A 71,525-nucleotide genomic window follows, 5' to 3' on the forward strand; every position below is an offset into this window, starting at 1 on the left:
TTAAAAATCTTAGTATTAATTGTAAATGAAAAGATAAACTCATTAATCTCATAGAGTTATATCTAAACTCAATTTATAATCCCAATTGAAAACAGTTACACACAAACAAAATAACTACGATTAAATCCAAATCTGAAAAATAACGAAAGAATAATTAAACACTTGTTTAAGTCTCTATTTTCATTACAAGAGCCTCTCATCATCACTCTTGATTATTCCTTCTATTTTACATCATTTGTTAATTGTGACCAAGATCCTCAAATTTACAAATTATGCAAATTTAATAATTTTGATCATAATCGAATAAGAATTACAAATCATGAAAAATAAAACTATAATGCTATCAACATAGCCAACATATTACGGAATTTAAATTACTTAATAATCATAAATGCTACGTGGGATGACATATCTATCTATACATATATAAAAGACGAGTTTTGACTTTTAAAAATATTTATAAGTTATTGGGTGAATTTCAATATTTAAAAAATATGTCATAATATAAGAAATAACGTGTCCCCTATAAAGTCTTGACCCCACCAATCCATGAAATTAATTATTCAGTTTTTTAACGTTTTATTCTTCATATTTATAGGTTTTGATTGTAGGAAGTTAATTCCTTTTATTTTAATTATAAGTAGAGGAAGTGAAAGGTTTTAAAAGAAATTAACTTCTAATTTCTACTATAAATATATAGCATTTGATAGCTTATAATCCATACATTTCTATCTTTTTCTCATTACATTCTTTTTTGAACTTTTTGCAGAGATTTGATCAAATTTTAGGTACTCTCTTGACTCTCTATCAATATTAGTTTAATGTGAAGTTCGTTTTCTACAGCATAAATTTTATTATATAATAATAATGTTTGTTTATATTCTCAATTCTTCATATTTAATTTTGTTACTTTAATATTATCTAAATCGTTTAGTTATTTTCTATTATTTATTTGCATGCCTATTTTTTAAATTTGTTGTTATTAAGTGTGTTGTATGTAACACAATAGTCATAAGTTTATCTGAATTTGTCTAATATTAATTTAAAACCTACTTTGTTTACATTATACAACTAATTCTAATATGAGTATTATTTTTTATTATTATGTTATTTATATTTGAGCATTAAATTAATGTTGTAACTACTATAATTGGAATCTTTTGTTATAGGTGATGTGAGTTAGATTCATTTTTCTTCTTAGAGCTTAATCAAATGTTGTTTCAAATGTCCCCATTCATGTATTGTGAATCAGAGCTCTACAACTTTTTATAATTTGTTATTAAGCATTTTAAATATATGGTATGTTTTAGTTGTATAATTCATAGTTATTTTGTTTACCATCTAAAATCAATATTTTAAATATTTTAATCTGTGTGATACTAGTTAGTATAATAGTATTCTGTCTATATTTAGGGAGTATATAATTGTACATATTTTTGTTGTATTTCTACCAATTGGGATGTGTATTCTCACCAGCAACACGACAAATACTACGTACTTTCCTACCGACAATAAGCTTCTTCATTTCCCTGGCAAATACTTTGTAGGAGTATTAATTTGTTTTTATTTTTTAGGTGAAATTAATTTTGGACAACAACCGACACGTGTCCGACTCATACCTTTCTGGCTAAGTAAACCATGCTGGACATAATCACTATAGTATGTTTAAATTATTCCAAAATTATATGCTGGAGTCAAATAAACGCCATTCTTCTTTTCCTTGCAGGTCGGGTTGAAAACGATATAATTATTATTAAATTTCCCTATCTTGGGACATTTATTTCTTCATACACCAGTCATCTCAAGGTTTTTGAAACAATGATTGTACAGTAATAAGTAGTGAGACATTTTTTATTCGATTATTTTATCTCAGTACAACTTTTTTTTCATCTCTAAGTAATGATCATGATTTAGACTCAATTAGAACTATCAACTAACTAATCCAATAATTATAAGAGTTTTAACATAATTTATTTACATTATTGATCGGTCCCATGACTTCCATAGGTTGATCTATTCAAATTTTATTTCCAGCTTTTTAAGCAAGGTAGATTGGAGTAACCAATTAACCATTAATATTTCTCATCAAAATTACCAATCTGTCCCGATTTAGAACACAGCAACTAATGTTTTCAATTAAGAGACATCGGTTCTATAACGAATTAATTACACCCCTTTTATCTCACTATAAAATGAAAAAAAATGCACCATATCATCAATAATTCATTTGAATAATGGAGTAGTATTTATTTACATTCTTCAATAATGCTTGATATATTAAACATCGAATCAACATATTTACTAGAAAACCTTCAAGTAAACCATGTATATGTTACATGTACAACACTCATTTTGAAAAGCAAAGTGAAGAATGTTTTATTTAATCAAATTGAACAAACCTCGGTACAACCTACAAAGCAGGGCGTACACTTAACTGCCCTTTATATATACCACCTTCATTAGCTTCCATTTCCATCAAATCAAACAATCTTCTCTCTATCCAAACACCTTTCTCCATCAACAAACATAAAAAAAAATCCAGCCAGAAAAATGGAGCAAAATCTACCAATCATAGCAAAGAAATTGTTGAAAATAGTAAAAGTGGTATATTTCATGCTGAGAAAAGGCATTTCAAAGGGGAAGCTATTAGCTGATCTCAGCATGCTGATGAAGCGTGGCAAGATCGCCGGCAAAGCCGCCATCCACAGCCTCATGCCCCACCACCACCGCCCTTCTACCTCGGATCGCCACCTAGAATACGAGTTCAGCTGGGCCAAAACCTCCGCGCACAAGCGGAAGCAGTGCCGCCCCACCGAGGAAGAGCTAATGAAGGCCGCGGTCGAGATGTTCCACAGCGCCACTGCCTCGCCGGCTCTTCCGGGCTTCGGCCCGAGCCCGATGGTGAGGCAGCTGAGGATAACTGACTCACCGTTTCCGTTGAGAAACGATGAAGAAGATAATCACGTAGATGAAGCTGCTGAAGAGTTTATCACAAGATTTTATAAGGATTTGAGGCAGCAAAATTCTCTCTTATTCCTTAAAATTTTGTGATTTTTAGTGTGCGCTGTATTATTGTGCTGTGATTTTTGTAATGACGGTTTTCAATTGAAAAGATATATAAATAAATTTCGACGAAGGGTTGGATTTAGTTACTTTCAACGAATGTATGTTTATCAAAGATATTAAACAAACGACCAATTGACGAACATGAAGCAGAAGCAGAAGCAATGTGGGTCGTCGTCTTCATTCAGAACCTTCCCATGGCTCTCTCGTACGAGATGGGCCGGCTCATACTCAACAAGCAGATTGCCACCTTGAAGAGACGCAAAGCCCTACATTGCCAAGATAAACAGCTAATGAGCTCAAAAGATGCTAGTAAACGAACACATCAAAACATTCAGAGGGCCTTGTACAAGCTTTAATCCACTCGGGAAGGCATTCTATGAAGAAAGTTGTTTTAAGACTGTTTGATGAATCAAATATTTGGATCCAAACCCACATCCGATGGCATACGGTACCTCCCAAAATGTGCGATTTCAACTTTCATACCATGTTTTCAGTTTCAAAGTTTGCCAGTTTAGAATGACTAAATACTCATAATAATTCAACTAGATTAAAATGGTTTCGAAAAGTAGTAGTTGCATTGCTGTATATTGGCTGACCTGAAGCATAATGTGTGGAATCTCTGAGCAGAGGTTTTTCCGACCATGAGCATCAAATATCTTCTCCAGACATATATCTTGAAGTGTGACCAAGGTCGTCTCAAGCATGTCAAGACCAGCCTGGTTCACACAGGTGAAAACAGGAACGACCTGTTGGATGAACAGTTGGAACAATACGCAAACGAACCAAGAGCAGTTATTTTTTCACTACAAAATTTAGGACGTGATGTTCATCAACAACTCGGAAAGAATGACACGATCAATTCGAGATGTATGAAAAAGTTACCTTGATGGAACAGCACATGATGGCGTCTGAGTGATGATAAAGTGCTTTCAGGACAGATAGACTCCCTTCGCCGCTAGACCTCAGAAGCTCCACTCCCATATGGTTCCTACAAGTTAAAAAGGAAACTTCCATCAGCTTACATGATTTGTACTCGTCTAAGCAGTGTATGGGCCATTTCCTCTTTGAAGTATTGAAGATATGGAATCTTACTGTATACTCATTTGAAGCAATAGGAAAATGAGTGTATGATTATTGGTCAAGAATGCATCAAGAGAGAAAGTATTATACAGAAACACATTAACAATCATATTCTGATATGATTTACCTGTAACTTTGGCAGATCCAACAGGCTATGGTATGGGCTTCAGGAGTCCCGAGGGGAGACCGAAGACCAGCATTTGGTCCAAGGTGAGCTGAAGAGAGAGCTAGGGCGGCCAACTGGACAGATGATATGATGCTGCGAACATATTGCCGGGCCATTGATGCAAACAGTTTCTTGCATGTGGCTTTCGAATGCAAACTGGAAAGCAATCGTCATGACAGATCTCGAAGTGCTGCTGGTGACAGCAAGGTCGTTCGACGGTTTATTGCTTCCTGTCCCAGTTTGTAGAGCAGATGCAAGGTCTAGAGGACGATTTGGACTTGATGCTACCTGTGAAATATTGCAGCCGTTTAGATGTAGAATCCGTATAAAAGCTTCTGAATTTGGAATTTTCAGTTAAAAGCTATACCAAAACCTTATTAAGAGACTTCTGACCAAGTGAATATGTAACAACATCGTTACAAGATATGGTTCCAAAGAGTTATCATCAAGCTCATTACTCCAAAATATTGAGTGATGTAACAAGAAAGGGAAATAAACAAACAGAAGGAAAACAGCAACAAAAGAGTACTCACCTTTCCAGAACCAAGGGGAATTATGCGGAAACCAGACGGCAGAAGGGGAGCATCTTCAGCAAAGGCGGCATCAATAGGGGCAAATATAAGTTCATCATGTGCTCCAACTGCATTTTCACATGCCACCACAGAGCTGCCAAATTCAAGATGCAGACCACAGGTCACAAACTTGCGTTGCAGAACAGCTTTTTGATAAGTACAAAAATGACTTACCATCTAGAACTCTTTTACACACAAGACTATTCTGGCATTCTAGAATCTGTTTCCCACTAGCATAAGATCACTCTCATTCTTCATGCCATCAATTAGTTTATGCCACAACAGATGTAGTAATAAGTTCTTGTGCTATGAAGTTAGTAAGCACGTGGAAAGGATTAGGGAAGTTAGTAACTTATTGATAAGTCGTATTCTAGGCCTTGGTTACGGGTCAGTATGATATGCTTAATTGATTATATTTGCAAAACAGTTGTTTAAAGTGTGCAGGTTAAGCATTCTAGCCAGTAGGGAAGTTTCGGAATGTTCAGGTGAAGGAGGCGCCAGCATGATCTCATACTGATCAGTATTCGTGCTAAAACGGCTTGAGATGGAGAAGACGGATAGCTGGGACGGATTACCCACAATTAAGGGCAAAGAAGTCAAATTGCAACGAGGATTTACCCTAAAATCAAGGGTAGCCTCCCTATAAAAGGAAGCCAAATTGGAGAGAGAGGACATTGACACATACAGATTCACTCATTCACCACCATCTTTAGGTAGAAAGTTTTCTCGGTAGTTTCAGTCTTTCAGCCGTGTCCCGCTTCTTGCCTCGTCGTAGCCATGATCACTTGACGTTCAGATGTTCCCAGAATTCCAGTCATCGTCCATTCCAGCCAGCAAGATCGTAGTTTAGAGTCTCATCGCCCGGAGTGGCAAAACACTTTTACATTGCTTTCGTAGTTTTAAATTTCTCGCTTTCCTTACGTTGGATCTTGTTTGCCTTTGGATATTTTCTGCTTTTGAAGTACTTTGTTGAAGATCCGAACGTGTTTATGCTATGAAGTTGATTTCCGTTTCGTTTATTGTGGTGTTTATTTATTCCCTTGCCTAGTTAGCTTAGATCTAAAGTTTCTCTGTGTTTAAAGTGTTGAATCTCTCAATTCCGTTTACGTAACAAATTTCTTTAGGATAGATAAACAAGTACTGTTTGATCGGAAAGTAGATCGTTGCATGCAAAGCTTAGTTTTAATTTCTGAATCGTTCTTTCATGTTGACCAGTATGCAGAAGTCCAGTTTCAGTGTTTGATTTCAGATTTGATTTCTTAGTTTTGGATCTGTGTTTGTGAGTTGTTAATCTGAGTTTTCCGTGTTGAATCTGGAATTGTTATCTGAATTTTGGAAGTGTTTGTTGAAGAAGATGATGTCTATTTCAATTGGAGGGGACCACTTACTTTTCGAGATGCTTTTGCTTTTGTCCTTCACTTTTAGTTAAGCCCTGTCAGCCTAGTCATCAAACTTCCACTACACTCTGAATATTCTGTTTAGCCCAAAATAGAAACACGTACCTTCCAAATATTTTCTGTTACAAAATTGTCTCCCCATTCCACGTACACAGTTACATTCCAAATGTTTTCCTTACCGTCTGACCAGTAGAACACCTCCTTTAAGTTCCAGCCTAGGTAGAAACTCAACCCAAGCGTGGTAGCTAACCAAATCTTCCAATTGTCATCGCGGTAGTTTAAGAACGCACCATCTCTGTGGGATTCGACCCTTACCACCACTATACTGATCAGTAGAAGTGGGTTGAGGAATCTTTGAAACCAAGGTCTAGGTTAGTTAGGATCTCTATCCTGATCAGTAGGATATATCCTTGCTTGAACGACACCTACGCACCTAGGTCCTTTCACTTATACCAGTGGGTTTTTGACATTGAACATAAAAATAAGGCAAGAGGGATTGTTCTATCATTACATATCATAGCTAGTAACTGGGCAGGAATCCAATGGGAATATCTACCTGCAAATGGAAGATGTCTCTAACCATCATTGCATCATCAGGCATGTGGCTGACTCCTTCCAACTTAATTACCTCCAGAAGCTATTGGAAAACCAAACAATATGTTCTTATTTAGAGATTTCAACAAAGGCTATTACAATAAATTAGAGTCAGATAAGATAGCAAAAGTTGAGAAGAATAACCCTATGCACTTGCCTCTTCATGCTCGATAGTCTGGACCAGTTGAAGGATGACTTGACCACCGGAATTTTCAACCCGAGTCCCTAAGAAAGTACATGGACCAATCTTGGTAGCAGATGCTGCAAAGGTATCAATGTTGTCCGCCCATTCCGACCGGTGCTCCCGCAAGAACCTGAGCAGTATCGCAGGTGGCACATTCTGCACACAAGTAAGAAAGAGTTAATCAGAGACTTGATTCTGACAAAATAATAATGAATGCAATAGAATCAATAATTGTAATTTGCTAAAAGAATTATTGGGGCAAGACAAGAAGATCAAGCTTTTAAGTAAAGTACCTGTAAAAGCATTGAAGCTTTGGAACACAAGACGGCATTGAAAATGGAGTTGTACTCATTCGTGAAAGAGATATTAAACCCCATAAGTTTTTGCTAGATTGGAGTTGACAAGAATGGTAACATCGTCCATGCCGTCGTTACTATCAAGGTCCACCCCTCATCGCTGAATCCATTCAGAGCCTCGTTGAATCCCCTGATTGATAATCAGGAAATTGCACACATAAGAAGCCAAAAATAGAAATAAAACCAGACTCGTGAGAAGTAGAATAGTAGGACCTGCTCAACCGATTGCCAAGTGCTTGCAAAGCTGCTGGTCTTCAGCCCCAGTTGCTTATATTAGTTTGCGGAATGTCGTGAGCCATCTGCTTGAGATGATGAAGAGCCTGTGTGGGAGAACAAGAGCACCAGAAGTCATGACATTAGTGACACAAAGGATAGTCGGCCTATCAGTTCTTATTATTGCTCTATTCTCACCGCCATGGTCGTCTTTTGAGCAAGCACCGTCGAAGATTCATAAAGAGGGAGCAGAACCTCAGGTACACTCCATGCCTGGTAAGGAAAGGGGAATAAATGAAATTAGTTGCGTGTTTTCTGTTTGGCACCTATGTTATGCTTATATATGCTAAATATTAAGAAAGTGATCTTTGTTAGGGGCGTAAGAGAAATCCATGAGTTCCTTTCTAAAACCAATTGGTGATAGGAGGGAACAATGAGACTTATATAGTGATTTCAGTTCTCTTTGTACACCGATGTAGGATAGTTGTAATATATTTTTAGTTTCAATTGCCAACAGCGTAACTCGTATGTATCAGAACAATCCCCAAGGCACAGTGTAGACGTGGCAGATATATTTAGGTACCTCCAAATTCATGTGATCAACGATGTGAATGATCAATCCTCCTCCCTCACAAGGTCTGATCAAGTAACCGCCAGGCAACATCTCTGCCCTGACGAAGTTTTGCACGGGCAGCATGCTAGGACCATTCTGAGTGTTGCTAAGTGATCTTTCACAAACCTTTAGTTTGAATGCGAAACCAACGATACTGTAACCATTAAATTGGTTCAGAATGCATTGTTACATTAGAGATTTTCCTTGAATAAAAAATAGAAGTTATGGTCACCTACCACTAGGCTACCATCATCCATGACCGAAGTATAGCGCAGCAAACAAACATCACGGCCTGGTGCCAAAGTTGTGGGAGCGTATAACTAAAAGTTTCCAATTATAAAAGCCCCATCCGTAAGAAATACAGAAGGAATAGCAAAGGAACACCGTGATTGAAATCACAATTACCTGCATGTACAAAAGTTCAACGGTTCCACCATTGGCAGTAGGCAGCACATTGAGAACATCCACAGCTCGGCAGTTGCTTAACCACGAAGGCCGATCCTTGAGGATTTCTGCAACCTGAAATATACTTTGGTAATCCATTTTTCACTCCACCAAAATCATCACTTAACAAGTTGGATTCTCTACAAAAAAAACAGATAACTTTACCCTGGTAGGCTCGAGGCCGACCAGACCACAAGCTCGAGCTGCCACACCAGTGCAACCATGAGAAATAGCAACGATTCCAATGGAATCCGGACCAGGCTACTCGAAATTAATATAAAGTCAATAGGTCAAAACTGCTAATATCCATTAAAATATTCATGCAAACATTATACCCTCCTATTGTAGTAAAATATTCAACTTGTACTAGTGGAGGATTTAAGTACTGTTATTCAAATGATAAACACTTAAGTTTATAATAGGGTTAAAAGACCTTTAAGCCTTCATGAAATTAACCTATGACTCTGTGCACACATGCATAACATATCACACTAAAATGAAGGCCTATAAAGTGTAAAAAATATTAAATCTTGCATATATCAAGACAGAATAAAAAATGCAATAGAGTTGAAGAATAATGAAAGAAGTGTACCTTCATTCCAGGCATTTGAACCCACTCAACAGCAGTTCCAGCTGCCTTTGAAAGAAACTCTGCTAAAGTTTCATCTGCAATGGACAAAAGTCTGTAAATGAACTTTCATAAGACACCCAGAAACACGCACGACAAGGTAAATGGGCTCACATAGCATGATAAAGACATATATACTCCTCCTTCCTCAATCAAGAAAATGACTCAAACAACCATTCCTCCACTACTCCCTTGACTTTTAAATGCTACGCTCGGTGATTTACACTCAATAACATATCCACTGTTCATAACTAACCGAAAACGCACACACAACTGCGTTCAAGACAGACCCTACTCACCCTGCAGGACTAGCATCTCTTGGTGGATGCTGCGGCGTCAAGTGGTGTTGTTGACCACTCGTCACGACTGATTCACCGCTTGTGTCTTTTGTGGAAAGTGCATTCTGCAAGCATAATTGGCTTTATTGAGACCACATTTCGAACTAATCTGCTGCTGAGATTGAAAATATAAGGATGAGTGTGGATTCTCATTCGTATGCTGGCGAAAGTAGCTGTTTTCATACACTAATTGAGATACCTGTTTCTGCAGCCTATCGCTCTCTTCCATCAAGAGCTTATTCACGGCTGCCAGCTTCCTGTTCACACCATGTAGCTGCGAAGCCTCTTTCCTTTGCTTCTTTCTGCATCTGGATTTTCAATATCATCAAGCTTAGAACAAAAGTCTGAAAATACGAGCATAAAACATGACTTCAAATTGAATATTCAAAATTCACATTAAAGTTTCATAAATTATAGAGTAAATATACACTAGAAAACGACAACAACAACAACAAATGCTTCTTACCTTCTATTTTGAAACCAAACTTTTATTTGCTTACGCTCGATGTTGGATAAGATGGGGCATTCACGAATCAGCTGTTGGTGCCGCGTTGAGCTCGGCTTTGGACAGTTGTGATACAACCTCTCGAGGGCTTCAACCTGCTCTGGCGTGTAACGTACATACTTGCCGTTGTCCAAAGCCGCCGCTGCAGCTGCCTTACTCTCCTTGCAAGACATTTCCATCTCTCCTATCTCAACACAATCACAGCCTCAAAGATCCCAGAAAAGTCACCAGCTCTGAAATTTCAATACGATTTTTTTCAGTCACAAAATTGCTCAAACACAAGAGAGACAATTTCCCAGCCTCTCAAACACAAAACTATAAAGATTGTTACAGAGATTTCTTGTTCGCGGCAAACAAGATTTCAACAAAAACGGGAAGAATAAATCAGACATCCAGGCATCCACCGCGCATGCCTCCAATCCCACAAAATTTCCCCTATAATCACAATTCAAAGAATTTCAAACAACAAGATTCCTTCATGCAAAGATCGGAGCTTTCAGTCTTGAATACTCCACTAAAAATGACAAGTTTTAGCAATCAAACGAATCCCCCATGCATACTATCATATGTACAGTTGGCAAGATGGATCTGAGGGATGACATGTAACTGAAAAAGGGGGAATATGGAAGGGGAAAAGCAGAGTGATTTCACATACTCCTATTTCAAAGAATTTTTGGACTGTGGGAGTTCGTTATGTATAAGATGTGTGTGAGTTACTTCCTAGATACTCTTGACTAAATTGTCTTTACTTTATCAAAAAAATGTTTAACTTCTTAAATGGAGTGTTTATTTTGAATTAGGATTAATAATTATGTTAGAATTCATGTTTACATATTTCAAAATATTTTATTTAAAAAAGCACTACCTTTCCATGATACAAATATAAGACTTCCTTTCATCAAGATCTAAATGAGACATTTCATTTGACACAATAGTTAAAGAAAAAAAAAATGTTTAATTAGTTCAATGAGCATGTACTAGAGTAGATGGGAGAAGATATGAGATAAAATAAAGTAAAAAAAAAGAATAAATATTCCTAACATTTACCAAAAACTAATGGCAATGACATTTAATTAGTCTCAAGAAATTAAACCTCTTTATATAATTAATATCAAGTAATTAAATCTCCCATTTAAATTAGACTCAAATTAATTAAATCTGATTTAATTAGTGTGAAGTAATATTATAAATTTCTTAGAGCGACATGGAACTAAGATGCATATCCCCAATAAGATATGTGATAAAATTTCGATTGAGTATTACGAAATGTATTATATGAAATTTATATCCAAACACGTTAAGTGCGAATGCACGTATAAATACCGAAAAATGTCATTTTTAAATTTTCTTTAAAATTCGCACTTTTATTTTATTTTTTCAAGTTGTTGTCTTATCATAAATAATTTATTTTACAATGTCTATTATGTTAAAATAAATTAATTGAATATGGGTACTACAAGGGAGCTTACCTTCCAAGCACGTGGATGTTCAAATAAGGTGAATTAAGGAAAGAACTTAGACTACTTTGTCAAACTATTAACATGAGAATTTAGTAAGATTATACTCCCCGGTTTCCAAAGAGGATGTACTTTGGGTTCGACACGAGTTTTAATGTAAAATTGGTAAAGTAAGAGAGATATAAAGAGAAAAAGTAATTAAAGTATTGTTAGTGGAGAATGAGTCTTACCTCATTAGAGAGAAAAGATTTTTCAAAATTACAAAGTGCATATTCTTATGGGACGTACTAAAAAGGAAAAAAATGCGTATTATTATGGGACGGAGGGAGTACCTCTTTAAAGAAAAGCCCAATGCGTTATTATCATGCCGTTATTATCATGGCTCGACAATTATTCTCAAATATATATGTATATTTTGACACATACCATGTACTTAGCCTATATATATTTCTAAATGTGCATGCTGAGTTGTTGAAAAGAGTATTGGGTAAAGTTTCCATGCACATGCTGAGTTATGAATCTCAAAGGCGCATGTGTCCATACACATGTGCTCGCATTCAAATTGTTTTCTATGCCCTGAGCAGTTATTGCCATGAATTGTGATTTATTTGATGTAGGGATTTCATACTCGAGTCCAGTGGATCGAGTACTTAGCATTTAATATTCCATTTTCTTTATGATCCATAACTGAGTGCTCGTTCTTGGCAACAACCATTTTCTTATTATGGTTGACTGAAAATCATGTTTCTAGCATTTCTCATTAATAGATTTTTGCTTTTTTACAATAAACTCTACAATCAACCTTTAACCCGATTTGAGAAGAAGTAATAATAATACATTGTGTTTGCTTGTGCATTTATAAGACGTTTCTCAAACATTTAAATGTATAAAAAACAAACAAGTCTAATTCTATGCAATGCTTTGCAAAAGAAAAATAAAATGTCACACCCTAGATAACCTTTGACTGCCTATCAAGAAAGGTTGTTGTGTCAGTCCACATGTTTATGTCGCCTTTAGAAAATAAACGACACTGGTGTGGTATAGTATCGAACGGATCTAACAGTGAGATAAGTCTTTCTTGCTATTTACTGAAAGATGAGGTCTTGGTGATTGTTATTTCTTAATCATTGTTGACATAACATTGAGCATACGATATTGGTTATAAACTACTTTGACTTATCAATAGGTAAATATTTTTCGTAACCCAAGAATTTTGGGTAGTTGTGATCAATGTTTAGAGGTCCTAATATTATTACTGCAACGAATCGTGCGCTAGGTGAGTTGACCTAGATAATATCTTCAAGAGATGTTCGAAATAAATATATACCACCGAGAAACCCGACCGGTTGGAATTTAGTTCATAAATGATAAATATATTTTTCGAACAAAACCGCTCTGGGAAAAAGATGTTAATTAATTAATGTCAGCAGCGTACTCAAATGAATTAATGTATATTTATATATTAAGCGCCGAAAATAATATACTATATTAAGAGGAATGATATGTTGCACATCTTATATGAGCTCCTTATGTCACCAATCTCTTTTGGCGCACATTTAGTATTGTTTGTTTCGATTTATATATTTAGTTTGATTCTAATACATTAAAAAATGTTATTGAAAATTTTAATTTCATAAAATTAAAAAAAAAATCAAAGCATGATTTGTTATTTTATTAATTTATTTAAAATTATAGAGAAAATGAGAAAATCGAGTTTGATTTTTATGAATTTTGTGAAATAAAAAATTTTAATAATATTTTTTAATATATTAAAATTAAACTAAATATATAAATCGAAACGAACAACACTAAACGTGCGTCAAATGAGAGTGACACATAAGGAGCTCACATAAAGTATGTAGCATATCATTTCTCACTATATTAAAGAGGAAAGCCAAGAATACTCAATTTCGGATTGGACGAAAATTAATATTAATATTATTAATTATATTACTAAAATTTGATTTTTATGAATATTAAAAATCAGCCATTTTCTTTACTAAATGCCCATCACATCATTCCGTTAGTTTTAAAAATTGGTCTATATATGTTTGTTAGGCCATAATCCCACTCTATTGCCCAACCAATTACAATAAAATGTGGGAGCTAGTATTTATTTCTCTCTCGTGAAACACCACATTGCTCTGAGAAAGTGAAAAAAAAAAGTTGTTCAAAAAGCTAGAGGCACAAGGTCACTAATCCGTGACTTCCCAGTTTGAAAATTTTGAATATATAAAACGGTTTAACTGTATCTTATCTGTACTAACAAAAAAGTAGTTGATGCTCATGATCAAGATCAACTGAATTAATATTATTAGTACTATCTTTTTATGAGAAATCTTGGATTTGTATTTCGTTTATGGCAAACTACTGTTGTTCAATTGAGTTGGAGCCTCGCACCTTGAAACAAGGACAGCTCGATCACGCCAGAGTATGCATTTCTTATTTCTTGGTTTGTTTGCAAACAGTATTATGAATCATTTTGTATGATTAACATGTTTATTATGATGAATCATTTTTGTGTACAGGAAATTGCTGTTGATATTGTTCAGACAAAGGAACCGGATGAAGCATCAACTATGTTTACTGAGGTTTGATTTCTTTATACAAGTTGAATTTAAGGTTATTTTGGCCTAATTGCCAAAACAATCGCAACTAGTCAAATTTTGGTTTGTCCCACACTTTTTAAAACTGGAATGACTGATCACCAGGTTCGAGAATATCACAATTAGCCCATATGTCGTTTTTTTTGTTGCAATGATGTGCCAATCAGATTTATCTATGTGGACAAAACGACAGTGGCACAAACTGACGTAGTGTGATTTGCCTTGAAACGGTGGTCGGATAATTGCGAAATTTGGTTTTCACACCATCACAGGCTTCACCGGAAAAATGACGTACGAGATAATTGCAAAGATCTGAAACTTGGTGATTTATTATTCTAGTTTTAAAAAGTATGGGACAAACCAGAATTTGACTAATTTCAATGATTCTTACATCCATGAAACTCCATAGCTGCAGGGACTGAAGGACGTGGTCGAAATCAAAGAGCCGGCGGTGGTGGTGACAGTTTCAGGCGAAAATCTGCAGCCACAGAAGGTGGTGGAGGAGAGTGGCCGCGGCGGGGCAGTTTTCAAGGAAGAGGTTGTTACTGTGGAGACTTATTGCCAATGTTTAGTAGTGGAATCATCACCGGAATGTAGGGATATTAAAGAGCCCCTTTCTGCCCCTTTTTGAGGCATCAATTAACTTGGTTATTCATTTCAATCGTTCTATCATTTTATAAGAAAATTTTTCTTGCATAATCGAGTGTGAAAATTGAAACTGTCAATGAAAGCTACCATTAGGTAAATAGTACAAATGAAAGTTATATCTCTATCAACTTCAAGTTGCATGCATACTTTCATAGCTAAAATGTAAGTAAAGAAGATGTTTATTCTACACTTATACCACTAGTTGTGCATGCATACTCATTGTCCGAAATAATAATGGACTTGGCTTCACAAGCTTCCCCATCTTCTACACACATATGCAAACTCTCCAATTCTCTTGCTACCTCTTTCATGGTTGGTCTCATTCTCCCCTTTAAATTCAAGCATCTTTGCGCAAGCCATGCAACTGCAGTAACCTCCACCTCATTGCCATGCTTCAAAACTTCGTCATCCAAAATTTTGTATAAATTGTTTTCTTCCATAGATTCAAGAAAACGCATCACTAAACTTCTCTCCTCTTCTCTTATGTCTATCGGCCTCTGTCCTGTCAAAAGTTCGACAAGAACCACTCCGAAACTGTAAACATCGCTCTTTCCTGTAAATTGGCTCGACTGGAAATATTCTGGATCCAGATATCCAAATGTTCCCTTTACCAATGTGGTCAAATGTGTCTGGTCCGTTCCAACAGACCTAGAGATCCCGAAATCAGACAATTTAACCGTATATTTTTCACCTAGAAGAATATTACTGGACTTGACGTCTCTATGGTAGATAGGTATGGACAACGCAGAGTGAAGATATGCGAGCGCTCCAGCAATATCTGTTGCGATCTTCAGACGCATGTTCCACGAAACTTGGAACTCAGTGTTAGGATCCTGAATTAGATCAAAGAGTGTCCCGTTAGGCACTAGCTCGTAGACGAGGAGAGGAACATCGGTCTCCAGACAACATCCCCACAATTTGACCACATTCTTATGATTAACATGTGATAGTATCACAACCTCATTTATAAATTGCTCTAAGTGGTCCTTATCGAGAAGCTTCGATTTCTTGATTGCCACAATCTTGCCATCGGACAACATTCCTTTGTAGACCGTGCCTTGCCCTCCTTGTCCAAGAATTCGACTTTCATTGAAGTTATCCGTGGCTTTCTCCAACTCTTCAGAAGAAAATAGCTTGGCCTTTTGAATTGTTCTTTCATTTGTTTGTTGTTGTAAGAGAAGACCACCGTTTCGTTTGAAGAATTTCGCCTTACGGTTTTTATTCCTTCTCTTTCGTAATAGTATATGCACCAGGATACAAATTGAGAGGAAAAGAAGAAATCCTATTCCGGAGCCCACACCTACTCATAAAATCACTCATCAATTTAGCTAGACTGAATAATCTTAGCATTTAAACTAAAACTTGTACTAAAATTAAATTACCTATGAAGACATGAATCATATTTGATGGTATGCAACCTTTGCCATCATTTTTCAAACCATCACCAGCATACCCCTTTGGGCAAGAGCAGTAGGCAGACCCATTAGTGTTGGTGCAAATCGCATTTGAATTGCAAGGATTAAGGTCAATATTTTCACATTCATTAATATCTGGGTCCAAAAAAAATTGTATAGGAGTATTAGAATATTACGTCACACCGGAGTGGTTAACTTCACTTCACAACTGATATGTTGGTTAAAATGAGAACTATATCAGTTGACATCACAAAACATATCAGTTGACTTAAGAAAATCTTATTGATATTGTGAAACAACAAACAGATATTGTATTAGTATCTGATATGTTATGTAATGTCAAACTAATAATAGTACACATCATTATATATTTATAGACTACAATTAGGAAGAAGATGAATTAAAAATAATGTAAGGATTTCATATTAAAAGAAACACTACTAACCCTGGCAACCATTTAGGTATGGATTGTCATGGAATCCTTTCTTGCAGCGACAGAGGTACTCAAGATTGAGACAATCAGCATTGGCTTTGCAGGCATAGGTGGATGAATTCCGCTGAGCTTCACTGCAATTTTGGGTCCCAACCCTCCAGTCTAGCCGCACCACCGGCTGCGGGGTACTCAGCACCCACTCATTGATATTTTTGGACTTATTCAAGTCGGAAAACGGATACGAAAATGCAGATTGCTTGGGAGTTCGTTTTTCCTCTACGAAGGTGTAACTGCACGGGAAAAACTTGCTGCGTACCCATTTTCCACCTGCGTCACTTAACTGTGTTGCCAAGAACGTCGTGCCTGATAGTAAATAGAATACGGAAAATATAAGACTAATGCAGAAATAAATTAAAGACGTCAAAAATTGTAATGCCTACATTGTTAATCAACTCTATTACATAAACTCTTTATATTGAGTTCGATTCTACATTATGAAGGAAAGTAAATAATCTATTTTGATTCGATTTTATCTTTCATTGATTGTAGCATCAATCACACATATTCTCTTCATCCTGTCCATTCCTATCCGTACAATATACTCCCTCTGTCCATTCTAACTATAGCATTTCTTATTCTACACTGGACTTTATGCAAACTTGTTTTGTGAGTTAAGAAAAGTAAGAGATATAATAATATAGACCAAACAGGATAACACAGCCTAAAAGACTAGCCGATAGAGTCCATTCAGTCTATATACCTCACACCAATTGTTCTCACAGGACAATGAGTCCATAACATATAATTAAATAGAGAGAAATGTTTTATGTTTTAAAAAATGTAACATTTAGATTGTTTGACACTTAGAATGGGACGAAGGGAGTGTGCGCTTACCTTAATACCTTATAAACTCAAAATATAACTGAACTTACTATGAAAGAAGTTAATGCATACCTTTGGGTATGGATGTTTGGCAACACCCGTTGCCGGCCGAATACCCGTTTTCGTCATTGGGGCAGACCCCGTGCCCACGCGGCTGTTTATTGGCGCAGTACGTTGATGGTTGGGCGAATTTTTGATGGTAACAAATGCGGGTGAAAAATATAGATCACGACACAAGGAATTACGTGGTTCGATTTACTGAGGTAAATCTACGTCCACGGGAAGAAAGGAGGGCAAGATTGTATTGCTTGATCTGGTTTTCCAGCTTACAAATACAGACTTGCTATATGATATTTGATATCTAGAGACCTCTTCTATCTGATCTAAGTTCTATTTATACATTGAACTAAGATCGTGGCTTGCATCACCACTAACTAGGTCGTGGCTTGCATCACCACTAACTAGGTAGTGGATGTCGTGGAGGTCATGAGATCCTGCATGGGTCCACTATCTCTTTGTTTGGTCCGCTATCCTGCATGAGTTGACACCACTAAATAGATCGTGTAGTGGAGGTCGTGGAGGTTCTGCATGAGTCCACTATCTCCCAGTTCGGTCGAATACTGAGACCGAACTTCTGAACTATTGCCGAGCAGCTTTTGCCGATCTGAGAGTAGAGCTTGATTGGTCGGCTTTTACCGAGCTGTAGGCTGGGGCCGAACTCTTTGGTAATGCCGAACTGATACTCTTCCTTGGGCTTTGGGCTGATGGGCCGTCACTTGCTATTGGGCTTGTTTAGTACGTACCCCATCACTACCCCCCCCGAAAAGCGAAGTGAATTACTTCGGCGAAGCGAGTCACTTCGGCATTCTGGATAAAGGTACGGGGGAGGCTGACGTCAGGGGACGTGCCTTGCGCGTGACTGCATTAAATGCGACAGTAAAATCCGGCCGTTGAATCCTGAAAAGGTGGGATTCGAAACGGTGCGATGATTTTGAAATCTTCTCCGAATCTGATAAATACGTCCTTTCTTCATCATTTGAATACTTTTGTTATTGCTTCTTCTGCCTTCTCTCTCTTTTGCGCAAAAATTTCCTTCCACTTTCAAGAATTTCTTCAGAATTTCTTCAGACTTTCAAAGAGTAAGAACCATGTCTTCTTCTTCTTCTTCTGAGTCAGGTAGCGGTAGGAAAGAGGGTAAGGGGTCTTCTAGCCGGAAAGAATCCGGGGAGAAGACCGTAGAGTATTTTCACAGCATCTTGAGTAAGGATACTGTGATATCCCTACACGAAAAATATTTTTTTCCTGGGGGGAAGGTTGCGATTCCCGACGACCTTCATAGGGCTGACTCGCCGCCGGAGGGTTACGCCACCGTTTATGAAGCCGGCTTGGAATGCGGGCTTCGTTTCCCTCTTCCCCCTGCCTTTGTAGAGCTGCTTGATTTTTTCCAACTCCCTTTAGGTCAGGTGACTCCGAATTCTTGGAGGCACTTATCGGCCTTTGCTGCCGAACTGCGTAGGCTAGATAAGGATCTGTCTCTGAGGGCAATCCTTAATTTTTTCCAGTTTAAAAGAAAAGGATCTTGGTTTTACTTGATCCCTTTACAGCCTTTTAGGGCCTTCTGCAAAACCAAGTGGCCAAAGTGGCAGCATCGCTTCTTTTTTTATAATAGGACAGCGGCTCCGGGCTTTCCCTGGAGAGGGCCGAAGTCCGTGATTCCTCATCCTCGGTTAGAACCGTTGGACGAGCTCGAGGGCGAGCTCAATAAGATTCCTATGATTAGGAAGCAGTACCTGGAGTCTGAGCTCGTCAAGGGCGACTTCGTGTTCGACTCCTCGTCTTCGGATGAAGAGACTGAGGGTGAGGAATTCTTTTTTATGCATTACTGCCTTGACGACGAAAACTAACCTTGTTTTCTTGCTTTTTGACAGTGAACTTGCTGAACAAGATTAGCCGCAAATCCTCCGAATCTAAGGAACCGGAGAGGCCGAAAACCACCAGCTCGGCGTCTGATGCCGAGAAGAATCCGAAGAGGCAAAAGACCTCTTCTTCGGATCCAAAAAAGCCGGAGTCCACTTCGGCAAAGGGGAAGGGGAAGACCCAGAAGCCCCCAAGAGCGCCAGAGAAAAACGTGGTCTTGGCGCCTCCTTCGGAACATATCTGTGAGCCATTTTTATGGCCCACGGATTTTGCCGAGGTGAATTCTCTTCTTGATTTTCTGGCCTTGCTTTTTTTTCCTGTATTTTTTTGGTGGCCCCTGTTGACTCTTTCCTTTTTCCATTTTCAGAGGAACGATATGCTCTCCAAGCTCGTCGCCGTTGAACTCTCCAAAGCGTCCAACGATTATGCTGAGATGCAGAGGAAGTTGGCGGCAGCTCGTCACCAAGCCGAACAGGCTAAGGCCGACTTTGAGAAGGCCAGAGCTGCTAGGATCTCGGCCCAGGATGAAGCCCAGTTTGCCAAAAAACCAGCTCGTCATCCAGCGAGAGCAGACGAAACGGAGGGATGCTGCCGCCGTGGTGGCCCAAGGGGAGGTTCTCCGTGCTTTCGCGGAGAAACTCTTTCTGAGCAATCAATTTTCGGCCTTTGTCGGTGATCTGCTGAAACTGATGACCGATAATGCCGAGCAAGGGCCCGAAGTCGTCCTGCCGCTGTACGGCCGAGAGATAGCAGCTCGTCTCCAGAGTCTGCCGCTCCTTAAGGAGCTTGCTTCGTCCTCGGTCCTGCTTTCTGCTGACCGAGTTCGTAGTTGCCGAGCTGACCGGGACGAGAATATGGAGGCTATCTTTGCCTCCTTAGGGCCAGTTTCACCCGCTCCAATTTTCCACGGAGAGGGTGAGACCGAGCAGCCTGATCAGCAGACCGGAGACAGGCAGGCCGAGCAAGAGGTGCTGCTGATCGGTGATGGAGGCACCGAGCAGGCTGGGAGGAGCAGGGAGGCCGAGGCTGAAGCTGAGGCAGACAAGGAGAAGGAAGCTGAACCTCACCGAGGAGCCGGAGACGAAGCTGGCGAAGTATGATTTCGTCTCCCTTCTCTTAGTTTAGTTTCTTCCTTCTTGTAAAATGGCCTTGAAGCCCTCCTTGTGTAAAAAATTTTTTCTTATGAATGAAAAAATTCTTCTTTCTGCACTTGTGTCTTCGTATAGCTTTTCGTACTCTCTTTTACTCCTGTTGTGGTTTACTACCTGCTCGGTAAGCTGAAATGCCGAACTGACGTAGCTGCTTTGTACTCAAGGAGCTGGAGGTACTTCACTGGAAGCGGCTGTACTCTTCCGCTTTAGACGAAGCTGAGAAAAAAGCCATAGCTGACCAGATGAAGAATGACGAACTCTTGGCTTGTTTAGTGAAGCTGGAGGCCGACAATAAGGACTTAGAGTCCGAAAAGAAAGATCTGGAGGCCGAGCTGAACACTGCCGTCGCTGAGAGGACTGCGTATGAGGATTTCATCAGCAGGCGCGGGGGAATGACCATCTCTGAAGTTCAGGAACGAGTTGACGAACTGTGGGAGGAATATCACGTACTCCGGAGGAACAATGCGCTGGAGAGCTCGGCTTGCCAACAAGTTGTGAAATCATTGCGGCGCTGGGCTTCTCGGTACGACATCGTTCTTTCCCGGCGTCCTTCAATCGAGAGATTCCTTAGGCATTTCCCGCCAACAGATGCTCATACTCCAGCTCAAACCTCTGATCCACTTGCTCAAAATCCTACTCCAAATCAGCAACGAACTCAGGAGCAACCGGAAACGTCAAGACGAGAACGGACTCAGGAGCAACCGGAAACGTCAAGACAAGGACGGACTGAAGTTCGTAGAGGAGCTGTGATTATGAGTGAGCAAGATCAACAAATGCTTCGTGAAGAGACTCTTCGCCGCCGAGGTGCCAGTACTTCCCGGACTCAAGGAAGAGGCGGTAGGTCGATCAGAGCATCTCGTCGACCTGCTTATTCTTCAGCTGCCCGGAACGCCCGAACTCGGCTTCACGAGGATTTTGTGAATAGATGGCTCAACTTTAGCAACCAGGGACAGTAGAATAGTCCTTTGTAATAGCGTAACGCCTTCTCGTAGGCAGCGGAGTTGTATGCCGAACAAGTTTTAATAAATGAAATCTTCATTTCGCTTCTATCACTGCGTATTTACAGCTCAGCGAAAAAATTTCATCGTGCTCGTCCTCGGTCTTATGAAGTAAACTTCTTTGACCGGACTCGTCCTCGGTCTTATGAAGTAAGCTCCTTTGACCGGACTCGTCTTTGGTCTTATGAAGTAAACTTCTTTGACCGGACTTGGTCCTCGGTCTTATGAAATAAACTTCTTTGACCGGACTCGTCTTTGGTCTTATGAAGTAAACTTCTTTGACCGGACTCGTCTTTGGTCTTATGAAGTAAATTTCTTTGACCGGACTTGGTCCTCGGTCTTATGAAATAAACTTCTTTGACCGGACTCGTCTTTGGTCTTATGAAGTAAACTTCTTTGACCGGACTCGTCTTTGGTCTTATGAAGTAAATTTCTTTGACCGGACTAAGCTTGTGTCCTAATTTGGCGAGTTTTATCGCTCGGATCGGACTTTCCCTTGTCCTAATTTGGGGATCGGACTTTCCCTTGTCCTAATTCGGCGAGTTTTATCGCGTGGATCGGACTTTCCCTTGTCCTAGTTCGGCGAGTTTTATCGCGTGGATCGGACTTTCCCTTTGTTGCAGTTCGTTTCAGACGAACTGCTTGTTTCTTAAGCTGAATTGTGGTCTTGTATCCTCCTTAGAAGCTTGGACTCACAATCGTTGGCTTATATATGTTCTAAAAAGGGGATCAGCCTTCGAAGAACAAGATACCTCAGTAACATTTGTAAGAGACGACACGCATATAGACAGACAAAACGCACATAGACGAACAAAACGCACATAGACAAACATGAAAAACAAGTAAAAAACAAAGAAAGCACATACCCCTAGGACCGAACTAGACACAAGACTGACTGACCGGACTGTCTCTTACAAATGGAACTTCTTGAGGTTGGAAATGTACCATGTTCGGGGTACTTGTTCTTCTGACATGTGAGTCAATTTGTAAGACCCTTTGCCGAGGACTTCTGACACCCGATATGGACCTTCCCATGTGGGTTCGAGTTTGCCCAGCTTTTCTGCTCGGCTTACTTCGTTGTTTCTCAAGACGAGATCTCCCACTTGAAATTGCAGCTTTTTCACCCTTTGGTTATAATACCGGGCTACTTGCTCCTTGTACTTGGTTGCTTTTATGCAGGCCAATTCTCTTCTTTCTTCGGCCAGATCTAGTTCGGCTCTCAGTCCGTCATCATTCATTTCTGAGGAGAAATTTAGAGTTCGGGGACTGGGTACGCCGATCTCAACCGGAATCACGGCTTCAGTGCCGTACACCAGACTGTACGGAGTTTCACCGTTGGAGGTTTTGGGTGTAGTTCGGTAGGACCATAGGACTTGAGGGAGATTTTCTACCCATTGTCCTTTGGCTTGTTCTAACCGAGCTTTTAACCCTTTCACCAAGATACGGTTTGTTACCTCCGTTTGTCCGTTTGCTTGTGGGTGGGAGACCGAAGTGAACCGCTGTTGAATATTCAGCTCTTGGCACCAATTCTTGAATGTCTTGTCGGTGAACTGAGTCCCATTATCCGAAATGAGGATGTGGGGTATGCCAAATCGGCACACTATGTTCTTCCAGACGAAATCCAATGCCTTCGAGCTCGTTATCGTAGCTAATGGTTCAGCCTCCACCCACTTCGTGAAGTAATCCACGGCAACGATAAGGAATTTCATTTGCCGAGGAGCTTGTGGTAGTGGTCCTACTATGTCTATGCCCCATTGCATAAAAGGCCAAGGGCTTTGCATAGCACATAGATCGGTCTGCGGCATCCTTGGGATATTTGCATGAATTTGGCACTTCGTACATGTCTTGACGAGCTGCACTGCTTCTTGTACCAAAGTTGGCCAATAATATCCCCATCTCAGAACTTTTTTAGCTAAAGCTCTAGCTCCGATGTGGCTACCGCAAGATCCTTCATGAACTTCTCTGAGGATGTAGTCCGTCTCTTCTGGTCCTACACATCGCAATAACGGTTGAAGGTAGGACTTTCTAAAGAGGACTCCTTCATGAAGTTCATACCGAAGTGCTCGGCATGTAATTTTCCGAGCTTCTCTCTTATCCTCGGGCAATTGTCCTTGATCTAGATACTGTAAGATCGGCGTCATCCAGTTCGGCGAGCTGGTTACTGAATGTACCTCAGCTTCATCAATGCTTCGGTGTAGTAATTCCTCCACCTTTGAGCTCGGATATGAGGCCAACTTACTTAAAGTATCTGCTCGGCTGTTTTCCGCTCTGGGAATGCGGATTATCCGAAAATAAGAGAAACTTCGGCTAATGCTTTGCGCTTTGTCCAAGTATTTTTTCATCCTCTCATCTCGGGCTTCACTTGTACCCAGCATGTGATTCACTATGACTTGTGAATCACAATGGATTTTGAGAGATTTGACAAATAGACTTTGCGCTAATTGAAGTCCGGCAAGGAGGGCTTCGTATTCGGCTTCGTTATTAGTAGTTGGGAATAAGAACCGAAGTGAATAAGTTACCTCGTGTCCGTCGGGAGCGATAAGTAGAATACCAGCTCCACTTCCCGTCTTATTCGAAGCTCCATCTACGAATCCACTCCAGCAGTCCGGCGGTTCTACTTCGGATTCTTGAGGCTGTGTTAGTTCGTCATTGGCAGGATTTTTCTGTTCGGCAATAACAGGGATTGCTTGATCGAACTTTGCTTCTGCAAGAAAATCTGCCAAGGCTTGTCCCTTGATGGCTTTCCGAGGTAGATATTCTATTGAGTGTTCTCCCAACTCTATGGCCCATTTGGCGATTCTGCCTGATGCTTCTGGCTTGGTCAAAACTTGCCGAAGTGGCAGATCGGTTAAGACGCATACCTTGTGAGCATAGAAGTATGGCCGCAGTCTCCTTGCTGCATTTACTAACGCCAGAGCAATTTTTTCCAGAGGTTGATACCTTGTTTCTGGACCTCTTAATGCTCGGCTTGTAAAGTAGATGGGAAGCTGCTTTAGGCCTTCTTCTCGTACAAGCACCGCGCTAATGGTTTGATCTGATGCCGCTAAGTATAAGAATATCACTTCGGCATCTGTTGGAGCAGAGAGAATTGGAAGCTTGGCTAAATAACTTTTGAGCTCGTCAAAAGCCTTTTTCTGCTCGGCTCCCCACTCAAACTTTGGTGCCTTTTTCAACACTTTGAAGAACGGTAGTTGCTTTTCGGCTGCTTGGGAAAGGAATCTATTCAGTGCGGCTAGACATCCAGTTAGCCTTTGCACATCATGTATGGACTTCGGCATCGCCATGTTCTGAACAACTTGAACTTTTGAGGGATTTGCCTTGAGTCCGTCCTTTGAAACCCAACAACCCAGAAACTTTCCCGAATCTACCAAAAAGGTACATTTTTGGGGATTGAGTTTGAGGTTGGCTTTTTTGAGCACGTCGAGGGTGGATTTGAGGTTGTCTTCGTACTCCGAAGTGCTTCTGCTTTTGACGACTATGTCGTCGACATACACTTCAACCTCTTTTCCTATTAAATGCCGAAAAAGCTTATCTACCATCCTTTGATATGTGGCTCCGGCATTCTTTAAACCGAATGGCATCTTTTTATAAGCAAAGATGCCGAAGTCAGTAATGAAAGCCGTTTTTGAAGCATCATTCTCATCCATTAAAACTTGGTGGTAGCCTTTGTATAAATCAAGAAAACAGAAAATTTCGAAGCCGATCAAAGCTTCTACTTTTTTATCTATGTTCGGAAGGGGATAGCAATCTTTAGGACAGTGCTTGTTTAGATCGGTAAAATCTATGCACATCCGCCATCCTCCTTCTTTTTTCTTGATCATCACAGGATTGGCCACCCAAGAAGGATATTTCACCTCAAATAATACATCCGCTTTCAATAATTGGCGGACTTCGTCATGGATGACTTGATTTCTTTCTGCCGCAAAGAGTCTTTGCTTCTGTTTTATAGGCCGGACTGAAGGATCAATATTTAATCGATGAGTGATTACCTCAGGGGGCACTCCGGTCATGTCCAACGGAGACCATGCAAAGACATCTTTGTACTCCTTGAGGAGCTGGATGGTCTTTTCCCGGAGTAGGGGCGTTCCCGCGAAACCGATCTTGACCGTTCTGGATGGATCATCTTCGTATAACTGAACGGTCATTGAGTTCGACTCTGGTGTGACTTCGGTCATTTCGCTTGCCTCTGACTCTGGCTGCTGTGATTGCTATGCTTGATGATGCCGATCTGATTGCTCGGCACTTTTAAGCGCAATCTGCAGACACTCTTTTGCTCTCTTTTGATCACCTCGGATGACCGATATCCCACCTTTAGTGGGAATCTTGATGGTGAGGTGATAAGTAGAGCAAACGGCCCGAACTGCGTTGAGCCAGTCTCTTCCCAAGATGCTGTTGTACGGGGACCGAGCTTTTACCACAAAGAACTCGATCATCGTACTGGAGCTTGTAGGCGCTTTTCCCACCGTGATCGGAAGGCTGATAATACCTTCAGGGCGGGTGTCCTCCTGGGCGAAACTTTTCAGAGGAAGTGGAGCCGGACTGAGCCGAGCTGGATCCACTTCTAGTTTATCGAAACATTCTTTAAAAAGAATGCTGACTGACGCTCCGGTATCCACAAACACTCTGTGGATTAGTTTGTTTGCCACTCCGGCTTGGATGACAATAGCGTCTTGATGAGGAGAGATGGCCGGGACGGGATCTGCATCTGAAAATGTAATCACTTCGTCCTGCTTCAGCCTTTTATGCGTTGGCTCCTCTCGATTGAAGCCTCTGCGCTCTGACTTCAGGGACAATCTAGTCTTCCCGGCAGGAAGAGCATCAATAGTCAGGATTACTCCATCATATTGCAGCTCGTCATCGTCTTCGGGGTCCTGTTGCTTTTTCAGATCCTGAAGAGCGCAGTTTGCACCTCTCTGCTTTTTGTTCTTTTTCGGCTGCTTGCTTTGGTATTTTTTTAACGTCCCTGCTTTCACAAGAGCGTCAATACCTGCAGCCAAATGTCGGCATTCCTCGGTATCGTGACCGTGGTCTTGATGGAAGGAGCAATATTGATCCTGAGGTCGACGCGCGGCCGATTTCGTCATCCGCTTTGGTTTTTCGAACATATCGGAATGCAGTTCGAAAATTTCCGCTCTCGACTTGTTCAATGGTACGAACTGAGCGGGTGGCTTCTCAGGATTGAGATGTGGCCCCAATCGGTCTTGCACCGGAGTCCTTTGAATCCTTTCAAAAGGAGTTCGGCGAGGATGTCCCTGATCGCCAAAAGGAGTTCGGCGAGGATGTCCCTGATCGCTATGATCGGGCTTCCTCCTGTCTCCTCGGGATGAGCTGTCTAAAGACCGTTTGCGACGGTCTGCCTCATCGGCACGAGAGAACTGGTCCGCAATGTCCCACATCTCTTGAGCTGTTTGCGGACTGCATTCCACGAGCTTTCTGTAGAGAGCTCCGGGCAGGATTCCATTTTGGAATGCCGAAATGACAAGTAGATCATTGAGATCATCTACTTGTAGGCATTCCTGGTGGAATCTCGTCATAAAGTCGCTGATCTTTTCGTCGCGACCTTGACGTATAGAAAGCAGCTGAGCCGAAGTGATTCGGGCTTCCGCTTTCTGAAAGAACCTCCTGTGGAAAGCATCCATTAGATCTCGGTAAGATCTAATGCTGCCTTGGGGGAGGCTATCGAACCACCTTCTTGCGTTCCCGATAAGCAGCTCGGGAAACAGCTTGCACATATGGACCTCATTGAGACCCTGGTTCGCCATGTTATACTGATAGCGTCCCAAGAAATCATGAGGATCCACTAACCCGTCATAAGTCATCGACGGAGTTCGGTAGTTTTGTGGCAAGGGAGTTCGGGTGATATCGTCCGAGAACGGAGTCTTCAATGCTCCGTACATGGCGAACCCGACATCTCTTCGGTATGGAGGAGATGGAGTTCTCCTGTGATTCCGGGTACCGAGGAGGAACAGGAACATGTCGGGGTTGAGGATTCTTCTTCCTGGAAGACACAGCACTACTGCGGTAGTGACTTTCATGTCTGGATGAGGAGGGAGAATCCACCGTTTTCGTCTCCGGCTTTTGGCTCTTTTGCAGGAAGATTAAGAACTCTTCCTGCTTCTCGGCCAAAAACAATTTGACAGCCTCGTTCAAATCGGGCTGCTGGGACGACTCGGTGCGATGAGTCTTTGAGCGGCTTGTTCCTTCTCCGTGAGAACTGGAAGTAGATTTCTCCCGAGGCTGTTTTCCAGACCTGCGGGCTGGACTAGCTTCCTCATGGTTATCATGAACGGTATTATGGGTGTTACGTGATCTGGTATGCATTTTTTTTTTTTTTTTTTTGGGATGGAAAAAGGGTCAAAAATTCGCTTTATCACAAATTTGGTTCTCTATTTCCCACAGACGGCGCCAGTGATGGTTGGGCGAATTTTTGATGGTAACAAATGCGGGTGAAAAATATAGATCACGACACAAGGAATTACGTGGTTCGATTTACTGAGGTAAATCTACGTCCACGGGAAGAAAGGAGGGCAAGATTGTATTGCTTGATCTGGTTTTCCAGCTTACAAATACAGACTTGCTATATGATATTTGATATCTAGAGACCTCTTCTATCTGATCTAAGTTCTATTTATACATTGAACTAAGATCGTGGCTTGCATCACCACTAACTAGGTCGTGGCTTGCATCACCACTAACTAGGTAGTGGATGTCGTGGAGGTCATGAGATCCTGCATGGGTCCACTATCTCTTTGTTTGGTCCGCTATCCTGCATGAGTTGACACCACTAAATAGATCGTGTAGTGGAGGTCGTGGAGGTTCTGCATGAGTCCACTATCTCCCAGTTCGGTCGAATACTGAGACCGAACTTCTGAACTATTGCCGAGCAGCTTTTTGCCGATCTGAGAGTAGAGCTTGGATTGGTCGGCTTTTACCGAGCTGTAGGCTGGGGCCGAACTCCTTGGTAATGCCGAACTGATACTCTTCCTTGGGCTTTGGGCTGATGGGCCGTCACTGCTATTGGGTTGTTTAGTACGTACCCCATCATACGTCACACGCCGCCTGCGAAGCTCTTGTTGTTCTCCCGAACGCGGGTCACGATATCATCGCAAGTCCGCACGGCCAGTGAGCCAGTTTCTGATCCGATATGGCGCGTATGAGTTATCCATCAAATTGACCGAGGAGAAGTAAACCACTTCAGATAGGTTTCAAAAAAAAACAATGGCAAGACAAACAGTTCACCTCCATAAACATTTCCGGAACGAAGTCCGTATTAAAGATAACCCACATAAAAGTAGGGTAGAAAAGCCCACCTCGATTGCTTAGCCTTAAAATAGTTCCCTTCAACCACACTTTCCTCGTAAAAGATCACCCTTTTGAAAGATAAATCAATATCATAATTAGAGTCAGGGTAGACGATGTTTAACGACAATGCATGATTCGTACTTGGATGACTTCAACATCTAGCACGTTACACGTATACACACTTAACAACATGTTATAACAAACACACAAAAAAAAACACGTCCGAAACACACCACGCACGCACCCGACACGCATACCACGTACCCAAGACGCGCACACGACACAAACACAACACTCAAACTCCCGGAACACCCACACTGCACAAACGGCTCACCTGGCTCGGAACAGGTTCGGGAAAAAGGCTCGGCGTCTCGGCCTGGCTCGGTACCTCGGCCGGCTGTCTCGGCCGCTGGTCTCGGCACCCGGCCGACCATCTCGGCCGCCTGCTCGGCACCTCGGCCGACCGTCTCGGCCGTCCGGCTCGGCACCTCGGCCGACCATCTCGGCCGCATGCTCGGCACCTCGGCCGACCATCTCGGCCGTTGCTCGGCACCTCGGCCGACCATCTCGGCCGTCCGGCTCGGCACCTCGGCCGACCATCTCGGCCGTCCTACTCGGCACCTCGGCCGACCATCTCGGCCGTCTGCTCGGCACCTCGGCCGACCATCTCGGCCGTCCGTCCGGCTCGGCACCTCGGCGCGACCACCTCGGCCGCGCATGCCGGCACCTCGGCCGACCTCTCGGCCCGTCTGCTCGGCACCTAGTTTACACCCCTTTTCCTCTGACCCCGATTCTCAAACCCTATACGACAAACACACCACGCATTCTACATCCCAAAACACACCCAAACACCTGGGATCATCCCTTCCAGACTCTCCACAAAACTGCCCTAGGCTGAACCCTAAAACTCTCGGCCAACACACACGAAAACTCTCGAACCAAACACTGATTCCTCCGAGCCATCTCTTGGCCAAACACACCCACATACATCACAAAAGCACAACACTCAGAAACACCAACCATTGCACATGAAAACATCTCCCAAAAACATACAATTCGTGAATCTGCGCAGTTTACTTGCAAAAATCATAATAAAATCATACGACATCCAATGAAGCTGAAATTTACACACCACACCGAAGACACATCCAAGTTTATACGGTTAAAAATTCGTACCAAAAGAAGATCGTTTGCTCAGTCAAAAAGGGGTCGGAACCCACTGTCAGTTACCATCAAAAACATGCTTCACACAAACACATAATCCCACAACTTATTCAGCATCTAACCCCTCCAAAACGTCCTACATGCATGAATTCGAATTAAACGAGAGTTGAGGCCTTGTGTTACCTTTCCCGGATAGTTCAACGTAGTGAAAAAGCTTTACTTCCTCTTACGACTCCGATTCACGACGAAGGGGGGTATCACCTTGAGGAATCCAAGACGATGATGAGAGGGAGTGAAAGGGGAAAGGTAAACCGAGAGGGAGGAGGGCGAGAGAACTTACCGGCGAGAGAACACTTCGAGAGAGAGATGAGAGATTGAGAGAGACCGAGAGAAGAGAGAAAAAGATTGAAAAGGGGAATGAATCGGTTAAGAGGGAGTGGGGGGGTTGAGAAATTAGTGGGGAGAGAGAGAGGGTTTCGAAAAAGAGAGAGGGAGAGGAGAGAGAAAAAAACCGAGAGAGAGGGGGGGGTTTAATTTATTAATTAAGATATTAATTTGCTTTTCAAATAACCATAAAACTAAATATTCACACCCATAAATAATATAAAACAAATAAAACATACCACACCATATCTTAAACAAGATATACACAAAAAGCAAACACCCCTTAAATAAAAAAAACGGACATTACAACCCCCGGCGTCGCCGAACCCTGGGTCCCCGGCGTTGACGAACCTCCACCGCCCATGTGTTGATCATGTTCTCCCAATCGCCGAATGAGTTGAGATCCCACCCGCGGAGCCGGAGCCGCCATAGTTGCCCTCGCCGTCGCCGGACATCTTGAGTGGGTTATGAAAAATTTCAGCGAAAATTGAGAGAGAAAATTAGATGATAGGAAGAATAGATGTGTAGTTGTGTGTAAATGAGGATGGGTTTAGGAGTATTTATAGAGTAAAAATTTAATAAAAAACAAAAAAAATATAAAAAAAAAAAAAAAAAAACGGTAATAATACCGTTACAAAAATTTTTTATTTATTTAAATTCGAATTTTTTAAAAAAATAATATTTATTGCGTCATCACGTGACGACGCCCACTCGCGGGCCGGCGAGTGGGCGTACGCACGCACGGGCCGGGCTGCGCCACGTCGCCTAGGCGCGTGGCGAGACAGCTCGTCTCGTGGCTCGCCGAGGTGAGACGCGCGACGAGACGCGCGACAGTTATACTATTAGTGATTTTAGCAGGTGTCACAAATCGGGTGTGTTGAATTTTTAGGAGTTGGTGGAGTGGTATATTTCTCGACCTCTCACAGTGGAGGCTTAGGTGTGAGACTGATCACACAAACGTCATTCGTCATATTCTGTAAGTTTTTTTTATCTTTAAATCTTGCCATTTTTATATTTTTACTTTTATATCTTTTTAAATATTCTAAAATGCATTCGAAAAGGAAAACCTATATAATGCATATATATTTATTTTTCTATTTTTCAATTATATGGATTTTTATACATTTTTTGTCTTTTTAGTTTTTATTTTAATTTTTTAAATATTGATTGGATTTAAAACCAACACAATTCACACACATTCATTTTTTCAAAAAATTGGACGCTGTTTTTTATATCTTTATTATTTAGTTTTTTTAATATTGTAATAGATTTTAATTCTTTTCTAATGCATGTTGTTTGGTGTAATATATAATTGGTTATTATCTTTCTGATTTTACTCTAAAGCACATCTATATAATGTTTTAATACTTTCTCTGTCCCACTTAATATGTCCATTTTTCATTTTTAGTTTGTCTAACTCAAGATGTCTACTTTCTATATTTGGAAATAAATTCCTCTCACCTTTTTCTTCATTAAAATATTCAACCACATTTTTCTCTGTATTTATTCCACCTAACAACTCCTCTTAAAATCTCATGCCACTCAAGAACATGGACATCTTGAGTGGGACAGAGGGAGTAATAAAATTAAAATTATATTTTTAGTGAGAAAATAAAATAAAATAAAATAAAAACAATTGGTCAAATTTGAAGCTTCGAATCGTTATCATTATTTATCGTACCCCAAACAAAAAATATTGAATCCGCCACTGATCGTAATATCGACCTAATCCAATAAGGTCTGACATGAATCCGATATGTTACTGAAATTCTCAACCAGAGCACAAACATGACTTGCGACCTTTAAACTTGAATCAAACTCGTATACGACACAATATACTATGAGTTGATCACGATAACAATCTAATAACAACCTGAATCTGATTTACGCAATGAAAACTTTATATTACATGATAAAACCTGATTTACATAATTAAACTTGATATTACACGACCAAATCTCATTTTTAAACTTGATTTACACGATAAAAACTTGATTTACAAAAACCTATAGAATAAAACAAAAATAATCTTTTTTTAAAAATAAAAATAATTTAAGGTTATAGGTTTCATTTTTTAATAGGTCACCCGAACTTAACCCAAAATTATAGGGTTCATAAGGGATTAACATAATAACATGAACCCAATAGAGCTTGACTCAAACTCATTAATTTTATGCATAATTATGTATAGTTTTCGTGTCGTATAAAAAATTATTAGCCCACTTTTTTAATAGTACTTAAAAGAATTGATGAGAGCATACTTAAAAGAATTGATGAGAGCACGTAGGGATGTCAATCGGGCTAATTCGTTCGGGTTCAGCTTAATTCACTCAGGTTGCCAGGCTATTTGGTGCGGGCTATTCGGGTTATGAATTTTTCGGATCATATATTTCAACCCTAACCCGCCGGGTTTCTAGCTAACCCATTGGGCTATTCGGGCCTAAAAACTTTCAAAAATAATCTCTTGTATCAAAATTTTCCTCTATAAAATAATTTTAAATTTTAGATATTTTTTCTTCTTACTATTTGAATCATATAAAATCTTAAAATTACTTTTCATTTCGATCAACTACAACATAAATAAAGATAAATTAAAATTTAATTAATCAATTTGAATTAAAGCTTATATTCTTGTATTATTTTGGCATTGTTCATAATTAATTATTTATGAAAATTAAAAATCATATCTTACATGAATCATTATTAAAACAAAAATTGTATAATAAGATTTTGATGGATTAGTTCTTAATTTTGTCTTGATTGGCTTTGGTGGTGGTAAGACTTGGCAGATGATGGAATAATGATGCGATGTGGAACTTGAAAGTTGATAGTGTGAGATCGAGTGAAAAATATAGAATAAAGATTGAAGAATACTAATATTGTGCCACATGAAATTCAAAAATAAAAAAACCCTAAAATCAAATATTTTTTAATTAAAAGGTACAACTCGTCGGGCCGACTCGCAACCTGTTTAACCCGCCAACCCATTCGGGCTAACCCGTTTAACCCGTTTTGTATTCGGGTTACAAAATTACAGGCCTTACTATTGCACTATTTATTAGTACTAAAATACCTGCAAGTTTACAGGGTAGATCTAGTATAGCTAAAGGTCAGTACTGGGATATCGAACACAGAAAATAAGATTGCAACTAGCTATCATATATTAAGCGTCATATACTATCTAGAGACACATAGTATTTTTGGTTTTGAACAAGCACAAGAGCTAGGAAAAGGTTCAATTCAATCAATCAAAGAGTAAAGGCTAAAACTGGTCCTGAACATATGTCAATTTTATGATTTTGGTCTTATACTTTATCTTTTGAATTTTTGCATTCTGAACATTTCAACTCGGATCACAATTGGTCCTACACTAACAATTCCGTCAATTTTTAAACGGTTTAAACCCGATTTTGACCGATTTTGATGGTTTGAACAATCCCATTCGGGTTAAAACAATTTAAACATCGGTCAAAATCGGGTTAAAATCGTTTAAAAATTGATGGAATTGTTAGTGTAGGACCAATTGTGATCCGAGTTGAAATGTTCAGATGCAAAAATTTAAAAGATAAAGTATAGGACCAAAAGCATAAAATGAGCATATGTTCAGGATCAGTTTTTGCCTTTTACTCTAAATCAAAATATGTTTATAATAGTCTTCACCAAAAATCATACAAAAGATATTTAACTACTCATAGACAAGTAGTAAAATCAATAAAAGTACTAGACATGAAAGAAATTGATAAAACCCAAGGTTGAATCCAATCTTCAGTCTCTCTTGCCTGGATCTGCAGAGCTCCTCTCCAATGGAAGATGGATGAATTATTTGTGGAATATGGAATGGAAGAATGTGTAGAGGGGAGAAGGGTTGGAGGCTCTGAGATAAAGAATATGAATTAGGTTAAGATGTATTTATAGGGTGGAAAAATGGTTTAGCTTCGATAATTTTCGTGCCCTACAATAAATGGAGAGATTTGAGCAACAATTATTTTCTTCCTTCAATTTCGGCCTAAATTTCCGTTAGCTTTGACTGCACTGCGCAATGTTCGTAGAATGGTCATAACTTTCTCTATAGAACTCCGATTGAGACGTTTAAGTTATCCACGTGAAGCTCTTTCGAAGACGAAGAAAATGGTATGAACTAATCACTGATTGGATTTCAACAGCGCTGGTAAAATCGGCTTGAACTGAGGCTGCTGCACCTTGGCCTTTTGCACCTTTTTCTGTCTTTTTCTACTATCATCTATCAACAAACACATCAAAAATTCCAAATGTATAACATATGCAATTTAAGAACATAATTTGCATGATTGACATTTGAAACGAGTCAAATATAGCCCTTAACAACATGCAAAATCCGTGTTTGTCACTTACCCAGTAATTTTACCGGGCTATTCGAGTCGACCCACTAATTTCGGGCGGGATTGACATTGTAGGCGACTGGTGACTTTCAATCTCATCTTTAATTTTCTCTATTTTATTTAATTTCTTTTCCAGTATTCAGTTTCCTTCTTGTTAATCTAATTACTCACCATTAATTCCAATCTCACGTCCGCCATTATCAATTTTCAATAATTTGAAAATTTTCGTTTTTATATGCTATGTCTCAAATATTTTCTGTACGTAACAATATAAATATTTTTTATTCCATTATTTATTATTTCTATTAGTTTCATTAACTGTAAATAATAATAAATGATAAATTATGTGATAAATAAAATTTTCACCATAATTTATGAAAAATACAAATGCAAGTAACATACAACATGCTTTCTTGCATGTACGTACCCAAACAGTGTCAGCAATCAATTACTAGATATCAGCAAATAAATTTTATAGCAAATGATTTATTTAGTAAACACAATAATGCACTCCCCGTAATTATGTAGATAATTTAATCTTTTTTTTGTACACTATTATTCGCTCCGGGTTGATTGTAGATTGTAAATACACAACAAAAAATAAGAGCAAAATCATTCTACACTCAAAATATATATAACAACTCTTAAGTATAACTCATTCATGTTCAAAAAAAAACAAATGGTAGAGAAGTTGGAGATGGATACTAATTTCAGTGTACTACATACAATCTCTACTACAGACACAGTTAATTTTAAGGGGTATGTTTGATGTATCAGAGGACATTGCCTACACTATGATAACTATCTACCCGGCAATGTGTATTCGTTGTCTGAAATCGTTGCAGGGACGTCTTCAAAGCTTCTCACAATATCTTCAGACTCATTTTCAACTCTCACATCTTCAACTGTAACAGACCTTTGAGACATCCTAAAACTTTCCAATTCGGTAGCCACTTCTTTCATAGTTGGTCTCAGTTTTCCTTTCAAATTCAAACATTTTTCTGCAATCCTCGCCACTAAAATCACCTCTTCCTTTCTTCCTTCCTCTAACATTTGAGGATCCAAAATTGTGTCCAAGCAGTTTCTTATCATGCATGTACGAAACCGCGTAGCTAGGCTTCTTTCCTCCTCTTGTTCATCAATAGAAATTGGTATTTGCCCGGTAAGAAGCTCGACAAGAACCACTCCAAAACTATAAACATCGCTTTTTTCAGTGAATTTACTCGAATGAAAATACTCTGGATCTAAATATCCAAATGTCCCTTTAACCAGAGTAGTTAAGTGAGTTTGATTTGCAGAAACGGGCTTCGAAGTCCCAAAGTCCGACACTTTGACAACATATTTCTCGTCCAGAAGGAGATTACTTGACTTGATATCTCTGTGATAGACTGACACAGAAGATGCAGAGTGCAAATAGGCCAGTGCACCGGCTATATCTGCTGCGATTTTCAAACGCATGTTCCATGGAAATGGAAATTCGTTATTTGGATCATGTATGAGATCATAAAGGTTACCATTTGGCATGAATTCATACACAAGCAAAGGAACTTCCGTCTCCAAACAACACCCCAACAATCTAACCACATTCTTGTGATTTAATTGTGACAATATAACGACCTCATTTATGAACGGTTTCAATTGATTCTCTTCAACCAACTTTGATTTTTTCACTGCCACAATTTTACCATCAGATAACATACCTTTATAGACAATACCCTGACCTCCATGTCCAAGGATTCGGTTTTCGTTGAAGTCATCAGTAGCTACCTCCAACTCTTTTGCAGTGAAAAGATTTGTTTTTCCAAGTGTGCTTTCACTTGTTTGTTGCTGCAAGAGAAGACCACCATTTTGTTTGAAAAATTTCTGCTTAAGCACTTTTTCCCTTCTCTTTTTAATAACTTTAATCAACCCAAACAACATTAAAAGGAGCAGAAGAAATCCTAATCCAGAGCCCATCCCTGTACATAAATTTACTTCACTGAGAAACTGCAAACATGTGTATATTAATAAGAGTAAAGGCCAAAATTGGTCCTGAACATATAGCCATTTTACGATTTTGGTCCTAAACATTATCTTTTGGATTTTTTGGTCCTGCACATATGGACATTTGATCATTTTGGTCCTCCGTCAATATTTCCGTTAAAAACTAACGGTCAACATTATCTTTTGGATTTTTTGGTCCTGCACATATGGACATTTGATCATTTTGGTCCTGCACATATGGAATTTTGATCATTTTGGTCCTCCGTCAACATTTTCGTTAAAAACTAACGGTCAACGGCCAATTTTTGACTAAAACAATGGGTTGAGTCGGGTCGTGTTTGGGTCGGGTTTGGGTTACACGTTAAGAAAAAAATAATATTTTCTTAAAATCTAAGCATAATATTTTCGTTAAAATCTAAGCATAATATTCTTAAAAATTAATTAATATTTTTTAATTAATAAAATTAAAGTATAGATTTTATTAAAAATAATTTTTAATTATTTAATTTTATTATATAGATTTAATATTAGTATACTTTAATTTTATTATTTTGATTAAAAAATGATTATTTTAATTTGGTAATTTTTTATTTTATCGTGTAATATCATGTTTAAATCGTATAATAACATCATGTTTTAGTCGTTATAATATTTTTAATCAACAAAAATAACTAAAAATTAAAGTTTTATAATTTTTTAATTAATAAAAAATAATTATTTTTTTTCTTAACGTGTAACCCAAACACGACCCGACCCAACCCATTGTTTTAGTCAAAAATCGGCCGTTGACCGTTAGTTTTTAACGAAAATATTGACGGAGGACCAAAATGATCAAAATTCCATATGTGCAGGACCAAAATGATCAAATATCCATATGTGCAGGACCAAAAATCCAAAAGATAATGTTGACCGTTAGTTTTTAACGAAAATATTGACGGAGGACCAAAATGATCAAATTTCCATATGTGCAGGACCAAAATGATCAAATGTCCATATGTGCAGGACCAAAAAATCCAAAAGATAATGTTTAGGACCAAAATCGTAAAATGGCTATATGTTCAGGACCAATTTTGGCCTTTACTCTATTAATAATAAAGCAAGTCAACCTTACGAAGTTATGCTATTTAATTTTTTATTTAGATAAAACTTATTGAATTGAATATATATATGGTAACACGCGAGTAATTTTGAACCAACAAATATTACAATGAAAACATCAAAACTATGTTACCTGCCAAGATTATGGTCTTGGTGTTGGACGGTGGCAGCTTAATGCAACTGGTTCCATCTTTCCTCCCATCACCAACGTGCCCTTTTGGGCACGAGCAGTGATAAGAGCCAGGATCGTTGATGCAAATTGACGTTGGAACGCATTCATTAGTTGTACTATCAGCGCATTCATCAATATCTGCTCAAAAAACATGTAGAACGTCCGTTGATTAGCGTTTGAAGCAAGTTGAATTTAATTTGAATATAATAGAAGAGGAAAAAAAGTTAAAAGTAGGTTACCTTTGCATCCTGGGCTAAGGTATGGATGACCTTGGTATCCGTTGGAGCAGTTGCATAGGTAGCCTCTAACTGTATCATCGAAATCAATGCAGATGGTGTTATTCTGACACACATAATCAGTCGGATTCTTTAGCGCTTCTTTGCAATTCAGCGCTCCAATCCTCCAGTCTAGTGAGAATATTGTGGGTCGATAATTTATGTTTGGATCATCAGATTGAACTTGTGTTGAGTTATTGAAAATGGGGTATGTTGCTCGATAATAGTCTTCCTTGGTACCAAGGAATGCGTAGCTGCAAGAGAAATTGGTACGTGGCCATCGTCCAGTGAAATCACTCAAATTGGCTTCAAGGTAGGAGGTGCCTGCAACCGAATGTTATGTGACACAGTATACTTTTCTGTATTATGTTGGAATATAAGAAATATGTAAATACCTCTGGGAATGGGTGCCCTGCAACAGCCATTGCCGGGCCAATACTCAGCACCCTTAGTTGGACAATATGCTAAATAATCAGTAGCTATTTGATTATTTTTGCAAACAGTTGCACATGTGCTGCCAACAAAGGTTCGATTGGCACGTCGAGTTATACCCACCATTATATCATCGCACCCAATCACGGAGATCCAGCTATCTTCCGACAACGTAAACTGAGTTCCCAACAAGTCAACACTCAAGCTTTGCTCCTCTGTCTTAATGATTCTTCGCTGTGTATCGGACCAATTGTAGCAAGAAAAACCAAGTGTTGGATAGTTCACCCGAACCTGTGATAAATTTAACCGAATGATTTCTGCCTTGAGAACAAAGAGGTATGCTTTGGGAGGGTTAGATGACATATCGCAATTAACTTCAAAAGATGGCTCCAAATAGCAATTCCGCCCGACTCCAAATGGAAACGGAATTGACAGTTCCCCACATTGATCCCGGCATCCGTCTCTGGCTATGGAACTGCGAAATACAATTGCTGGCCGAGATAGTGTTAGAAAGTATACCTTTGGTATACATAGGAATAAACTAAAAGAGGAATACTAACGTTGGCAGCCTCCAACCACGTACGGATTGCCCTCGTATCCTTGCAGGCAGCTGCATTGGTATCCTTTGCTAACATTAGCAACATCAACACATAGACTCTTGCTATCTTGACATGCGTACGTGGTCGGATTCAGCTTAGCTTGGCTGCAATTCTCAACACCCGCAATCCAGTCCAGCCTCACCACAGGAGGACTCGTTGCAGATGCCCAATTGTCAGTCTGCAATGCAGTTGAGTTATGGAGGTAGAACAACGGATATGAAAATCCGGTTTCATTCGTGCCAGAGACCTCCTGGATAAAGGCGTGGCTGCATGGGAAAAGCTTTCTACGTTGCACTTTTCTGCTCAAGTCTATTAGTTTTGCTCCCACGAATCCCGTCTCTGTCATACAACATAATAAGCATCAACATCATATTTTCAACAATTACCTACAGTTTAATTTTCTTCTGATTTATATGTCTAAACATAAATGCGCTACTATCCTCCTCACCATCTCCCCCTTCCCCTGGCACCATAGTGACAACCACCACCACCGTCCCCTTTTACCCATGTTACTAGCCCAACAACACACATCGTATACACATAGCAAAAGTATCTTTTAAAGGTATATTCGTCTGGAAAAAAGTCCAAAAGTACTCCTAGTGATATTATATTAAAATTTAGAGACGTGTAGCGATATTTATAAAAATAGCGGCCGCAAATGATATTAAAGCAAAGTTTAGGGATTAAAAATATGATTAGCACTAATAATGAAATTACATCATTGACCTTTAGATAAAAATATTTCCTCCGCCCCACTGAATATAACTCACTTTACTTTTTTGATTTGTCTAAAAATGGAAACACTTTTATCTCTACTTTATCCTCTTCTCCTACATTACTCTCTCCATTTAACACAAAAAATAAAGCTGCATAAAATCTCGTGCCGCCCAATGAAAGGGGTCATCTTTCTTCGAAAGGAGGGAGTAGAAAAAGCGCAAAATCATCGTGAAATAAGGAAAAATCATTCTTGCAATATTTATCAATTGTCTAGAGACGTTTGATGATATTTTAAAGAGTACGACTGCAGATGATATCACTTTTACCTAAAAATTATATTTTACTACAAATTAAAACTATAATATCATGTAATGAGAATTACCTCCGACGATTTGAGACTGGCAACAACCACTACCAATGGAAGTAGGATCGAATGGGCAATACCCTGTTTGAGTGCTGATGTCATCCTCACAAAACGCTGAGCAGCCGCCGTTATTGTAAGTTCCGTTGGACTGCAGCACAACGTCATCGCAGCCAATGGCGGTGAGCCTGTTTGTGTACATGGACAGCGAATACAAAGTCCTTGTCAAGTTCACACTCACAATGCTATCTTTATACGAATCACCTTCAGACTCATAGCAAACCGAAACCAGGTTCGGATACTTGACCCGAACATAGGTTTCGTTTATCTCAATCAATTGTTTATCAATGATGGAAAGGTACGCCTTCGGAGGGTCTGTCGTAGTGTTGCAGCTAATGGTAAAGGACGGGTCGAACGAGCAATTCGACCCGATCCCAAATGGATATGAAATGGCCAAATTCCCGCACATATTTTGGCATCCTGGTTTGGCAACTGGACCACAAGATATTGCTTGTAAACGAATCACAGAGATTAAACACAAGATAGAAATTATATGAAGAGCCATATTGGCTATTAATTGGAATTGATTGATCACTTATTTTAATGGAGCTATATATATACACATATCAAAGAAGTGAATTATGTAATGCACGATCTTGTTTCAAGACAATTAATGAAAAGGACAAACTTAGCTAATGAAAATGACTAAAGTTCAATTATTTGCTGTTTACTTTTTCATTACAATTAATAGGACAAGCCGCCATCTTGACTTTGACTTTTTTTACACCCTTCAGCCGGTGGCACTAAGCAAAATATCCGAAATTGAATATCCGCTCTAAACAAAATTGAAATTTAAAATTTGATTTGGGTTATGTTTAGTTCAATTTAAATTTTTGTAAATTTAGTTTATATTCGGATGTAAATAAAAGAAAAAACTTTGAAAAACTGAATTTAATTTTAGATACACCCCTCTACACAAGAATATGCACTCTTTATTTTTTAGTCCGTCCCACAAGAATATGAATTTTATAATTTTGAAAACTCTTTTCTCTGAGGTGAGACTCATTCCCTACCCAATAATACTTTAATTACTTTTTCTCCCTACGTCTCTATTACTATACCAGTTTTGCATTAAAACTCGCGCCGAACCCAAAGTGCATATTCTTTGGGGATGAAGTATATAGTATAATAGAAATATACTTTCTAGTACTTTCCGCGAATAGGAGTCCCGTTATTCCATTTCGGTCTGTCTACGAATAGGAATCCCGATTCACTTTTACTATAAATTCTATAAAAGCCCCACATTCCACTAACTCGTTCAACTCACATTTCTTTTAAACTTAATATATATAAGTGAGACTCATATTCCACTAACTTTTTTTCACCCACTTTTTTTAACATTTCTTAAAACACATGTCAGAAAGAAATGTGACTCCTATTCGTAAATGGATGGAGTATTACTTTTAAAAAATTATATTAATATTTGTATATTTTAATAAATATTGTGATATTTAGATTCTATGAAGATTATAATAATTATTTGGATATGTTATTTAATTGATATAATATAATCCCTCCTCTCCTTAAAATAGTGTCATTTGGGACGGTACATATTAAATCCGTAATTGGTAAATTAGAAGAAAAATAGGATGAGAAGTTCTTGGAGTATGTTAATAGATAGTGAGGCTTATCTTATTAGAGAAAAATAAATTATCAAAAATATAAGTAGAATATTTTTATTGTATATGGACTAAAATGAAAGAGTCTCTCACTCTTTATGGGGGACCGAGAAGTATATTTTTGTGTTAATCATAAAAATTAATTTCAGGATATTTTTTTAGATATATTTGGGCAATTTCAATTTTTTAATTATTTTGAATTATCCAATTGCACTGTTCTACCCACCACACCGCACCGCACATGTAGACTTTGACTTGGCCGGAATTTGAGACTGATGAGAGAACTTTTGTTACAGTATGTGCATGAAATTTAAATTTTTTTTTGTAAATTCTTATACATGCGGTTACACACACTATCTACATGGCAATGTGAAATCATTTTCAGAAATTGATCCAGGAATGTCTTCAAAAAATCTCACATCTTCAGATTCATCTTCAACTCTAATAGACCTTTGAGATAACCTGTAACTTTCCAATTCGACAGCCACTTGTTTCATAGTTGGTCTCATTTTTCCTTTCAAATTCAAGCATTTTTGAGCAAGTTTAGCCACTAAAACCACCTCTTCTTCCTTCATACCTTGCTCCAAAATTTGAGGATCCAAAATCGTGTCCAGGCAGTTTCCTACCATACATGAACGAAACCAAGTAGCTAGGCTTCTTTCCTCCTCTTCCTCGTCAAGCGAAATTGGCATTTTACCAGTAAGAAGCTCGGTAAGAACCACTCCAAAACTATAAACATCGCTCTTTTCCGTGAATTTACTCGAATGAAAATACTCTGGATCTAAATATCCGAACGTCCCTTTAACCAGAGTAGTTAAGTGAGTTTGACCTGCAGAAATGGGCTTTGAAGTTCCAAAGTCCGACACTTTGACAACATATTTCTCGTCCAAAAGGAGATTACTTGACTTGATGTCTCTGTGATAGATCGCTACAGAAGATGCAGAGTGTAAATAGGCCAATGCTTCTGCGATTTTCAAACGCATGTTCCATGGAAAAGGAAATTCATTATTTGGATCATGTATGAGATTATAAAGGCTACCATTTGGCATGAATTCATAAACAAGCAAAGGAACTTCCGTTTCCAAGCAACAACCCAACAAACTGACCACATTCTTGTGATTGATTTGTGACAATATAACCACCTCATTTATGAACGGTTTCAATTGCATTTCTTCAAGCAACTTTGATTTTTTCACTGCAACAATTTTACCATCAGATAACATACCTTTATAGACAATACCCTGACCTCCATGTCCAAGGATTCGGTTTTCATTAAAGTGATCAGTAGCTATCTCCAACTCTTTTGCAGTGTAAAGTTTTGTTTTTCGAATTGTGCCTTCATTTTGTTGTTGTTGTTGTTGTTGTAAGAGAAGACCACCATTTCGTTTGAAAAATCTGTCCTTAATCACTTTTTCCCTTCTCTTTTTCAATGCTCTAATCAACCAAAAGGACATTAAGGCGAGTACAAGAAATCCTAATCCAGAGCCCATACCTGTATATGAAATTACTTGACTAAGAAACTGCAAACATGTGGAGTACTATATAATGATGCACAAGTCAACCACATTATGTTATATTTTCGGTTCTATTCAATATGTCTACTTTCTTGAGTGAAACGAGATTCTAGATAAAGTTATTGACCGGAGTATAGTAAGGAGAAATTCAATATGTCTACTTTCTTGAGTGAAACGAGATTCTAGATAAAGTTATTGACCGGAGTAGAGTAAGGAGAAAAATGTAGTTAGTATATCAGTAAGGAGAGAGGAGAGGGAAGAGAGGAAGTTTATTCAAACATAGAAAGCGATTATATTGATTGGAACAAACAAAAAAGAAAAGTGAACATCTTAAATGAGACGTAGAGAGTACTATTTTATTTATTTATTTGGATCACTCTTATTAAGTTGCATATGATCATTCCTACTCCATCCATCTGCCAATAAATCTCCCATTTTTTATCAGCTCGGATTTTAAGAATTGTTTGACTTTGTATAGAAGTTAGTCTAAAAAGTTAGTGGAGTGTGAGTCTTATTTTTTTATATTGGTTTTATAATAAAATGTAAGTGAAATGAGTTAATGGAATATGAGGTCCACTTGCCAAAAATGGTAAAAGTGAAATGTGACATTTATCGACGGACGAACATAAAAGAAAAAAAAATAGATCATTTAATGGCGGATGGAGGGAGTATTGTTTTATTTATGTTTTACAGTTTTTTGTGCAACATAATACTGTCTCCGTCCCATTACATTTGACACATTTCTTTTGGACACATGTTTTTAGGTAGTGACATTTAGTGGTTAAATGAAGAGAGAATAAAGTAAAAGTGAGAAAAAAGTAGGAGAAAGGATAAGGTAAGAGAAATATAGAGTGTTGTTTTTTGAAAATAAAGGAAATGTCCCACTTATAATGTGACAGCCTAAAAAGGAATACGTTTCACTTATAGTGAGATGAAGGGAGTACGCATTTTATACACCAACAAGTGATATTTATAATTATTTTAAAACTAATAATTTGAACCAATAAATATTATTTCCTCCTCTCACAAAAAAATTGAGAATTTCTTTTGGACATTAAGAAGATGAAAAAAGGAATTTGGGGAGCTAAATAAATAGAGTGGGAGAATATAATAGATAAATGAAGAAAGTAGGAAATGGATAAATTAAGAGAAATTTAGTTTTAGCATAAAATATGAGACAAAATATTTGTGGGAGGGGAGGATACAATGAAAACAGTTTGTTACCTGCCAAGATTATGGTCTTGGTGTTGGATGGCGACACCTTAATACAAGGGGTGCCATCACCAACATATCCTTTGGGGCATGAGCAGTGATAAGATCCAACAACATTGATACAAATTGAATTTGAAACGCATGCATTAGGTGCACTATCAGCGCATTCATCAATATCTGTTCAATGCAATCTATTAGTAGTTGAAGCAAGTTTAAATCTATTTGAATATGATAGTATTACTCAATTTCAAATTATGATTTAAAGCATTAGATTGTTAGATAAAGAAAAGAATATATTTTTTTAAAAAGTAGTAACCTTTGCATCCTGGGCTAAGGTAAGGGTTGCCCTGGTATCCTTTGGAGCAGTTGCAGAGGTAGCCTCTAACTGTATCATCAAAATCAATGCAGACGGTGTTATTCTGACAAACATAATCAGTCGGATTGAGTCGCGCGTCTTTGCAATTTACGGCACCAATCCTCCAGTCCAGTGGAACTATCGTGGGTCGGTAATTGATGTGTGGATCATCAGATAGAATCTGTGTTGAGTTATTAAAAATGGGGTATGTTGCTTCATAATAGTCATCCTTGGTTCCAAGGAAGGCGTAGCTGCAATAGAAATTGGTTCGCGGCCATCGGCCACTGAACTCGCTTAAATTGGCTTCCAGGTAGGAGGTGCCTGTAATGTAACCGAATAGTATTTGCTTCTTTTATCACTTTATTATTATTATGTTGGAATATAAGAAATATGTGAATACCTATGCCCTGCAACAGCCATTTCCAGGCCAATACTCAGCCCTCTTTGTCGGACAATATGCGTAATAATCATTAGCAATTTGGTTATCCTTGCAAACAGCTGCACATGTACTGCCAACACAAGTTCGATTGACATGTCGAGTCATACCCACCATTATATTAATATCATCGCACCCAATCACAGAGATCCAACTATCTTCCGACAACGTGAATTTTGTTTTTGACAAGTCAATCCTCAAGCTTTGCTCTTCCGTCTTAATAATGATTCTCTGCTGAGATTGTAGCAAGCATAACCAAGTGTTGGATAGTCCTGTGATAAATTTAAGAGGGTGATTTCTTTCTTGAGAATAGAGAGGTAAGCTTTGGGAGGGTTCGCGGAGGTATCGCAATCTACTTCAAAGGATGGCTCCAAAGAGCAATGGAAATGGAATTGACAGTTTCCCACACTGATCCTGGCACCCATTTCTTGCAATTGAACTGGGAAATGCAATAGCTGGAGATAGTGTTAGTGAAAGGTGTTTGCGAAAATATAATAAAATAAAAGAAGAATAGTAGTACGAACTTTGGCAGCCTCCAAGAAGGTAAGGGTTGCCCTCGTAACCTTGGACGCAGCTACACCTGTATCCTCTACTGACGTTAGCAACATCAACACATAAACTCCTCTCATCTCGACATGCGTAACTAGTAGGATTTAGCTTTGCTTGGTTGCAGTTTTCAAGCCCGGCAATCCAGTCCAGCCGCACCACTGGTGGACTTGTTGCCGACGCCCAATTGTCATTCTGCAACGCGGTTGAGTTATGGAGGTAGAACAACGGATACGAAAATCCGGTTTGATATGTGTCTGAAACCTCCTGGATAAAGGCGTAGCTGCATGGGAAAACCTTCCTACGTTGCACTTTCCTGCTCAAGTCTATTAGTTCTGCTCCCACTAAACCTGTCTCTGTAAGCCAACATTTTAAATTAAAACAAAATAAACTACAGTATACTCCCTCCGTCCCAAGTTACTCGCACTTATTTCCTTTTTGGGCGTCCCAAGTTACTTGCACTCTTTCCATTTTTAGTAAAAATTTTCACCTATAGCCGTCATTTTTTACTTTCCTATACACTCATTCCTTAATCTCCGTGCCGAAAAGGAAAGGAGCGAGTAGCCCGGGACGGAGGGAGTATTATTTTTAGATAGATGAACTATGTGTTGCTTACACACGATTTTGAAGATGGGTAAACTTTAAGTTTAAAAACAACTTTTTTCTATTCGTTATCATTTGAAACTATTGCATAATACTACTCCATCCGTTCCATATCAGTAGAATCATTTCATTTTCTGCACTCGTATTGGAAAAATAGTTAAAGTGGTAAAGCGATTAGCTTTAGTAATCGGTCTCTCATACAATTAACGTATAAAACTTGTGATTAATTTCATTGCTAAGAAAACTCTTTTAATTTTTATTTGCATCTCACCTCTCTTATTTTATTCTCTTTTGTCTCTATACTTTATTTTCTCTCTAGCTTAGACGAATCTCATTCATGACCACCGCTGACCAGTAACAATCAAGGGGATTTCAATTGTACCCCAAAAATTGCAAATATTCCCTCTATCCCACTCTAAATAGGGAAGTTCTTATTTGACACGATATTTTATGCAATATTTTTTTAAAGTTAATTGGAGATAGAATAAGTAGAAATAGTAACTTAAAAGGAGATAGAATAAGTATTTCTATTAAAAGAATATGTTATTTAGAGTAAAAATGAAAGTGTATCGCTTGGAATAATACGTAGGGAGTAGTATGTTGAAATCCTATATGTTTGATCTTTGATGTTATAAATGCTCTAGCAGAAGAGGCTTTAATGCAGTTGTTTCTTGTTGTTTTACACTCTTCATTGTTACACTCTTTTGTAGCTCTCTTATGGCTATATTTATTTTGTTTAACTTTTAGTCTTTGTTGAAGATCATTAGATTTATTTAACTACTTGGGTTTTATTTTTTACATTCTTCCTTCTTACACTCATTTGTAGCTCTTATAAGAGCATATAAATTTAAATCAACCTTTCTTTTAATATATTATGTCCTTTTAAAATTTTTAAAAATAATTGAAGATTTCTTTAAAATAGTCGAAGGATGATATTTGCAAAAGCAAAATAAATTTTTTTAATCCATTTATATAAACAATAAAGTTTTTAAGCAAAAATAAAAACAAAAATTTTAATTTAAGAACAGAATAAAGAAAAGAAAGATGATCACCAAGGATTTTGAAGCTCTATATCCAACCCAACCTAACACAACATTTTAATAAAATATTCATTTATCTCTAAACCATCTACATAACCTTCAAAATTTATGCAATGTCTACCCAGTGACCCTAATCAAAGCTAATGAAATACTTTCTTTTTCATACGAAACACTAATAAAATACTACTAGTATATAATTAATTTTAACATAGGAGTATAAAAATATTAACAAATTACATATATAATTTTATATTTTTCATATATAATTGAATTTACAATTACTATACGTCAAATTGAATTAAAAAAATGTACGCACAATGCTTAAATTGTAAAAATAATTATAATATAATTACACGTGAAATGTGTCACAATTTGGCAAAAGAGAATTCCATTGTGCCCAAGGAAAATGATGAACATGTCAAGTTCAAAATCCCATCTTCTCTTTCACTTTAACATTTAAATAATTTATTTATTAGCTGGTGATCCATGGCATGGATTACCAATAGCAACAGTCTAAACACATTTACATTTTTATAAACATTATGTCCAAAAGAAAAAAAATACATAACGACTCAACTATAATAGAACAGAAGAAAATTTATTACAAATTGAGAATTACCTCCGACGATTTGGGCCTGGCAACAACCAGTACCGATGGAAGTAGGATCAAATGGGCAATACCCTGTTTGAGTGTTGATGTGTTCCTCACAAAAGGCAGAGCAACCGCCGTTGTTGTAAGTTCCGTTGGACTGCAGCACAGCGTCGTCGCAGCCAATGGCAGTGAGCCTGTTTGTGTACATGGACAGCGAACACAAAGTCCCTGTCAAGTTCACACTCATACTATCATTATATGAATCACCTTCAGACTCATAGCAAACCGAAACCAGGTTCGGATACTTGACCCGAATATACGTTTCGTTTATTTCAATCAATTGTTTATCAATGATTGAAAGGTACGCCTTCGGAGGCTCTGTGGCAGTGTTGCAGCTAATGGTAAAGGACGGGTCGAGCGAGCAATTCGACCCGACCCCATATGGATATGAAATGGCCAAATTCCCGCACATATTTGGGCATCCTGGTTTGGCAACTGGACCACCATATATTGCTGGTAAACGAAGCATGAAGATGAAATATAAGATTGTACAAATTTGTGGAAGGGGCATAGTAGCTATGTTTGATATTGATTGATCACTTGTAATTTTCTTGTAGATATATATATAGAGAAGTGGAATGTGGAAAGTAATTATGTGAGGCAGGTTTTATGTAGAAAATTAATGAAAAGGATTAAAGTTGTAATATTGCGAATTGAGTCTTTCTTTATATATAATGAGATAAGCCACCTCTGAACTTTGACTTTTATATGTTAATCTATTTTGTCATTTGACTTAATGATTTTCACTTTGACAAGAAAGTTTATATATATTTCGGGACTTTAGTTTCTCACAATTTATTCGATTTCAATATTTTTATATATATTACCTCCGTCCTTAAAAATTTACTATTTATTTTTATTTTCGTTATTTCCAAAATTTGTCACCTTTTAATTCAGAAATGTATAGGGTAGTAATAAAGAACTTAATTAATTGAAAACTCTAAAAATAAAGCGTTTATCTAGACAAAGCGAAATCCTAAATTTATGGAAAAATAAAACTTAAAGAATATAAGTAAAAGGAAATAGACAAAACGAAAACCCTAATTAGAAGTTATAAATACCCTCTCAATCTTTATCAAGGAACCTTTTGCTGCATTCTACAAATATTTGAGAGTTCCGTTTCATTGTTCATCATATTTTCCATCATACTTGGAGTTTGGGGCATAGATTCATGAGAAGATCCAGAGTACGAGATTCATCCATTGGGTTTTATCATCCAAGTTTTCATTTTTTTCCTACAAACTACTACATCCGCCGCACTCAAGATGTCCATAGTCTTTTAAGTGGCACGAAGTTTTAGGAAAAATTATTTAGTGTAATATGGTAGAGAGAGGAAAGATAGTTGAGTGTTTTAATGAGCAGTGGAAAGATGAATTTGTTTCCAAATATTGAAAGTGAACATCTTAAGTAGGAAAAACTAAAAAGGAAATATGGATATTCGATTTTAAATAAAACTCCCTACGTCCAGCTCAAGATGTCTACCTTTCTTTTTAAATTTGTACCACTCAAGATGTCAACTTCCTATATCTGGAAATTAATTCATATCTCTTATCTCTTCATTAAAATATTCAACCACCTTTTTTTCTCAACTTTCTTTATCTAACAACTTCAGCTAAAATCCTGAGCCACTCAAGAATGTGGATATTTTGAGTGAGACAGGGGGAGTAATAGAAAATAGGTTGAAAAAAGTTAGTCTAATGTGTTTCCTAATTTTATATACTCCCTTCGTGCCATAAAAATAATGACACTTTTCTTTTTCGTTTGTCCCATAAAAATATCTCATTTCCATTTATTGAAAGTTCTTTCAAACTCATTACTCATATACATAAATTTATTTACAACTTAAACCCTAGGGTGGTAAACTCATTATTTTTTTTTACTTCAAAGCATTAAATTGACTAGTTTATTGTCAAGTTTAGTAACTTGAAGTCTATATTTGTGTTAATTGTGCATCAATTGGTTATATACTGAGTTTGTTGAGTAAATGTTGAAAAATAGGTTAAAATAGTGTTAAGCATGAAATGGAGTCGGACATTGATGCTCCGTCCCATTGGCCAGGAGATCAAGCCCGAGCGACCCGCTCCAGGAACGAGCCGAAACAACCCCAATCCAGAACTACAAACAAGCGGCCCTAGTCCAAGGAGTTACAGTGGCCCTCTCGGTCTCGCTTCCAGCGCTGAACGACCCACTCCATGAAAGTGGAAATACGGTTTTAACCTTATTTTTAGGATTTCTTTTATCCCTAATCATGTTTGGAAACTTAGGGCACAAGATATATGATCTTTTGGGAAAATTCCCCACCATCATTCATTATTCTCACATCCCAAGAGAGAGAAAAATAACTTTGAGAGCAAGGATTCAAAATTGAATTTCCTTAATTTATTTAAACGTTTGAAAGCGAAGATTCCGATCAAGATTCCCCAACTTAAGGGTGTAGTTAATTTAGTTTTTATATGTTTCTTCCCTATTGTTATTTGACTTTTGTGATGAACATGTGCAGCTAAATCCTCATAGAATTCTACGGGGGAAGATACATTGATTTCTATATTTAATTGATTCCTGTAATATGCCTTGGCTCATGTAGTTATTCAATTTCTCTTGTGCTTGTGCATTTATTTGACTGATCACCTTATGAATGCATGTGGATTTTACTACTATAATCGGGAGATGAGTAATTTGATTTAAAATATGTGAAATTGACGTTTATGTCAATAAAATCGAGAGACTTGAGCCTTTGAATGAAGTAATGTATCTTGTAAGCTTTTAGGAGTTGTTAACTTAGTTCCAGTATGAGACTTCTAGGTTGCAATCTACGAATTGTATGCTTTGAGAGAATATATAATTTTAAATCCGTGATAGCATAATAATTCTTGAGACCCTTTGTTGGCATATGAAAGTTGCTCCTCATGGTCGAAATTTTGTGCATATTTAAAAAGAAAAATTAACTCAGACTGATCAAGAGGGCATCGATCAACTGATCAAGCAGACACATTTTTAACTCACATGCAATGACTCACAGAAGGATCAAACGACAGAACTCTAGCTGATCAAGGCGACTCCTAAAAATCTATCTACGTGTCGTTGGTCGCACAATTCTAGAACGAGGAACCTTCAAAGCCTTAACCCACAATACTATTAACTAGTAAAGGGAAGTAAGGGTCGAATCCCACAAAGATGAAGGTGTTTCAACATGTGTTGTGGACATTTTTGGGATGGTTGCTGCCACGCATTTAGAGTGGGTTAAGTTTTTATCTTACTTGACTGAGCGACACGAAAAGAAATTTATCTAACTGATCAACTGGACTCGACAAAACCAGAAACTACACTACAATGCAGAAAAGGATTAGGACTTGAATCTACACTAACAGTTTGGAATTCGTGTAAAAACAATCATGTTGATACTTTCCCAAAACAGCTAAACAAAAGGTTAAAGCAAGGTGGGGACCAAATCCCTTAACTAACTATTTCTGTAAAGGCTGCCGAAAAGCAAAAGGTGGTGCAAAAAGCTGCAAATCTGGATCCTAACAATTAAGTACTTTATCTTCTTCATGTGATCGACGAGAAACATAACATATACAGAATTTCAGACATCATTAAACAGAGCAACCTAGAAAGCAAGCATAAATGCGAAAATCAAACCATAACTCCTAGATCTAATCTACTTGACCAAGCGGATTTGAGAAATGAACAGTAATGTGCCATAATCATGCAAACTCGAAACAGAGGACTCCAGATCTACTTAATCTAACATGGATCTACCAAAACCAAATACAATCAAACTCAGATCTATGAAATAGAACGTAAACAATTTAGATCTCTACCTCCTAAAACTACCAAATGAGAAAAGCATCCAACGAAGAGTAAACGAGCTCCATAAAACGAGACCCAACACGCACAAACGTAAGCATCCAAAACTCAGAGTTCAAAACAACTTCCAACGGAAATCCAAAGACAAATTCCAGATTCTCAACAGCAACCACAGAAATTAATTACTAAGATATCCCAAATGTCAATAATTGTTTCAAAGAAAGAAAGTAAAACTAGGCAGATATTTAAGATTGTTTCTTCGCCCACGTAGGACGGTGGAACACAAGTAAAACGAACTAGAAACACCACCACCAACAGCCAGAGAACAACTCCCTTCTAAGTGTGCAAAGACTAAACTAAGGATATGGAGAGTAAATGTGAGTTCGGAGACTTGAGCTAAAAGAGAGCTACCTCATTCTTCAATTTCCATCCCTTTATATAGGGAGTCTTGAGGCTCTAATCCCTAGGGAAATCCATCTTTGAAATGTCGGTTGTGCCCTTGCAAAAAGATCCTTAACATATGCTCTTTTGTCTCCTTTTCGCTCTTGCTGCTTCCTTCTTAATTCTCCTAGGTCAGTTTGACAGCATGTTATAATTCACTCCAATCCTCCTTGATCTTGCGTCTGCCTGGTGATTCCATATAATCTTCTGGACGTGGTAGATTTTCTACACACCTGACTCAAAATTACACATTAGTTTCCCGAAAACACAGAATTTTACCCCAAAACAAATGCATGAAATGAGCCTTATGAAGCGTACGGACGAGACTGTGTGATTCTTTTAATGGTGAATTCTTAGATCCAGAGGATTCGCTAGAGCACAGGGTCTAGGAGATCATGAACTTTCAGAATGCAGTCGTTGTCACAGCAACCCCCGCTTCAAAACCTCACCCCTACACTATTGGCTAGTATAGGGAAGTCGGGATCGAATCCACGAGGATGGAAGGGTTAGAATGCATTGAGAGAACTTTTGGATGGTTCGGCTGCTGCCACGCAACATGAGGGTTGAGTTTTAACTACTAGGCCTGGGAAATTAAATCTTCTCTATTCTAACTACCAGATCTGGAGAATCGAAATCACGTAAAATATAAATGCATGCATGATTCGAACCAAATTCAACTTGAGAATATTCACCAAACTTCCTGGGTCAAGCAAAAGAGTTTCCTAAAATAGCTAGACACAAAGCATGTAAAAGTAAACGACAAAACAGATTACCCTAACTGGCTACTGACAGAAGGCTGCAATTAACAAACTAAAGCAAACTTGACTATAACTACCGATCGACTTAATCTTCTTCAGCAAGCGGACATGAAATGAACAAAACAGAACATAAAAAAAAGAGAGCATACTTCAAATCAAACAACGAACGCTAAGATTAAACTAAAAAACCATCAGATCTAATCTGTTGGACCAAGTAAATTAGCGATAACAGAGATTTCAATGCAGATCCAAACTCACGTACTCAGATGTAAACAACTAAAGGAAATCTAAGCTAGATCTATCAGATTCATCACCAACTAAACCAGATCCACAACCTTCAACACCATTTCAACTCCAATTCAACCTCAATTCAATAGATCAACTCCGATCAACAATTCAATCGCGAAAAGCATCCAACTCAGTAAACAGAACAATAAGCATCAGATCCAAAACAAAACTGAAAATGAAACTAGATTAACCATAAACTGCAAATCAAGTCACAAAACAGTCGTTGAATTTCCGACAAGGAAATCGGCGAAAGAGAGTACGTGCGAAAAGTAACTTTGTTTCTTCGCTCCTTATCGGAGCGGTGTTACACCTTTCAAACTGAACAAAACACCCCATTATACTACCCCAGATCTCCCATGGAACCAAGTGCGTGAGCTAAGTGTGTGAATTCAGAGAGCGAGCCGGAATACCTAAGGAAATTTTCTAACTAAGAGCCCTTTTCTTTTTGCGAGCTTCCTTGTATTTATAGGCGTGGCTCAAATCCCTAGGGCAACAAACTTCGTGATTTGGCAATTGTGCCCTTGAGGATTTCGCTCTTTTTCTTCACTTTTTTCTTCTATTTCATCTGCCCTAGTAATTGCTCTTCCTTCCTAGATCTGGCAGATTTTTCGCACCCCTTAACTTATAAATGCGCGTTAGTACCGTAGAAAACACAAAATTTATATCTAAAATATGTGCATGAAACGAACCTTATCACCTTAATTTGGATTTTGATTGAATATAAGATAATTGTTATAGACCCCGTAGGATTCTATTTCTCATATTCTTGGTTTCATCGTTTATTTGCTTTTATTTGTTTCAAATTGTCTTGTTTGCTTTTGGTTATTTTAATTACTGCTTATGCTTTTACTTTTTGCAAAGTTAGAAATCCAAAACCCTTTTGATTCATCAAGTTAGTACATTGATGCATATTATCTTTGTGGATACGATACTCTTGCTTGTTATTTGCTACAGTAACCCCGTCCACTATTAAACACTAATAATAATGTGGTTCCATTATCTACTAATATTATTTTATCTATCTTTTTCATCATTTCTCTTACTTTATCAATTATATATTACTTCTCGTGCCGTCCCAAATATCCTTATTTTTTAGACGAAGGGAGTATTAGTTTTATAATAAAATGTGACTGAGAATGAGTTAGTGGAATGTGAGATCCGCTACCAAAAATAGTAAAAATGAAAGATAGACAAAACTTTGGAATGGACACAAAATGAAAATAATTATTAAAAATTTTTAGGAAGAGAGGAAGTACCAAACTAAAAAAAGCTAATAGTAGAACATCTACCTTTAGACCGTGAAAATATATTTTTAGATAATAGTAATATTTAATGAATTTCATAATTTGATTCGTATCTATCTAAAATAGCATTAGGTATATTAGTCAAAATATAAAATTTATTTATTTATAAACAAAAAAAAACAAAAAAAACTATATATTATTAGTGACATTGTGACAAAAAATTATGTTCATTTTTATTTTTACTACTACATCTGTTTCATAGAAATAGAAATTCTTTATATTTTATTTCGTTTCCTAAAAATAAAAACTCTTCATTTTAGAAAATAGTCCCCACAATCCACTAATACTAGTTTCACTATATTTTATTATCCCCTGTCTTATTTTATTCATTTTTATTTTACGATCTTTTAATTTACTAATTTTATATTAAAATGCATGTTATTTCTAAAGTCTTACTTTTATAAAACTTACTTTTATAAAACAGAGGTAGTATTAAAATATACTGATGTTTTCGGCGACAAATGACATTGTTTTATGGTAATCATCATTCAATTTTGTTGACAATATATTATGGGTGTTGTAACTAGAAAAAAAAAATGATTGATGATATGACCATAATTTTTTAAAAGTCTCACTAAAAATTCTGTTATTTCCTTTGAAAAAAAATATTCTGTTATTTCCGATAAACCTGAAAAATAAATGTGTAAAAATGTATCACCTACTATGGCAGTAAATGCGCTGGTGGTGACGTGTTTAACGTAGTTAAAGCATATTCTATATGGAATCGTTTATGCTCAAAATTTAATCATTCAACTACTGATCATTTCTAATCACTTTGACTTTTTTTTCTTCAACTTTTTCATTTAGGTTTCGTAAATTTTGCGCTTTGGCTAAAGTCATACACTCCTTGCATTACACAAAGATAAGCTCAATTTCTTTTTTCATTCACTCTATAAAAATTGTTTATACTTCATCCGTCCTCAATAAATAAGTTTAATTATCTTTTTCTTTTATTTTACTACTATTATCTCCGCTCACGATAAAAGTCACATTTTGCCATTTCGATCCGTCCCACAATAAGAGTCTCATTTCACTTTTTTCATAAATAGTAAATATACCCCACATTCTACCAACCAATTCCGCTCACATTTCATTATAAAACTAGAACTCCCTTCGTCCCACTTTAAATAATAACTGAAGCAGAAAATCAAATAAGCCGATACTGAAAATAATAATGATAATGATAATAATTATTATTATTGGCATAATTTTCACATGCATGAGTATTATTTGAGGGTGATGAATCGGCGAACTTTTGACGGTGATGAATGCAGGAAGATGCAGATCACGACACAGAGAATTTACGTGGTTCGATTTACTGAGGTAAATCTACGTCCACGGGAAGAAATGAGGGCAGAGTTGTATTGCTTGATCTGTTTTCTTACAGCTTACAATACAGACTTGCTATTTTGTATTTTATCTCTAGAAAGCGAGAGAGTCTTAGAACCTCTCCCTATCTATCTGATCTAGGTTCTATTTATACATTGACCTAGATCGTGGCATGCAGCCATTTACTAGGTAGTGGATGTCGTGGAGATCGTGGCGATCTTGCATGGGTCCACTATCCTGCATGAGTTAATGACTGCTTGACACCACTAAATAGATCGTGGGTGTAGTGGAGGTGGAAATCCTGCATGAGTCCACTATCTCCTAGTTCGGTCGAATACTGAGACCGAACTGCTGAATTATTGCCGAGCAGCTTTTGCCGATCTGAGAGTAGAGCTTGATGCCGACCTGAGAGCAGAGTTTGATTGGTTGGCTTTTACCGAGCTGTAGGCTGGGGCCGAACTCTTTGGTTGTGCCGAACTGAACTCTTTAGTCATGCCGGACTGATACTCTTTCTTGGGCTTTAGACTGATGGGCTTTACTGCTGTTGGGCTTGTTTAGTACGTACTCCATCACTACCCCCCCCCGGAAAGCGAAGTGAATTACTTCGGCATTCTGGATAAAGGTACGGGGTAAGTCGATGTTTGTCCTTGGTCTTATGAAGTGAACTCTTCTTTGACCGGACTCGTCTTTGGTCTGATGAAATAAACATCTTTGCCCGGACTCGTCTTTTGGTCTGATGAAATAAACATCTTTGACCGGACTAAGCTTGTGTCCTAATTTGGCGAGTTTTATCGCTCGGATCGGACTTTCCGTTGTCCTAATTTGGGGATCGGACTTTCCCTTGTCCTAATTCGGCGAGTTTTATCGCGTGGATCGGACTTTCCCTTGTCCTAATTCAGGCAAGTTTTATCGCGAGAATCGGACTTTCGTTGCAGTTCGTTTCAGACGAAGTGCTTGATTTTTAAGCCGAATTGTGGTCTTGTATCTTCTTTAGAAGCTTGGACTTCACAATCGTTGACTTATTGCAGCTCGTTTCAGACGAACTGCTTGTTTAAGCTGAATTGTGGTCTTGTATCTTCTGTAGAAGCTTTGACTTACAATCGTTGGCTTGTTGCAGCTCGTTTCAGACGAACTGCTTGTTTAAGCTGAATTGTGGTCTTGTATCTTCTGTAGAAGCTTTGACTCGCAATTGTTGGCTTGTATATGTTCTAAGAAGGGGATCAGCCTTCGAAGAACAAGATACTTCAGTAACATTTGTAAGAGACGACACGCACAGAGACAGACAAAACACACAAAAACGCACAGAGACAAATAAAGACCAAGTAAACCAAATAAAGCACATTGACTGAACAGGACTCAAGACTGACTGACCGGACTGTCTCTTACAAATGGAACTTTTTGAGGTTGGAAATGTGCCATGTTCGGGGTACCTGTTCTCCTGACATGTGAGCCAATTTGTAAGACCCTTTGCCGAGGACTTCTGACACCCGATACGGACCTTCCCATGTGGGTTCGAGCTTGCCCAGCTTTTCTGCTCGGCTTACTTCGTTGTTTCTCAAGACGAGATCTCCCACTTGAAATAGCAGCTTCTTCACCCTTTGGTTGTAATACCGGGCTACTTGCTCCTTGTACTTGACTGCTTTTATGCATGCCAATTCTCTTCTTTCTTCGGCAAGATCTAGCTCGGCTCTCAGTCCGTCGTCATTCATTTCTGAGGAGAAATTTAGAGTTCGGGGACTGGGTACGCCGATCTCCACCGGAATTACGGCTTCAGTGCCGTACACCAGACTGTACGGAGTTTCACCGTTGGAGGTTGTGGGTGTAGTTCGGTAGGACCATAGGACTTGAGGGAGATTTTCTACCCATTGTCCTTTGGCTTGTTCTAACCGAGCTTTTAACCCTTTCACCAGGATACGATTTGTTACCTCCGTTTGTCCGTTTGCTTGTGGATGAGAGACTGAAGTGAACCGCTGTTGAATATTCAGCTCTTGGCACCAATTCTTGAACGTCTTGTCGGTGAACTGAGTCCCGTTATCCGAGATGAGGATGTGGGGTATGCCAAATCGGCACACTATGTTCTTCCAGACGAAATCCAATGCCTTCGAGCTCGTTATCGTAGCTAATGGTTCAGCTTCCACCCACTTCGTAAAGTAGTCCACGGCAACGATTAGGAATTTCATTTGCCGAGGAGCTTGAGGAAGTGGTCCCACTATGTCTATGCCCCATTGCATGAAAGGCCAAGGGCTTTGCATAGTGAATAGATCGGTCTGCGGCATCCTTGGGATATTTGCATGGATTTGGCACTTCGGGCATGTCTTGACGAGCTGCACTGCTTCTTGTACTAAGGTTGGCCAATAATATCCCCATCTTAGAACTTTTTTAGCTAAAGCTCTAGCTCCAATGTGGCTGCCGCACGATCCTTCATGAACTTCTCTGAGGATGTAGTCCGTCTCTTCTGGTCCTACGCACCGCAATAACGGCTGGAGGTAAGACTTTCTAAAGAGGACTCCTTTATGAAGTTCGTACCGAAGTGTTCGGCACGTGATCTTCCGAGCTTCTCTCTTATCCTCGGGCAATTGTCCTTGATCCAGATACTGCAAGATTGGCGTCATCCAGTTCGGCGAGCTGGACACTGAAAGTACCTCGGCTTCATCAATGCTTCGATGCATTAATTCTTCCGCCTTTGAGCTCGGATCTGAGGCCAACTTACTTAAGGTATCTGCTCGGCTATTTTCCGCTCTGGGAATGCGGATTATCCGAAAATAGGAGAAACTTCGGCTGATGCTTTGCGCTTTGTCCAAATACTTCTTCATTCTCTCGTCACGAGCTTCACTTGTACCCAACATGTGATTTACTATGACTTGTGAATCACAATGGACTTTGAGAGATTTGACGAGCAGACTTTGCGCTAACTGGAGTCCGGCCAGGAGGGCTTCGTACTCGGCTTCATTATTAGTAGTGGGGAATAGGAACCGAAGTGAGTAGGTTACCTCGTGTCCGTCGGGAGCGACGAGTAAAATACCAGCTCCACTTCCCATCTTGTTTGAAGCTCCATCTACGAATCCGCTCCAGCAGTCTGGCGGCTCTACTTCGGATTCCAAGGGCTGTGCTAGTTCGGCATTGGTAGAATTATTCTGTTCGGCAATGACAGGGATTGCTTGATCGAACTTGGCCTCTGCAAGAAAATCTGCCAAGGCTTGTCCCTTGATGGCTTTCCGAGGTAGGTACTCGATTGAGTGTTCTCCCAGCTCTATGGCCCATTTGGCGATTCTGCCTGATGCTTCTGGCTTGGTCAAAACTTGCCGAAGAGGCAGATCGGTTAAGACGCATACCTTGTGAGCATAGAAGTATGGCCGCAGTCTCCTTGCTGCATTTACTAACGCCAGAGCAATTTTCTCCAGAGGTTGATACCTTGTTTCTGGACCTCTTAATGCTCGGCTTGTAAAGTAGATGGGAAACTGCTTTAGGCCTTCTTCTCGTACAAGCACCGCGCTAATGGTTTGATCTGATGCCGCTAAGTATAAGAATATTACTTCGGCTTCGGTTGGAGCAGAGAGAATAGGAAGCTCGGCTAGATAACTTTTGAGCTCGTCAAAGGCCTTTTTCTGCTCGGCTCCCCACTCGAACTTTGGTGCCTTTTTCAACACCTTGAAGAACGGCAGTTGCTTTTCGGCTGCTTGGGAAAGGAATCGATTCAGTGCGGCTAGACATCCGGTTAGCCTTTGCACGTCATGTATGGACTTCGGCATTGCCATGTTCTGAACGACTTGAACTTTTGAGGGGTTTGCCTTGAGTCCGTCCTTTGAAACCCAACAACCCAGAAACTTTCCCGAATCTACCAAAAAGGTACACTTTTGGGGATTAAGTTTGAGGTTGGCTTTCTTGAGCACGTTGAGAGTGGACTTAAGGTTGTGCTCGTACTCCGAAGTGCTTTTGCTTTTGACGACTATATCATCAACATACACTTCGACCTCCTTTCCAATCAGGTGCCGAAAAAGCTTGTCTACCATCCTTTGATAAGTGGCTCCGGCATTCTTTAAACCGAATGGCATCTTTTTATAAGCGAAAATGCCGAAATCGGTAATGAAAGCTGTTTTCGGAGCGTCACTCTCATCCATCAACACTTGGTGATATCCTTTGTATAAATCAAGAAAACAGAAAATTTCGAAGCCGATCAAAGCTTCTACTTTTTTATCTATATTCGGAAGGGGATAGCAATCTTTGGGACAGTGCTTATTTAGATCGGTGAAATCTATGCACATCCGCCATCCTCCTTCCTTTTTCTTGATCATGACAGGATTGGCCACCCACGAAGGATACTTCACTTCGAATAACACATCCGCCTTCAATAATTGACGGACTTCGTCATGGATGACTTGACTTCGTTCTGCCGCAAAGAATCTTTGCTTCTGTTTTATAGGCCGGACTGATGGATCAATATTTAACCGATGAGTGATTACCTCAGAGGGCACTCCGGTCATGTCCAATGGAGACCATGCAAAGACATCTTTGTACTCCTTGAGGAGCTGAATGGTCTTTTCCCGGAGTAGAGGCGTTCCTGCGAAGCCGATCTTGACCGCTCTGGATGGATCATCTTCGTATAACTGAACGGTCATTGAGTTCGGCTCTGAAGTGACTTCGGTCATCTTGCTTGCCTCTGACTCCGGTTGCTGTGATTGCTATGCTTGATGGTGCCGAACTGATTGCTCGGCACTTTTAAGCGCAACCTGCAGACATTCTTTTGCTCTCTTTTGATCACCTCGGATGACCGCTATCCCACCTTTAGTGGGGATCTTGATGGTGAGGTGATAAGTAGAGCAAACGGCCCGAACTGTGTTGAGCCAGTCTCTCCCCAGGATGATGTTGTACGGGGACCGAGCTTTCACCACAAAGAACTCGATCATCGTATTGGAGCTTGTAGGCGCTTTTCCCACCGTGATCGGAAGGCTGATAATACCTTCAGGGCGGGTGTCCTCCTGGGCGAAACTTTTCAGAGGAAGTGGAGCCGGACTGAGCCGAGCTGGATCCACTTCCATTTTATCGAAACATTCTTTAAAAAGAATGCTGACTGACGCTCCTGTATCCACAAATACTCTGTGGACCAGTTTGTTTGCCACTCCGGCTTGAATGACAATAGCGTCTTGGTGAGGAGAGATGGCTGGGACAGGATCGGCATCTGAAAATGTAATCACTTCGTCTTTCTTCAGCCTTTTATGTGTTGGCTCCTCTTGATTGGAACCTCTGCGTTCTGCTTTTAGGGACGACTTAGTCTTCCCGGCAGGGAGAGCATCAATAGTCTGGATTACTCCATCATATTGCGGCTCGTCGTCGTCTTCGGGATCCTCATGCCTTTTCGGATCCTGAGGATTGCAGTTCGCACCTTTTTGCCTTTTGTTCTTTTTCGGCTGCTTGCTTTGGTATTTTTTTAACGTTCCTGTTTTCACAAGAACATCAATACCTGCAGCCAAATCTCGGCACTCCTCGGTATCGTGTCCGTGGGCTTGATGGAAGGAGCAATATTGATCCTGAGGTCGCCGCGCGGCCGATTTCGTCATCCGCCTTGGTTTTTCGAACATATCGGAATGTAGTTCGAAAATTTCCGCTCTTGACTTGTTTAAGGGTACGAACTGAGCGGGCGGCTTCTCAGGATTGAGACGTGGTCCCAATCTGCCTTGTACCGGTGCCCTTTGAATTCTTTCAAAAGGAGTTCGGCGAGGAAGCCTCTGATCGCTATGATCGGGCTTCTTTTCGTCTCCTCGGGATGAGCTGTCTAAAGACCGTTTTCGACGGTCTGCCTCATCCGCACGGGAAAACTGGTCCGCAATGTCCCACATTTCTTGAGCTGTTTGCGGACCGCACTCCACGAGCTTTCTGTAGAGAGCTCCGGGCAGGATTCCATTTTGGAATGCCGAGATGACAAGCAGATCGTTGAGATCGTCTACTTGCAGGCATTCCTTGTGGAATCTTGTCATAAAGTCGCTGATTCTTTCGTCGCGACCTTGACGAATGGAAAGCAGCTGAGCCGAAGTGATTCGGACTTCCGCTTTCTGAAAGAACCTCCTGTGGAAAGCATCCATTAGATCTTGGTAGGATCTAATGCTGCCTTGAGGAAGGCTGTCGAACCACCTTCTGGCGTTCCCGATGAGCAGCTCGGGGAACAGCTTGCACATGTGGACCTCGTTGAGACCCTGGTTCGCCATGTTATATTGATAGCGTCCCAAGAAATCATGAGGATCCACGAGTCCGTCATAAGTTATCGACGGAGTTCGGTAGTTCCGCGGCAAAGGAGTTCGGGTGATATCGTCCGAGAACGGAGTCTTTAATGCTCCGTACATGGCGAACCCGATATCTCTTCGGTACGGAGGAGATGGAGTTCTCCTGTGGTTCCGGTACCGAGGAGGAACAGGAACATGTCGGGATTGAGGATTCTTTCTCCTGGAAGACACGTCACTACTGCGGTAGTGACTTTCATGTCTGGATGAGGAGGGAGAATCCGCCGTTGTCTTCTCCGGCTGTTGGCTCTTCTGCAGGAAGGTTAAGAACTCCTCCTGCTTCTCGGCCAAGAACAGCTTGACAGCTTCATTTAAATCGGGCTGCTGGGAAGACTCGGTGCGATGACTCCTGGAGGGGCTTGTTCCTTCTTCGTGAGAACCGGAGGTAGATGTCTCCCGAGGCCGTTTTTCAGACCTGCGAGCTGGACTAGCTTCCTCACGGTTATCACGAACGGTATTATGGGTGTTATGTGATCTGGTATGCATTTTTTTGGGGTGAAAAAGGGTCAAAAATTCGCTTTATCACAAATTTGGTTCTCTGCTTCCCACAGACGGCGCCAGTGATGAATCGGCGAACTTTTGACGGTGATGAATGCAGGAAGATGCAGATCACGACACAGAGAATTTACGTGGTTCGATTTACTGAGGTAAATCTACGTCCACGGGAAGAAATGAGGGCAGAGTTGTATTGCTTGATCTGTTTTCTTACAGCTTACAATACAGACTTGCTATTTTGTATTTTATCTCTAGAAAGCGAGAGAGTCTTAGAACCTCTCCCTATCTATCTGATCTAGGTTCTATTTATACATTGACCTAGATCGTGGCATGCAGCCATTTACTAGGTAGTGGATGTCGTGGAGATCGTGGCGATCTTGCATGGGTCCACTATCCTGCATGAGTTAATGACTGCTTGACACCACTAAATAGATCGTGGGTGTAGTGGAGGTGGAAATCCTGCATGAGTCCACTATCTCCTAGTTCGGTCGAATACTGAGACCGAACTGCTGAATTATTGCCGAGCAGCTTTTGCCGATCTGAGAGTAGAGCTTGATGCCGACCAGAGAGCAGAGTTTGATTGGTTGGCTTTTACCGAGCTGTAGGCTGGGGCCGAACTCTTTGGTTGTGCCGAACTGAACTCTTTAGTCATGCCGGACTGATACTCTTTCTTGGGCTTTAGGCTGATGGGCTTTACTGCTGTTGGGCTTGTTTAGTACGTACTCCATCAGAGGGCATTGCCTAAACATAGCACATATTTTGTCAAAAAATATTTAGGATGTTGCAAGTACACAATAATACTCCATAATCAATACTACAACTACAATGTTTTAGTAACTTTTAAAAATCTTATAAGCGGTCTTGTTTTTTATTTGGCGGGGAGAGAGCGGTGTTTTTGAATAATAGAATTTCGTTGATATAGTAAATTGCAGTTTTCATTGGTCTGATTGGGATTTATAATGGCTCTTTATTAGGTTGATTTGGATTGAGTCAATTTGAGCATGAAGTCGGTGGATTAACAAATCCAAGTGTGTAATTTATAAAAACTATTTAAGGATTATTACATTGATTTGTCTAACTGACAAGGAGCAACCCACATCAATTTTACTATCAACCATAGTTAATGTGAAGTTATTTTCACACACTTGTCAATATATTCGTTTGACGTTATAGTGTTGGTGGTGGCGTGTTCAATTTAACTAGAGGATGAATTTACATTGATTTGTCTAACTGACTAGGGGCATCCCACATAAGTTTTACTATTAGCCATAGTTAATGTGAAGTTACTTTCACAGACACTTGTCAATATATTCGTTTGACGTTATAGTGTTGATAGTGGAGTGTTCAATTTAACTAGAGGATGAATTTACATTGATTTGTCTAACTAACTAGTGGCACCCACATAAGTTTTACTATCAGCCATAGTTAACGTGAAGTTACTTTCACATACACTTGTCAATATATTCGTTTGACGTTATAGTGTTGGTGGTGGCGTGTTCAATTTAACTAGAGGATAAATTTACATTGATTTGTCTAATTGACTAGGGGCACCCCACATAAGTTTTACTATCAGCCATAGTTAATGTGAAGTTAATTTCACAGACACTTGTCAATATATTCGTTTGACGTTATAGTGTTGGTGGTGGCGTGTTCAATTTAACTAGAGGATAAATTGTGGGTGGTGGGGTGTTCAATTTAACTAGAGGATGAATTTACACTAATTTGTCTAACTAACTAGGGGCACCCCACATAAGTTTTACTATCAGATATAGTTAATGTGAAGTTACTTTCACATACACTTGTCAATATATTCGTTTGACGTTATAGTGTTGGTGGTGGCGTGTTCAATTTAACTAGAGGATGAATTTACATTGATTTGTCTAACTGACTAGGGGCACCCCACATAAGTTTTACTATCAGCCATAGTTAATGTGAAGTTACTTTCACGGACACTTGTCAATATATTCGTTTGATGTTATAGTGTTGGTGGTGGCGTGTTCAATTTAACTAGAGGATGAATTTACATTGATTTGTCTAACTAACTAGGGGCACCCCACATAAGTTTTACTATCAGCTATAGTTAATGTGAAGTTACTTTCACAGACACTCGTCAATATATTCGTTTGACGTTATAGTGTTGGTGGTGGCGTGTTCAATTTAACTTGAGGATGAATATACATTGATTGTCTAACTGACTAGGGGCACCCCACATAAGTTTTACTATCAACCATAGTTAATGTGAAGTTACTTTCACAGACACTTGTCAATATATTCGTTTGACGTTATAGTGTTGGTGGTGGCGTGTTCAATTTAACTAGAGGATGAATTTATATTAATTTGTCTAACTGACTAGTGGCACCCACATAAGTTTTACTATCAGCCATAGTTAACGTGAAGTTACTTTCACATACAGTTGTAAATATATTTATTTGATGTTATAGTGTTGGTGGTGGCGTGTTCAATTTAACTAGAGGATGAATTTACATTAATTTGTCTAACTGACTAGTGGCACCCACATAAGTTTTACTATCAGCCATAGTTAACGTGAAGTTACTTTCACATACACTTGTCAATATATTCGTTTGACGTTAAGGTGTTGGTGGTGGCGTGTTTAATTTAACTAGAGGATAAATTTACATTGATTTGTCTAACTGACTAGGGGCACCCCACATAAGTTTTACTATTAGCCATAGTTAATGTGAAGTTAATTTCACAGACACTTGTCAATATATTAGTTTGACGTTTCAATTTAACTTGAGGATAAATTGTTGGTGGTGGTGTGTTCAATTTAACTAGATGATGAATTTACATTGATTTGTCTAACTGACTAGGGGCATCCACATAAGTTTTACTATCAGATATAGTTAATGTGAAGTTACTTTCACATACACTTGTCAATATATTCGTTTGACGTTATAGTGTTGGTGGTGGCGTGTTCAATTTAACTAGAGGATGAATTTACATTGATTTGTCTAACTGACTAGGGGCACCCCACATAAGTTTTACTATCAGCCATAGTTAATGTGAAGTTACTTTCACGGACACTTGTCAATATATTCATTTGACGTTATAGTGTTGGTGGTGGCGTGTTCAATTTAACTAGAGGATGAATTTACATTGATTTGTCTAACTAACTAGGGGCACCCCACATAAGTTTTACTATCATCCATAGTTAATGTGAAGTTACTTTAACGGACACTTGTCAATATATTCGTTTGACGTTATAGTGTTGGTGGTGGCGTGTTCAATTTAACTAGATGATGAATTTACATTGATTTCTCTAACTGATTAGGGGCACCCCACATAAGTTTTACTATCAGCCATAGTTAATGTGAAGTTACTTTTACATACACTTGTCAATATATTCGTTTGACGTTATTGTGTTGGTGGTGACGTGTTCAATTTGACTTGAGGATGAATTGTACAAAATATACGCATATATTATTAAAAACGTTTTCAAAACAATGAATTGCAATTATCATCAAACAAATTGTTAAATTGGCGACTAAAAAAATCGTATACTAATTTTTTATTTTAATAGATTTTGTACCTTCTATAAAAACCATGGAATTGTTATTTAACATATCTAACATAGTAGTATAAAAACCATGGAATTCTTATTTAACATAACTAACATAGTAGTATAAACATTTCTGTTTAATTCAATTATTTTTATATTTTTGTAGAAGTTTAAATAAAAAAGCGGGATTCACCGATCATTCGTTAGCTAAACAAACAATGGAAATAATCGGTAACGAAAGATTATTGTGCAACTATGGTCGGTAATGTGGAAGGCAATTCTATGAGCATTTGCCGAGTGAAAGGCAGGAAAATTAATTAACGAGTTAAAGGCCATACTCGACAAATACACAGGTCCTCGCCAACGACCAACTCGACCGTCTTTCCAACAACCAAATTGCTCGATATTCTAGGGAATTATTTATAATAAAAAAATAATGAATATGTAGGTTCCTCGGTATTTTTGTCGATAATATTCCTCATAATACAAGAAGATGATTTAAATAGTTAAACTTAACTTGGAAACATTCACTTGGAAACATTATATCGTAAATAAACATACCGAGCTAAAGTACTAACTATATATGGGTCTCATAATTACCGAGTAGTATATTCTGAAGACATTTTTAACCAAAGACATACACCAAGCAAACGTGTACTCGGTCTAGGAAAATAGTAGTAAAACAATTTTACCAAATACTAGGTTTTACTCGGTAGGAAATTTCCCCGTAAAAATATTTACTCTTTAATTATAATCGGTCTTTGTTCAACAATTTGTATATTTCATTTTTTTTCGATTGTGAATTACCAAGTATGTGCTCGGTGATATTAAACAGTATATTTTTGAAAATTTATTTCAAATATTGTTTTAATATTTATAACTGCATTTATCAACAAATTTATTTGATATCAAAATTCTAAAAAAGTAATATTGCAGAAATATAGAAAAACAATTCTGAACATTTACTCCAATAAAAATAAAATTGTAAATATATTACAATTGTATTAAAATATAAATTGTTTCAATCTCGCTACAACTCGTTTTTTTAACACAATGAATCCCACCGAATTCTGAAATATGATTCGTTGTAACTGCTCTTAAATTCCTCGTCGCCTTTAACATCGTTTGTTATTTGTAATACAAAACTCTACCATAGAGGTTAGAACTCATCTTAAATTCCTCGTCTGCCATACTTTTTGTAAATGGACATTTATTTCTTTATGCAAAATCTTTTACTGGAAACACTTAGATTCTTCGTCCTCAATCAGAAACAAGAATCAATAAGCCCAGAATATGACACATGTAACGAAATATAGTTAGCTCAGTACGTAGATTGTGGGGAGCAAACTATATCCCTGATAAGGGTAATTCCCTTATCAGGATGCCGGAGACGATAAAAGAGATAAAAGAGAAATCCCGGGAGGCAGAATCCCATCGACAACTCAAGCTTAAACAAAGTACTAAAATAAAACAGAATGACACCTATTTATAATGTTAAATACCCTAACTTAAGGAACAAGAAAATATCCTAAACATATATGGAAAAAATATGACAAATCACTAATTAACTAATTAATAAAGATATGGGGATCTTCATATAGATATGCATGTATCAATCCCACCTTAGAGAGTGAATGAAAGAGTAGATTTTATGTTTTGTAGTGCAGGATCGTGTAAATCAACTGGCCAGGAAGGTACCTAGACCTAGTCGTGTCGTTGGTACGAAGACCATAAAAGAAACCTGTTATCAAGACCTCAACCCACTTCTACTGGCTAGTAGTGGAGTAAAGGGACGAATCCCACAGAGATGGATGTGTGGAAGTATGATTGATATGACATTTCGGAAGGTTGGTTTGCTACCACGCTTTGGGTTGAGTTTACCTAAATACGAGACGTAAATGGGACATATACTATCCTAACTGATAAACTACTAACATATCGACATGTGGCTATGTACGGAAATGCGTGAACTGGACGATCATGGTGCATGTGAAAAGTAAAAGATTCTTATAAATGGCTAGACAAGGTAACAGAGAATATTGGTGGGTACTAGGCTACTAACTGCCAGATCTGCTAGAAAGAACTGAAAAAGTGAAAGGACAAAAGTTAAAAGGTGGCTAAAAGCATAAAGTGGTCCCAAAAATTTAGATAGAGACATTGTCTTCCTCACCAAAAAATGCACAAACACAGAAATTCACGAACTCCATTAACGACTTAAACGATTCTTGCAACAGATTCAAACTCAAAATTAAATTCTAAATTTAACGATTAAGAGTGCGATGAAAAATCTACGCTAACTGGCTAACATGCAAGATGGTAGAAACAAATAGAGACGATTTCCATGCATTTTCGAGAGACATTTGACCGATTAAAACTCGTGAAAACTTGAGGAAATACTAGATCTAGCTATGCTAAACAGATTTAAGCATCCAACAATAGAAATCAGCGTAAAACTACTAGATCTAGCTAACTAGGTAGAAAAGAAATCAACGATGATCGAAACATGAAAAGAAAAACGAAATCAACTTCATTACGACTAGATCCCAAAAGTAGCAGAGTTAAAACAAAGTAATCAAGTCCGTAAGGCAAAAGATCTTCAAAATAACACGAGATTCGCAACCAAATTCAAAACATAAAGAAATAACGATTGTTTTGCCCCTCGGGCGATGTAACAACAAGTTCTTCTAACTTCGGCAAATGACGGAGTTTCAGGTGATTCTGACTAAGGCCGAGGAACGAGAAGTGGTGGAGCTAGCCTCCATGTGTCGAATGCAGGGGTGTCGAAACGGGTAGCGGGTATCGGATAATTTCCTACCCGACCCGATGCCCGGCGGGTATCAGATACCCGCTACCCAATGGAAACGGGAAATGGGTCGGGATCGGGTATTCATATTTTGGGATTTGCGGGTCCCGACAATTACCCGATTGTTTACAATTATATTAACATTTTGTATGTCATCATAAAATTTTAAATATGCGCTCACAATATTATTTTTTTTTCTTTTTCCTTTTTTATCAGAGTCAAGTTTGTTAAACTTTTATAATCTGTTAAGTAGAGTAACACATACACACATACATTAACGTACTAATATAATTTTCAGAATCTTCATTTTTATAACATACTAACATATACATATATTGTATATTTTATTCAAGGTTTAGTTTGGATATACATATATTGTGTGTATATATATGATTGAAAATTCATTAATCATGTTTGGACTTTGGATTTTTTATTTGTTTTAAGATGAATTCATCTAAATCAAGGATACTTACGATTGATGATTAATAATTGAGCATATTATGGCAGCAATTAGTTTCGAATCATCTTGAGCATATTATGGCAGTATAATAAGGAGTAATATATACAAATACAACAATAATAAGATTTTTAAAAAAATGAAAAAAATGGTCGGGTTGGGTACCCACGGCGTCGGGTGCGGGATACCCGACTCGGGTATCGGGTAATACAGTGCGGGACGGGTATCGGGACTGCCTTTGGGGCCGAAATTGGGTGCGGATACCCGCGCGTACCCCGTTTCGATACCCTTAGAGCATGCACAACGGTGGACGCCGGCCCCGCGTCCGTCCGTGCCAAAGGCAAGGACGAGGCACGCCGCCGCTGCGCTCGCGCCGCTGGCACGGCGCTGCTCGATGCATCGAGCAGCGCCGTGCCAGCGAGCAGGCGACGTGGCGGCACGCGATTGACAACGGCATAGCCGTTGCTTTTGAATATATATTTTTTTTATTTAAAATTCGTTATTTAATTTTAAATAATGATAAAAAATATTTTCCAAATCCCAAAAATATGGCCGTTTTTTTGCCCTGTTTTCTGAATTTTTTTGAATTTTTTTGAATTTTTTTCCCCAAAATCATCCATAAATACACACATTCATCATCCATTTATCACATAAAATCATCTCTCATTCATCTCTCATTCATAATTCTCATACAAACTATCAACACATTCATCCCTCACTCAAAACCTCAAATGGATTTCACCAATCTTATGGCGGAAGCGGAGCGCGAAGAACAAGAATACTACGAACAACATCGTGCCGCTTACGAAGCATATGTCGCGGCGAATACCCCCGCTCCTCCTCCTCAACGAATTAGATCAACTCGCCGCTACATCCATCGTGACCGGGAGGGAGCCCACGAAAGGCTCGTTGCCGACTACTTTGCCGACCAGCCGCGGTTTTCGGCAGATTACTTCAGGCGCCGTTTTCGCATGTCAAAGCGCTTGTTTATGCGGATTGTCAACACATTGTCCGCACGTGTTGAATTCTTCCAAACAGGTCCAGATGCAGCCGACCGGCAAAGTATCACGCTGTTGCAGAAGTGTACGTGTGCCATCCGACAACTCGCTACTAGGCAAATGGCCGACATCTTCGACGAGTATTTGCATATCGGTGAGTCCACTGGAATCCTTTGTCTAAAGAATTTTTGCGAGGGCGTTCGTTCAGCTTTCGGGGATGAATTCCTTCGGGTACCCACCACCGATGATTGCCAACGGTTGCTTCGTCTTCACGAATCAGTCCATGGCTTTCCCGGAATGCTTGGCAGCATTGACTGCATGCATTGGAGGTGGAAGAATTTCCCGACTGCTTGGAGGGGGCAACACTTAAGCGGTCACAAAGGCGACGGCCCAACACTTATCCTTGAGGCGGTCGCCGACTACCGCCTATGGATTTGGCAAGCATATTTCAGCGTTGCCGGATCCAACAACGACTTGAACGTGCTCTATTCGTCACCCCTCTTCAATG

General features: G+C 38.9%; 6 protein-coding genes and 1 pseudogene across 7 annotated transcripts; 2 read left to right on the forward strand and 5 right to left on the reverse strand.

The window, feature by feature from the left end:
• Positions 1-2,492: 2,492 nt before the first annotated feature.
• On the forward strand, positions 2,493-3,136 carry LOC121789547. Its single transcript, XM_042187981.1, has one exon. It carries the CDS (start codon positions 2,551-2,553, stop codon positions 3,049-3,051), a length of 501 nt encoding a protein of 166 aa, XP_042043915.1. The 5' UTR covers positions 2,493-2,550; the 3' UTR covers positions 3,052-3,136.
• A 42-nt stretch (positions 3,137-3,178) lies between these two features.
• LOC121789546 lies at positions 3,179-10,335 on the reverse strand (annotated as a pseudogene).
• Positions 10,336-13,897: 3,562 nt separating this feature from the next.
• Positions 13,898-14,880, forward strand: LOC121789553. Of its 2 annotated transcripts, none has more exons than XM_042187985.1 (3): positions 13,898-14,044; positions 14,142-14,204; positions 14,629-14,880. In XM_042187985.1, exons 1-3 carry the CDS (start codon positions 13,973-13,975, stop codon positions 14,848-14,850), a joined length of 357 nt encoding a protein of 118 aa, XP_042043919.1. In that variant the 5' UTR covers positions 13,898-13,972; the 3' UTR covers positions 14,851-14,880. The 2 variants fall into 2 exon arrangements, with proteins under 2 accessions (XP_042043919.1, XP_042043920.1); XM_042187986.1 differs by having other exon boundaries at positions 14,635-14,880.
• Positions 14,881-15,046: 166 nt separating this feature from the next.
• Positions 15,047-17,726, reverse strand: LOC121789551 (wall-associated receptor kinase-like 9). The gene is made up of 4 exons (XM_042187983.1): positions 17,714-17,726; positions 16,728-17,078; positions 16,235-16,417; positions 15,047-16,173 (listed from the first exon to the last, which is right to left on the reverse strand). Exons 1-4 carry the CDS (start codon positions 17,724-17,726, stop codon positions 15,047-15,049), a joined length of 1,674 nt encoding a protein of 557 aa, XP_042043917.1.
• A 17,746-nt stretch (positions 17,727-35,472) lies between these two features.
• LOC121789543 (wall-associated receptor kinase-like 3) lies at positions 35,473-41,073 on the reverse strand. Its single transcript, XM_042187978.1, has 6 exons — positions 40,530-41,073; positions 39,392-39,769; positions 38,795-39,322; positions 38,364-38,723; positions 38,086-38,262; positions 35,473-36,829 (listed from the first exon to the last, which is right to left on the reverse strand). The coding sequence occupies exons 1-6, from the start codon at positions 41,071-41,073 to the stop codon at positions 35,673-35,675; spliced, it is 3,144 nt and encodes a 1,047-aa protein (XP_042043912.1). The 3' UTR covers positions 35,473-35,672.
• A 1,368-nt stretch (positions 41,074-42,441) lies between these two features.
• LOC121789544 (putative wall-associated receptor kinase-like 11) lies at positions 42,442-48,651 on the reverse strand. The gene is made up of 5 exons (XM_042187979.1): positions 48,513-48,651; positions 45,669-46,606; positions 45,230-45,552; positions 44,926-45,090; positions 42,442-43,679 (listed from the first exon to the last, which is right to left on the reverse strand). Exons 2-5 carry the CDS (start codon positions 45,800-45,802, stop codon positions 42,541-42,543), a joined length of 1,761 nt encoding a protein of 586 aa, XP_042043913.1. The 5' UTR covers positions 45,803-46,606; positions 48,513-48,651; the 3' UTR covers positions 42,442-42,540.
• LOC121789545 (wall-associated receptor kinase-like 4) lies at positions 48,336-49,056 on the reverse strand. Its single transcript, XM_042187980.1, has 2 exons — positions 48,796-49,056; positions 48,336-48,713 (listed from the first exon to the last, which is right to left on the reverse strand). Exons 1-2 carry the CDS (start codon positions 49,054-49,056, stop codon positions 48,495-48,497), a joined length of 480 nt encoding a protein of 159 aa, XP_042043914.1. The 3' UTR covers positions 48,336-48,494.
• Positions 49,057-71,525: the final 22,469 nt, after the last annotated feature.

This window comes from Salvia splendens, unplaced genomic scaffold, assembly GCF_004379255.2.
Source record: "Salvia splendens isolate huo1 unplaced genomic scaffold, SspV2 ctg272, whole genome shotgun sequence".
Taxonomy (NCBI): domain Eukaryota; kingdom Viridiplantae; phylum Streptophyta; class Magnoliopsida; order Lamiales; family Lamiaceae; genus Salvia; species Salvia splendens.

Excerpts from the sequence above, each read along its gene's own strand:
- LOC121789547 (XM_042187981.1), top strand. The coding sequence starts at position 2,551 with ATGGAGCAAAATCTACCAATCATAGCAAAGAAATTGTTGAAAATAGTA.
- LOC121789544 (XM_042187979.1), bottom strand. The coding sequence starts at position 45,802 with ATGTCAATCGAACTTGTGTTGGCAGTACATGTGCAGCTGTTTGCAAGG. Across the intron at positions 45,553-45,668 it reads ATGGCTGTTGCAGGGCATAG|TGGCCGATGGCCGCGAACCA; the intron begins GTATTCACATAT and ends AAGCGAGTTCAG. Across the intron at positions 43,680-44,925 it reads CAAGACCATAATCTTGGCAG|GTATGGGCTCTGGATTAGGA; the intron begins GTAACAAACTGT and ends TTTCATATACAG.
- LOC121789553 (XM_042187985.1), top strand. The coding sequence starts at position 13,973 with ATGGCAAACTACTGTTGTTCAATTGAGTTGGAGCCTCGCACCTTGAAA. Across the intron at positions 14,045-14,141 it reads GACAGCTCGATCACGCCAGA|GAAATTGCTGTTGATATTGT; the intron begins GTATGCATTTCT and ends TTTTGTGTACAG. Across the intron at positions 14,205-14,628 it reads CATCAACTATGTTTACTGAG|CTGCAGGGACTGAAGGACGT; the intron begins GTTTGATTTCTT and ends GAAACTCCATAG.
- LOC121789545 (XM_042187980.1), bottom strand. The coding sequence starts at position 49,056 with ATGCCCCTTCCACAAATTTGTACAATCTTATATTTCATCTTCATGCTT. Across the intron at positions 48,714-48,795 it reads TAAACGAAACGTATATTCGG|GGACTTTGTGTTCGCTGTCC; the intron begins GTCAAGTATCCG and ends TGAACTTGACAG.
- LOC121789543 (XM_042187978.1), bottom strand. The coding sequence starts at position 41,073 with ATGGCTCTTCATATAATTTCTATCTTGTGTTTAATCTCTGTGATTCGT. Across the intron at positions 39,770-40,529 it reads CCAGTCTCAAATCGTCGGAG|AGACGGGATTCGTGGGAGCA; the intron begins GTAATTCTCATT and ends GTTGTATGACAG. Across the intron at positions 38,263-38,363 it reads CCTTAGCCCAGGATGCAAAG|ATATTGATGAATGCGCTGAT; the intron begins GTAACCTACTTT and ends TTTTTTGAGCAG.
- LOC121789551 (XM_042187983.1), bottom strand. Across the intron at positions 16,418-16,727 it reads ATACCTAAATGGTTGCCAGG|ATATTAATGAATGTGAAAAT; the intron begins GTTAGTAGTGTT and ends TTTTGGACCCAG. Across the intron at positions 16,174-16,234 it reads CATAGGTAATTTAATTTTAG|GAGTAGGTGTGGGCTCCGGA; the intron begins TACAAGTTTTAG and ends GAGTGATTTTAT.